Here is a 72,089-nt window from a genome sequence, read left to right as displayed (position 1 = left end):
CAAAGAAAACATATCAACGTATCACTGATTTTGTTTGAATGTCCCTAACACGCAGGTAACAAAAAATTATCGGTTCGTGAAATTTTAATTTTTTTGTGACATTCGCCCGTACCTCAGTGAATTACCTTTAAGTTAAAGGTAGACTGTCAAATTGTGTACCAACATTTTTTTTGTGTGTGAATTCACTATATTGCAAATGAACTATATTTTCAGACAAAAAGTCATTTATTTTTGTTTGCGACATTGATAATTTGTGGTACATGTACCTGAAGAGTTGTTAACTTTTTTTCCATAATTAATCTTTCTTATTTCAAAGTCATCGCTGTGGGTTCGAATCTCAAGAACGGGCACCTGAGTAGAACCACCGACGTTCCGTAAGCTAGCTGGATAACTTCCGTTATTATAATTGTTGGATAATTGCATTTTTGTTATCAAAATAAAATTGCATTTGTTTGTAAATAAAAGTAATTGAATTATGTCTATTTAAATGTAAGTATTCAGAAGAAAAAAAAAAAAAAAAACAATAATATGACATGTTTAAATAAAAATCGCTTTAAAATTTGAGAATTGCTTACGAAGGGTTATCCAAATAAACGTGGACATTTTTAAATATCTCGTGAACCTTAACGTGTAATGTAATGACATTTTATCATACCTCGCAGAATATTATTTATACATTTTGAAAGGAACAGTTTACTGCGTCAAATAGATATGATTTTAATTTTCTTTAAAATAAGCAGATACACGGTAAACGGCACACGTTAGAAAAGCACAGTTAGTCATCGTATATTTTTTGCAAAAGCACCAATAAATAACAAAAAAACCGCTAAAGATCGCATGTTTATTCCATGACGTCATTTAAGTGTTTTTGTTTTTTTTAATTGTGGATGTCATTTGCGCGAAACGCCAGACGCCGATATTGTTCACAACGGGAAAATGACGGACACGCAGAAAGTAGAAACAATCACGCGATAAAAAATGTTGTTGTATTTTGGGAATGACACCTACAAATACATTTGAAAACAATCAGGGGGCAAGCATATATAATAAATTTTCACGATCATTTGTGTTTAAGTGGCATTAGCGATTTAGTGATGGACGGGCTAACGTAGAGGATGATAAAAGATGCGGAAGAAATACGATAATCAACGCGCGAATGATTGACGACGTCAAAACGTGCCTTGGCACGAATAGGTGGCAAACTATAGAAGAAATTATAGAGGTGACCGACTATTGTGGTGCATTCTTAATGACCATTTGCATATGTCACGTGTATCAGCGAGATGGCTGCCTAGAATCCATACACGATGAATATCAAAATTTTCGCGTCTGTGAATCAACAACACCGGAGAGAATCAGACGTCCTTGACCGTATCATCGCGTGCGAGATAGGTCATGGTTTTCCCTTGTGTACAATCGTCGGATTCATCGTCATTAAAGATGTGTTCACGACGGGGACATAACTTTGAGAAACAGTAACAGTCATTGACTGGGCAACGTTGATGCACAAATGGTACGCTATTATGACGTTGACGACAATAACTCTTTGGAACGTGCCGCTGTCGCAAACATGTGTTTAAGTGAAGATAATAATGCTATAATATAAGAAGCTACTAAAATTTATTTTTCTGTGTTCACAAAAAAATCCGCTTATTGTACAACTAATATACGTTGGGGCCGTTCGACGTGTCCCGGTTAAGTCGTTCTAGTGTACGACGGCTACGTTGTTGTACCACATTTCAAGCATAGCGGCACTGGATAATTTTTATTATGTCTGCCAAAAGATCCAGATTACGATGGGCATACCAATGGTTTCTAAGCTGCAGCTAGAATTAATGGTGCAGAATATCAAACAAGTTTATGCGCATTGGAAGTACCTTCATGGCCACGAAATTCCATTTGCAGTTTGTCGAATACCACGTAATAACGTTCAGATGGTGCCTGGGAAGAATCGTTTTCATGACAATTACCTGTTAGAATATAAAGGCTACCTTATGGCTGAGCACCACAGTCATGTTTTATCCTCTGAATATGTATGTGTAGATGAAAATCCTGAAACGTTTTAGGGAAATCATCAGGATCGGGATGGATAACTTTATTATTTTGTCGAAGGTGAATATGGCGCACTACATGAAACATGAAACATTTTTTTTTTGATTAAACGTCTATTTTAATAACAATTTTCAATGGCGTTGTACAATGGTACATCTAATACATATAATTAAATAAAAGGTTACAATCTTACTTAGATAAATGAAAAATAATTGTGAAATCAATTCAAGTAATAAATATAACATTTAGAAAGCTAACATACAAAGAACTTCTCCCTCAAAATGCAAAACACACGCGAGTCGCATATGCCTTGTGTCTGCATTGGTCTTCACTGCAAGAGTATGCATAATGGGCTGATCCAACTAATATAGACACACGCACACACATACGCACACACACAAGTTTAGAATAAGAAAAATATTAAGAAGCTGTATAAAGAATACTATTATTTAAAGGAATTTAAAAAGTCACTATCACATTTGTACTTTATTAGATAACTTTTCTATCCAAAAAAACTAGATGAATATCCAAACTAAAATAAAGTGAAATAGTCTCTGTAGAACCATGTTTTCAGTTTTCGTTTGAAAATGTCTACAGAGTCTGACTAACGAATGTTTATTGGAAGTGTGTTCCAAAGGTGTGGTCCCATCGTACTAAAACTTCTGTCGCTGAATGTCTTTTTTATTGAAGGGAACAGCATAACACCCCTCCGAAGAAGGTGCAGAGCGAAGAAGTCTTTAAGGCATTTTTTCAGTCAAAAGACTAGTCAAATAAGCAGGTGCATTGCCAATGGAACTGTTGAGCATAAATGTACAGATTTTGAATGATATTCGGGCGTTGATTGGTAACCAATGGAGATCGAAGAGTGATTGCTTCGAACATAACATTTTCCACGTTTTAGAACCAGTTTTGCAAACATGGTTTGGTTAATTTGTATCTTTTGGATTACACACTGGGATATTACAAAAAGTATTGCATTACAATTATCTAAATGAGAGATGACGTGAGATATTTCGATGGCTTCTTTTTTAGATAATTCCTAAAGTTTTTTTTTTAATTTCAAGTAGTTGAACATGGCAGTGCGGCATTAGCGTTTATCATTGTCTTTGAAAATAAGATTTTTGTCCAGTTATGCACATGTGTTGTATGCTCGTTTATACACAATGAAAAGTCGACGAGTGTACAGCCTCACACGTAGTTTACTTATTGTTGTAAACAGGCAAAATACGAACAATGCCTGAAAGGAACAGACGTCAAAATGATTTAAAAAAAAAATAACGGTAAAACATTTTTAATTCATATTATCTTCTTTGGTTGTGATTCCTATGGTATATTTGATGATTTGTACAGAATTATTACAATTATTCACTTTTGTAACATGAACCTTTTTGATAATAACATTATTTTGCAAATTTAAGTTATTATTAAAACATTATTACCACACAGGTTGAATTTTCGTCAACCTTGCAATTACTCTACTTGTAGTATTTTACGAACACAAGTTAAACGCATCATCTTAACAAGGGCAATCTTGTCGCAAAATACGCCAGTCACAACAGCTTTTGTCAGAGATGTAGGCATTATAGATATGCATGTAGGAGGTATGCCCTGGGCAATATCCGGACAATATCAGGTCACAGCCATTTGAATTTTGCATGACGACACTCCGCTTTACAATGGTGAACATTTGTGCTACGTTATATTGAAATCCTTCTATGCATGTAGAAGTTTTACTCCAGACAAGCGTGTCAATGACCTCTAAGTTTGACCTTGACCTTTGAGTTAGGACATGTTTATGCGCATGACACTGCTTTGTGTAGTTTTAAACATTTCTATGAAGTTCCATTAGAATCCCTTCATATGTGTAAGAGATATGCTATGTAAAAACACTCTATATTTTATCATCTTGTGTGACCGTGACCTTGCATATATTAACCTATGGATGACCCTGAGCTTTGCGCAGGGAGCTAAATTTTACACGCGACACTCCGTCTCAATGTGGTGAACACTTGTGCAAAGTTATATTGAAATCCCTCTATGCATGCATAAGTTATTCTCCGGACAAGATTTTTTTTGACATTTTTCTTGACATTTTACCTAGAGACGCGACACAACTTCCTAAAGTAGTAAACATTTCTATAGAGGCGCATTAAGATTCCTCAATGAATGTAAGATGTATGCTCTGGACAATATTGTGGACACCAACCGCCCAACCGCACACCTGCCCGCTCGCCCGCCAGCCAGCCAGCCAAACCGCCCGCCCGCCATGGGGGAAACTATTATGCGACCCATTTTTCAAATGTGCATATAAAAAGGAAAAATTATTGAAAATGAAATGAATGTTATACTTTCAATGTGTGGTAAATATAAATGATAATCATCACTTCTTGCGGTTTCAGAGTTAGAAGAGAATGAATATCATCAGCAAGATATCAATAAATGGTTTTGACAATGATTTTGGTCCTACAAATATATAATAGAATGATAGTTTTAGCAAACTTTAAAGACAACCTGCACACCTTTGTAGTTAAACTGCTGGTAGCTAGATATTAGTATTTTCGATATCTAAGTCATTTAACTTTGTATAAACTGTTCAAAATTCAATTCCGGTACTCTAAAATTACAGGTGCAGGGGTAACACAAGCGACTCAGGCTGATTATTTGATATCATAAATATGTTTTGAGAGATGAAAACATTGTTTATCTTATTCCAAATACATAATATGATTATAATATAATGAAACAAACACAATCATTGCGAAATCCATTTTTGTATTTATGTGGGATCTTTGTGTTTGTGAAATTTGCCGAAGGATACGAAACTGCACATTTAAAGGCCTTAAAATTTAAGCTGTAATGTGTCCTATTTGCATTGATATATTATAATGTTTTATTCAAAGAGATATACTACAATACATTACCGCATTGCATAGCCGATTTTTTTGTTACAAATGAACTGGGTCATATTTTATTTGTTTCTCTTTTCTTGCATTTGTAATAAGTTTTGAATAAGAAAATAGTTTATCGTTTGTTTACTTACCTTTAATATATTAAAAAATAAAAGCCAATACCGTTTTTGAGCTTCAAGATTTGACAAAGTTGACAAAAAGTCGATATTCTTCTGCGTGTCTAAATAACATTTGTGTTGCTAGACATTATCTGAAAGAAATACGCTAATAATTTTATTTTTTCTTGTGACTTTCATTGTATGATATCAGGACAAAATGCATGTAAATAAATACTGAATACATTATCAGCCTAATGCATTATCAGCCAATTATAAGAACTTGCTCTTATAAAAACTTACAATTGTAAATTTGTCTTTGCAATGTGAACCACTTTATATGTGTGTATATGACATATTGGAATATAACTCGAAAATTGATATTAATATGCAAGTAAGAGACATTTAAAATTGTTAACACTTCAACATACAGCTTATATATAAATATTAAACATTGTTATTCTTTTTGCAATCATACCTTTCTCATTATTTTAATTTCGGTATTTCTAAATTCTATATTAAAACATTTTCAGTGTGTGAATCGAAATCTATAGCCGTAATTTCAGTTATCATTTCAAATATTTTTCTGAATATCATTGGGAAACTCGTACGAATATTTGTTGAAAAACAACATAATGATATAATTATAACTGATTTAGCATAAACACTTATACAGGTAAAAGCAATTTTTGTTCTTTGAACAATTTGTGTTCTGTGGTAGATTTAATTAGGTATATTCCAGCAACATTCATACACATTTCTTTCATATGTTTTTTTTTGCGCGTATGACAATAAATATTTTTAACATAATTATATAATGTATGTTTTGTATTTCAGACTTTAAAACTATAGACAACATCACTTTAAATTGTATTTCCAAATGGATGTTTGAACGTTGGTATGCTTGTTTTTTGGTTTTTTTTTTGATAACTGTTGAGTTATTCTTTTTGATTAGAGAGACATTATCGCCAATTAATTTTCGATATACTATATCGAATCACAAAATAACTGCAATAAACAATATCAACATTTGATGTTTTTATCATGTTCCTTTAACGTCATTTTTACTAATTAAACCAACAAAAAAGAAATAAGAAAACAACATATCACATTTCATGAAACTCGGCGAGTGAGATAATTTGCAACGTGTTGGTATACAAATAATAATTTTGACAAACTAATTGAAGGCACATTTTAACACAATTATGAAATGGCTTGCACTCGTACAGTATAACACCATGCTTAATTTGTCTGATATGTTGTATTCAAATATTTTCATTCAGCTAATGCGGCATTGATATTATTTATCAGATGTATAACACTTATAACTCTGCTGGGTTATTTCTTATAATAATGCAGTCATAAAAAAGGCACAAAAATGATAGTATAAACCTAAGAAAGAAGTTATTATTTATAGCACGGGCGGTAATTAATAACTTTTAAGAAAAAACTACCATGTGAGTTACAAATCGTCAAGTGTATTAAGATTATTATACAAACTGAATAAAGCTATACAAACTGAATACATATCATCAACTATTCCTTACAACTTCTTTTAAAGCATAATTCACGAACACTTTTAAAACGCTTAAAATGACAATAATTAGAATGGCTGAAAGGAACGACATTATGAAAATAAACCGGGTGTTTTATAATAAGTTTCTCATTTATCATGCCTGTTGTACTAAAATAAATACATATTTATAATAAGTTTAGGAAACATATAAAATTATATTAAATCCCACGAGACATTTGACATTTGTAACGTAATTGTTTGTAAAAAAATAAATCATCATTAAATGATATAAAGTTCAACATAATCTGCCCCTTTCAAATTGAAAAGATGAAACGACATAACTTTTACAATTCTTTACCGCAATCAAGTCACTTTAAGATGACAAACTCTTTTCTTCTCTTTCTCTTTAAGATATATATTGATACATAAAATGTTTTCCTACTCATGCGCATACATATCTTCAGTAAAATTTAGCTGAATATTGGTCAAAGACAACCTGCCTTCATTTCAACAGATTTGGCTCTAGTGAAAAACACCTTCATATGATGCATTGCATTTGTTAATTTTTATTTCCATTTACAGTGTGAAAGATAAAAGAAAAAAATGAAATGTTTAAAAGTTATAAATACAATGTATTTACTATTTTTGTATTAAGGAATTGCTGTGTAATAGTTAAAATATTCAATGAAAATGAAAAATCACATCATTTAGAAGGGTCATCATTCATGCACAATTTATGTTTAGCACATGCTGCACTAAATCATTCTAACTACACCCGGGGATTTTTCCAAGATTTTGGGAGTATGACCTATACGCATGGAATTGGGAATTTAAGTGACGTTATGTTAAAAATTGGGAAAAATGCATGATTAAAATTTTGCAGTCATTAGAATTTAAATGAATACAAATAATTAATTTTCAAACATTAAAGCACTATTACAGTGAAGAAGCCCTTATTTTCACAGTTTTAAAATTATTTTTTTAACTATTTTACTTTTGTAACTTTTCCTAACCCTAAAGGATTGGGAAAATAACATAGTATTTTCAAATAAATAGGGAATATGGTCCTATAACGGCTACAAAATAGGCCAAAAAAAAAATCCCTGACACCAATTGTGAAAATATTTCAACTAGTGTTCACTCAGTGAAATGATAATATATATCAGTACTTCATGTGAAACAAACACATTTTCTATTTATTTTACTCTATTTTCAGTGGTTTTAAACATGTTTACTGAATTTGCTGCGTAACGTCACACATTTGTTTTCATTACATCACGGTATCAAAGTTGGACTATAGTTCAGTAAATTTTCTCGAACTTTGTATCATTTTTAACATGATTTACATTGTACGATGATATTTACTTGCTTTTCCTAAAGACGGAATATTTACATATATGAAATAATTTATTTCTTTTGATAATTCCATTAAGTAATAAATGATTTAATCAATTTTACCTGCATTTAGATAAAGTCCGACAATACTGAAAATTATATATTATATTTCATAATTTCACTTTTCACTGTGAAAATTATCAATTTTTATTTTACTTTCCACTCTAGAGCATCATGACTGTAATGAATATGTTTTTGCATTTAATTACTGGTACAATGATTAGTATCGATCATTTATTCAAGAAGAACTATTGTTCAATTTTATTTTAAACAAAAACATTAATAAAATATAAGTTGCCGACAATAAGACAAATTAATTCTGGAAATTATACAAATTACTAGAAAAATGTATTTGGCGAAGATTTCAAAATTCATGAATATGGGGGAGAACACTTTTTGTGAAAATGTTGCATTGATCCGATGTTCACTTTGTCAATATATTTTAATCTTACATGCAAAATCTATTTAACACCAAAGGTTTGCAACTGGAACTCACAAAAACAAACATCAATTTCAACAATTGGACACATTTTTATATGTTTCTTCTCTTTGTATATTATTTACAACGTATATGAAGTATTTTATAGAGGCTATTCGTTGCCAAAAAAACAGCCTTTGAAACTTGACTATGCATACTTCGGTTCTACTAAACAGATAAGTAATCTAATTGTCGATCCGAGAGTTACATACTGCACTGGTATTAAGCATGTTGATTATCTCGATTTGATAAAAACATGCAACTTAGATAAATTGCAAACTGTATTTATAAATGTATTACTTCAAATTTGCGACATGTAGAAATGTAAACGATAGAACGTACACAATACGTTTTATGCTGTGCATCATGACGTTGAGAATGTAACTGCATCAACTTAACACACTAAGGTTTACAACACCACACTTTCCTTTTACATTCTAACGTGATTAACATTTGTAAACGATTTTGCAACTTCCATTTATGGAATTATCACGGAAATAGACAAAAATAAATAGGCGGAGCCAATTTCACGAAAGCAGAATTTAAAGAGAGGTAACTCTTGCTTGTACAAAAATATTTCAAATTATATAGAAACTGTTACATCAATCTTGACTTTGAACATCCTCTGATTTTGGTAAAACGTATTCTAGTACAGGATATTCAAGTAATGCTAAATTGGTTAAGATATAATGAAAAATGTAACAACATATATACTGATAATGAGCATGATAATTAAAAACTAAAAACTAAAGTTGGTGAAATAACATCAGGAAAAGTTTCCCATATATATTGACACACCCCACTAATCATTGATATCAATGATAGGGTTTTGTGAGCCACGGCAATACTCTTAAGCATATCTTTTTCTTTTTACCTTCAGCAAATAGTACTAGAATGCGATACATGGATGGCACTTTTGGCAACACGAATAAAGAGAACTGAACAATAACCCTGTGCCTTCTTTCTTTAAAGGACTATGTTGCGTTATAGAAAAACTCATATTTTTGACCAAGTGTATAACCACGAAACAATGCAAAGTTTACTATCGATAATTCCGTTGTATAACCAAAACTTGTGAATTTGTCCCATTTTAATGTTGAAATAAATATTCAGTGTATCCTGGCAACTCTGTATTACCTCCACAGGGAGTTATTTTGAGTCATAGGATGTGATTTAGGCTTTTATTGTTAAATATATGTAAGCTGGCGTAGGTTAAGGTCTTTTTATGCATTGTGCTGGATCAATGACAGCTATAAAATATGTTTATAAATGCTGTCATTAGCTGTTACCTAGATTTGCTGTCTAGATTTGCTGTCTATATGATCAAAAACGGAGAACTTCTTTTATGGACATGAAATACTACACAGAAAAATTATTTATTTTTGTAAGTGATGGCTTTCTAAGAGATAAAATAAACAAGGTATACATAAATTGATAATCAACACACATACATTTGGACTATAATCAACACACATACATTTGGACTCATCTATATTTTACTTATTGAAAAACAAAATGGATAAATGGGAAAATATATGGTAAAAATAAAAAGTTATGTACGAAAGGGTACATACAACTTTGGTTATAATTTCACTATTATTAAAGGTTTTTTATTCTTGTCAAGTCATACGCTAGAGTTAAGGTTACTAATATAATAGTACTACTAGGAAAGACAACAGCCAGAATTTGGTCTGTATTAGTAATTACTCGTATCAAAATCTTTATCAGATGTTGACTTGAAAATTTGAAAGTGATAAGGTAGCAGCTTAACTGTAATTGTTACTCATTCCAATACATCTTGGAATACCGTCGGTAAAATTTATTTGTCGTTGAATATAGTCTTTACAATCGTTTGCACTTCCTTGAAAAATATTTAACCTCAGACAATATGTAACCTGGTGTTTTTGGGGTTTTTTTAAGTTTCTTTTTCCAGAAAATGTGGTGTCTACAACGTTTTAAAACTTATATGTCTATATTCCTTTAAAGTCCGTTGATGTTGATTGTAGGCAATCATGCAAGTAAATAATGTTTAGTAACTAAATACCTAAAAGGTATGATAAACGGAAACTACGCCGCTTCTTGTCGCCGACGGTTAATACCGAAAATGAGCGGAAATGACATTTATTTACGATGATTTAGTGGGCGGGAAAATGGGCGGAGCTTATTTTATCTCCTATTGAAAAACGTGTAAAGCTGGATTATGCTGATCTGAATCATGATGGTTCGACAATGTAAAGCTAAGAATGTAACTTCTGTTTAGAGTATTCGAGTATTGGTATTGCTACTATCAGTTAATGTTTTGTCGTTTAACAAAATGTATTTTGTTGAAATGCATGTTTACAATGTTAAATCGGCAAACTTAATCCAAGTATGCAACATTGTAGTTTACATACAAAGAAATACAATTGTATTTTTTCCATTAACAAACTGTTCAACTAAGATCAACAAGGCTAGATTTTTGGCAACGAACAGCCTCCATAATATTTATCATATTATTGTGATCGGAGATCATCACTTTTTAAATAACATTTTTGAAAGTTATATTAATAACTAAAAGTTTATTAAATTCACTGTAAATATGTTTAATTAATATTTTTCTTAGAACAATGAAACATGAACATAACTAATTAACAAAACCAACGACTGTTTCAGTTATAATTTTACAACATTCATACAATGAAGCACTTCAAGTTATGCAATTAGTATCCAGATGAATATAGCTATAACTTGTCAGTCATTATTGGGTTGGCTGGAACACCATCATCACTTAATTTCTGAATAAGTCGCTTTCTTGAACTGAAATAATAAAAAAAGAATTATAGTTTTAAAAAAAGTGTTGATTTGTATTGTATGGTTACTAAAATAACTTTGTATTTGAATCTCTAAACTGTGCTTAAAAATGAAACTGACTTTAATTGACTTGTCAAGGTTTATTGCCTTACTTGTTAAAGAGGAAATACATTAAATTGACATTTTCAGTTTAAAAAAGTTTAAGAGGTCATTTGTTTCCATTATTTAATGATAAAAATACAAGAGGAAGAATAATTTTACAGGGAAAGAATTTTTTTGAACTCATTACATACTTAGCAATGGACAGTAAATTTATAATTGATATTTTTTACAGTGAATATCATAAGAATCTTATACTGGCTGCCGGTACAGACCGGAATATCTAGCTTGAGGGTAACTGTTTACGGCGGTAACGAAGCTCTGCAGATATTCCCGTCTGTACTGACAGCCGTTGTTTGAGTATTTTTCTTGCATATAACAACATATCAATAATTTTCAGTACAGAAATTACTAGAACTGATATTCTCATTACGCAATTTTTTTCTTATAGTTGCTAATGAACTATTAACTTCATTCATAACGGTAAAATGACGTCATCATAAGAACACACTTCGTTCATAAAAGGCACGCAGCAATGTGAACGACATCATTCAAAGCACGCAACTAATGTCTTACATGGGGGTGTAAGACAGGTTTTTCTAGCACCATACTAAACGGTAGATAATTCCTTGTGATATGTAAAAATGAATCAAATATACTCAAATATACTGAATCAAATTATGTAGCCAAACTTTATTTGAATTCAACAGAAAAGAACTTTTTTCAATGTTGTCATTATGATATCATGATTTAATGGCATCACTAAGGAGAGTCACAACATAAACTTCGAAATGAAGAAACCACTTTACATGCATCTCAAAGTGTGGCAATTGTGTGACTCAGTAAAAACAATATAACACTGTTTAACTGTTCTTATTTAAGGTATGTAATAAATAGAATATTACTACTGAATTTATTTAACTTGTTGAATAAATAAAAAAAAATTATAATGCTTGCCACAGGCTAGCCTAATATATTGTTTTTTTCTAAATCTACACTCATTTAATTTTTTCTAAACCAATTGTTTTGTTCTACCTGTAAGATTGTTACATACCTGTATGGTGTGATTCTAGGGTTATCGATTCCTGCATCTTTTTTTTCTTAATTTCATGAATGATATTGTAAATGGAGTTGATACCCATGGCCAACATTTAGTAGCCTTAGTTCCAGGTATTAAGAAAAATGGACTGTCATCAGTTCACTTCTCAACTGGTCTTTTTGAAGCAAATACCTTGTGAACATATACAGGATTGCTCTCTGTATTCTCCTGATTTTCATAAGCCCTTGGTTTCACAGCCCTGAATATTGGTGATAAAACAGGAAAGAATTAACACTTTAGTTTACTTTTTGATAGTCTCTTAGAACTTTTTTAAATTGCCGATGAAAAGAATAATGGACATTGTGCTTTACCAACATCTTGTAAAATTAAAAACTAGAATCTACTACAGTACAGTACAGAATTGAAAAAAACAAACAATGTTTTGTCATGTTTTGATGACATCACTGGCACATTATCATGAACAAGAAAGCAGTATGTTATGCATAATGAATGAACACCACTTAAAATCCTAAATTTAATAGATTATATGTTTGATGGAAAATAATTTAACCCAGGACACAAGAAATTTGACTAACCGTATATGTCTAGGATTTTCCACAGCTCTGATCTTGGTTTGTCTCTCTCTGTCGAGGAGTGTGTATTCAGTGCCACTGACTTCATCCAAACTGAGTTTTACATCACCCCAGCAATGTTGATGGATTTTTTACCGGTTCTCATACCGAAGTATGTGGTACAGATAAACCACATGGAATGAAGAAGAGCTCGTGGACTTTTTCTTCTAAATAATTCAGCTTCATGCATTTTCTCAATCATCCATTCATCAAGCGTATCTGCTGATTTTGGCTTATTTCCCGGTCCAATCTTTTTAACTCTGACTTGATGTTTTCTTTTTAAGACTGCTTTTGTTTAAGAGAATTCTTTATCCCGATTGACACAAGGCTATCAAAACGTCGCAAGTGTCAATCAAATGAATGTAAGAACCATCAAAGTGTACTGGGTTCATACTGTGAACCATCATTTTTGGTAACGGACAGGATGAAATTACAAAGATGGCTGTATAAACTGTATGAGTCTAGTTTCATTTTTTGACATTAGGAAGGCATTAACAAGTTTCATGTCAAACATGGTCTTCTTCCTAGTATTCTCTTTTATTTCCAAAAAATTATAAGGATTTACTTCTCTGATAATCCCTTATCTGATGGAACCAGTTCAAAGTCACCAAAGGGCTCTTTGTCATAAAAGGTATCAGTTATGTCTGACAAAATGTCAGGATCTATTTCTGATTCAGCAATTGAATTGATTTGCAGACGAACGAACTGTCTAAATTTAACAAGTATGTTGTTATATAAACAATTTAGTGGAAGTAACACTAAATTTGTCAAAGAAAAGTATTTAGTACATTAGAAGCATTCAAGAGGGGATTTATTGAAAGTAGTGTTTCAAGAAAAAGAGTAGAATTATATTTGATATTTTTCACAGTGAAATTACCAAATATAATTTTCACAGAAATCTACCAAAAAAATGGATAATGTTTGACGTTTTATATATTAGTTAAATAATTATCTATTTAGTACTGTGTGTGTATGTAAAAGAATGAAAACGTTGAAAAACATTTTATAATTTTATTTTGACGAATTTGTCTGTAAAACTTTTTTTCCAAATTTGTCTTGTTATCGTTTCCGGTCTGTTTCTTCTGAAAAGGTGGAAGGAAATTGAAACAACTTGGAGAAATGTAAACCATAATAAGGCGATGTGAAGAGGGCAGTTTTAGAATACCTCGGGTCAAGGTCACACTGATTCATTAAACATTTTTATAAAAGTGTATGTATTACAAAGAGAGATTAAAGTGTGTGAATGTATAAATATGTTTCATACCAATATATATATTTTACCTCCCATTATTTCTCAAAATCTATTACTTTATAAGGTTTCTGTTTTTAAAAGTTAACATTTTTATGATTTCATTTCTGGTTAGATTATTATAATTGAGGTGATAGGTTTATATGATGTAATTATTTTGAAATAAGACAGTCTTAATTTGAACTGATTCTACTTAAAATATGTAATTTCACTAAATAACAGTAAGTTGTAAGTGAAACATATAATTGATAATATGAAAACACAGTATTTGAAAGGCAGTTTATAAAACTTCGGACATAAATGAAGTACCGGCAGTTGGCAATTTACAATGCTACTTCTGTTTTTGGCAATATATTCAATAATTTCATTCGTGAACTGTATTTCAACCGATATGGTTTGAAATGGATTTATTTACTAATGAAAAAATAAGTTAACGCATTCTGACATTTGAAAAGCTAATGTTTGAAATGTTATACTTTTTTAATTTTTCTGTTTGTATTTCCTTTTGGTAAAATGAAATTAAATGCACTAATCAATGACCTAGAGTGCTAATGAAATAATAAGTTAATGCATTCTGATAAACGGATAATCCTATGTGTGTAATATTATATTTTTTAAATTTTCTGTTTGTATTTCCTTACCTTATTGAATGTGTAAAATTTCGATCAAAGTCTCATTATTCGCTAACACGAGCCTTCAGGGTATTGTTTGACCTCTTAATAGGTAAATTGAGACAATTGGTTACAAAAAGAATAACAACCGATCGTAATTAATACATTCCATTATCTAAATTAGTTTTATTTTCATCTTTTCACCAGAAAGGTTTTAGTATACCGAACTATGAAATCTGAAATTAAACATCAGATTATAATTGTGAAATTATAAAAGTTACGTATTGCAGAAGTCCAGTCAAAACAAGCAATTGAACCTCTTATGGCTTATTTATTTTTTATAAAAAGCGCTGCTGTTGTCATTAATTAAAATGTGCCCCTAAGCTGTCTGTCGATTACAATGACATCTTCATCTCTCCCATGTTTTTTTTAACTTTTTGATAATATGAAGTGTAATGTTTTTGTATAATACTTTTCAACGTTGCTTTAAAACATAACCTTTAAATTTTGGTTCATATTATTCATTTCAATTAATATGATTTGATTGTGTCGTTTTAGATTTATAAATTTGAATTCCAAAATTTACGTGAAATTATTTTGCTTACTAACAGAATATATAGTTTTGATACTTTTCGATAGTAATATTGAATTTGAAGTTTTTCTTTTACAGCTTCATATATAAACCTTTGTTCTGAAAGTGAACTGTATCACAGTCAGAGGAATTAACTTTTTGTATACGTTATACAAAGATCATTTTGCATTGGAAAATATTAATTATTTTCTCATCTTAAATTTTCTTCAGATATTGAAAATATTGATTATTATTTATATAGATTTCTTGAGGGGATATCTTAAAAAGTGCTATTGTAATATTTCAATAAAAAAAATATCGGTCGTTTTGAAAGTTTGTACATAATTATTTCAATAATGTCACTGCTACGAAGGTAACTAATTATACATAAATTCATTCGAAAATAAGATACTTAAAATTCAAGGCAAAATAATAAACGAAATTCAGACATTTAGCATCCTAAATGTGTGAAAAGAAATCCTTTTTTTCCATAGGTGTATGATATAAAGTAAAATAGCTTCCCAGGTAGTATAAGGACACACTTACCTTTGTTGTAAACTACAATATAATCAGAAGCTTTATTTCACATGCAAGTCGTTCTCAGCAAATAAAATATGTTTCCTAAAACTACACTTATTGTTTGAGGACTTATACATTGTTCCGAAAGATATGCTGAAAAAAACAGGGAGTGGTGCATTGTAGGAAGTTGTCAATAAATTGTTGCACCACGCTGATTTAGATCTTCAGGATGCAAAAATTGTCGTCCTTATAGACGCTCTAAAAGTTTATTATTTAAAGTCTCAAATTAAAATTTACCAAGACATAGGAAAGGTAAAAACATGATTTATCTATTTTTTGACAGTCTCTGGCTTTAGTAAGATACGGTTTTAAAGATTGTTTAAATCTATTTTTAAACCTCGGAGCCATTGAAACCTTTACTTAGAAAATTGAATTAAACATTAATTTTGTTTAAATATAGTAACACGAAAACGTTTCGATAAGAATATTGTTAAAGACTGTGTAAAAAAATCATACCCATGGCAAACAGGTTTCTTCAAGGAATATTTTTTCAAACTTTAGTAGAGCTTCATGCAAGCAATATGCCTGCCAAGTAACATTAAATTTGAATGAAAAAGTAAACGCACGGACGGACGTCATGACGAACAACGGACGACAGACAACACGGTGTCACAAAAGCTCATCTTGTCATTTTCTAAACAAAATTAGAATCAAAACAATTTGAAATTTAAAGTTTAATTATGGGAAGGTATTTTTGTCTACTTTCCATTATACAGTAAAAGCACCTGGGTGAGGTCTAGAGTGATAATATAAATTCCTTTTTTCTAAATTTAACAAAACCCATCTTAGACTGGGCTGAACAAGTAATCCCGGCTTCCACCTCTAGGTCAAGTGGGCGAAAACCGTCCCAGGTTGAATGAAGAATGTTAACATGTGGTACATAAAGAAAAAAGGTAATTAATAATTTAAAAAAAGTACTCAATAACTGCAAAGTGTAACTTTATTATTTTTTTTTCATGATAGTTTTTAGTTATTCAAAAGTTGAAGTGATATTTACGATGAATGATAAAAGCCATGTAAATAAAGTTTGATTCTCATTTACCTATAACAAAATTTCAGGCAAATTACAGGTTTATGATAACATCAAATTTTATATACTGATAACCATCCGTTATGATATTACCATGATAGCTTAAAGCGCTGAACAACTCCTCCATGAACCACATCGTGAACAAACATCAGATCACGTCAGATACTGATAACCATCCGTTATGATCCTGTCATAGCTTAAAGCGCTAATATTATGATGAATAACGCCTCTATGAACCACAGCGTGAACAAACATATTTAACTTTTAATAAACAATATTTCACTCTTATCATGAATCGATTCTGTCATTTTTAATTACTTACGAATTATAATTAATGTTTTTTAGTATAATATTGCAGAGCTATAAGTATTCCCTCTTCTCGCCCTCAAAGTCTGTTAGAAAGGATATCATTTTCATTTGCGTTTTCTTTTTCATGTTTTTTAAAACATAAGGTACTGTTATAAATAATTTTGTTTTCATTTATTTTTTTTAAATACATGTATTTTAGCTTTCTTTCAGGTTTGTCGTAATACCTTTCTTATATGACTTTTTGTATTCAGTTATATAAGAAACTATCTACATGATCCGGTTTAACTGTTAATTAAACGAAGATACTGATCATTATTCAAACATTAACATTTATTACTGACGTTAAATACGTATAAATATATCAGATATTCATGACACATTTCCTCGGCTTCCTGTAACTCGAAGTTGAAGGACTTCAGACTCTAGCTTTATTAATACTTTGTCAGGTTTTAAAAGTTTTGCACTCAATTTATTTAATAAAAGAGCTTTTTTAAATGGAACATTCTTGCCAAATTTATGATTTCTTGTATATAGTTTTATTAAATGACTTAAATTAAATTTGTAAAATTCATCATATAAACATAACAGTCAAATTGATTCGTACAATCACGTGGAAAACATGGAAAAGGCGAATTCTTACACGAAAACAGATAACGACATATACTTACGACTTTGGTACATCTAATCTGTTATAGTCACTACGAGTCCTTCATTTAAATGGAACTTCAATGTAATATTTTATGTTATTATCTTAAAATCTTATCTTTAGAAATTAATTATATTCTTACACAATCCCTACCATCTCACTTGTATGTGCAATTACCCAAAATATAATTGAAAAAATTAAAACATTATTGACTCATTATTTCTATCCTTTGGCTATTTCCAATTGTTTTCAATAAATTGGAAATATTCAGAAATATGTATTATTTTTATTCTGTTTGTGTAGGTGAATATACACAATGGATGGCTTGAAAATATTTTTTCTTGTCTTGCTATGTAAGTACATGTTTATATGTTTTAACTCAGCGGAATTTTGAGAACAAATATTTCATTCTTTTCATTTATGGTGAATCTTCTTAGTGATAGTGATCAGTGAATTAAAAGAAACTGTTATTTCAACATCAGGTCCATTTATTATTTCAACAGTGTCACGTTTTTTTTTCATGTGCTGTCTATAGGGCAAGTGGACAGCGTAGGTGCCAAGAAGCTACTTAGTGAGAGAGCCAAAATTTTGAGGTCAATAGAAAAATTGATAGTGTATATAACACTTGGGAATGATGAGGTTTGTGCTGGTGTACAAATTTCTGATGCTTGGATACTCACTCTTGCTGACTGTGTCGATACTAAAATGTAAGTTGTATAATATTTTATAACCAAGTGAGGAATATTTGTTTTATATTAATGTTTAATCTTTCCAATGTCCCATATAACTTTTTTACCACTGGCCCTTTACCGCTACAGGTTGAAGTCACGCCAGCAATATAATCTTATACAATATAATATCAAGGTCTCGTACATAACAGGTTCTCATAAATTTAAAAAAGCTGAACTATGGGTAAGTATCAACAATACAAGAACCAATATTGAAAAAAGAAATTTAAGTATTAAAGCTGATAATAAATATTACTGGATTGGTCATAGAACGTTTTCAACTTTCGGGAGAAAAACATTAACTACGCTATTGTAAATGTTATCATTTTTCTATCCAAAAAAAATGTATGTAACTATAAATTGACAGAATATAACATTATATTCCAAATAATGTCGAAAATACAATGCCTCATAAAAGATTGAAAAGTTGTTTTAAAAAATGTAGTATTCATATCATTAGGAAAAGTAAATAAAACTCCGTCCATTTTAATAAAAGGGAATCTTAACAAATTCCCAATTAAGAAAAGGCCAATTTCAGCTATTTTAGTTTATTTTGTACTTTTGTTTTAGGGAAAGTACACAAAAACAACATCTATGAATACATTTAACACCAAATTTATTATATCCTTTAAAACAAAATAAGAATATAATCTCTATAAGTGATGGTCTGTTCAGGCAGCAAAACATTTAACAGTTCTTTCTGTGTAATAACCAGAAAAAAACTGTTTGAATGTTCTTTCGACGGAATGATAGATAACTAAATATTAATATTATAATTAAACTTTATTAAAAAAAAAAAGAAATCAATTTTATTCTGCTTATTTTTTAATAGTATTTTCGATGAATATTTTAGCATTAAATTGTTCCGCATGCGGAACATATTTACACAAATATGATTCCAATTTATGCAAAAAATTATATATTATCATATAAAAACCTCTTCTGCTGGCGGAACATTTACTTGTTAAAAGATAGTTCAATTCCCTTATGCAAAACTAAATTTAATGTTAAATAGACCTGTTCAGCCGGCGGAACATTACTTATTACAATATATTACAATTTATTTACAACTTGGCAAGGTTTTTATCAAAAAATAAAATCATAAAAGTAACAGCATATATTAATTAAAATGATAAATTGTGATATCTTGTAAAATGTAATTGTTCCGCAAGCAGAAAATATTATTACTGATTATATCTGATTTTTCCACAAGTAAATCTTATTTCTGTTCTGGCTGCGGAACAATCTTTAACTAAATATGTCATCATGTTACTTTTAGCATTTTATTTTTGATAAATTCTTACAAGGTTGTATGTTATTGCAATATTTTGTAAAAAGTAAATGTTCCGCTTCATGATGATATCTTATATTTTTATAGATGTAGTCATATCTGTGTTCCGCTTGCGGCACAATTTAAGACTAAACTTTTTGTCGAAATTGTTTTTGCAATAGGCATAATGAAATATATATCTTTTTTTTTTATAAGAAAAGCTTAATTTATTTGATTCATCTAGTGTTTCGCCGGCAGAACATTTAAACCAATTTTATATACCTGGTAATCACAAAGAAAGAACTGTTAAATGTTCTGCTGCGGAAAAACCATGACTTATACTCGTATATGATTATACTCTTAGTTTATTTAAAGAAATGGAAATAATTTGGTGTTAAATATATTTATAAATGTTGTTTTGTGTATTTTCCCTTAAAATAGTAGTTAAAAATTCACCTATAATAGCTGAAACAGGAATCTGTGAATATTCCCTTTTTAACATGGACTGAGTTATAATCGTATAATTGTTACACGAAAGTAAAACGAAACGTACCGATCAAAAAGAACTCAAGTAGACCACCCCTTATGCATTAACTACCTTTTGAAGAGTTTAAAAATAAAAAAGGCAAGAATCACTGTCAATTGAAACTAATGTGCATGGGTTCAAACCCAAGCATGGGCTAGATTTTTTTCTCCTTAACAAAATTTGCGTATCTCTAAGATCCCTTATGGAGAAAGAAAGTGTTAATTTTAATGATCTAATTATTGTACCTAGTCACTAGGTATTTATTTGCTTAATAATTTCAAATTTAATAGCAAATGGGAATACAGATATTTTCAAAGTTTAATAAAATAAAAACTACATGGTAAAAGTATTTTATATTTTGAAAAATCAACCAATATACTTTTGAGAGCATTTAGGCAAATTTTGAAGAAAAAAACTCTTGTTGTGGTTAATTCGTTACTTATGCAGTAAGAGGTATTTATGTATATGTTGATCCCTATTTGGTTATTTATATTGATTGTTAGTGCAGTTTGCAAGGTGTAAATTACTTTCTTTGTTCACTTCACAATATTTTACTTTTAAATTCATTTTAGAAATCTTCATGAAATTTAGCATGAATCTGGAGTAACGCTGTTTTAATGTTATAGTTATATTTCATTTGTCTTAAAATTCATATTTCAGATTTTTTTATTCATTGTTTTTTTTACAAATTTTAGCAAGCTCGGAAAGTACAGTATCAAAAATCAAGATGGTCCAAAACAGGTCATTGCCGAAGACAGGGTGAGTGAAATTAGTTTTAGTGATATGTGCATGATTCTTAATTATTTTTTTTAAGTGAATAAGTCTACAATGCGCACATTTTCCAGTTTTTTTTCAAATACTGATTAAAAAATAAATACTAAGAGGTTATTTTTTCGTTTGAGTGAAGTATGGAATTTATTTTCAGGAAACATGATAAACACCACATATGTTCATGGGCCGGGGCGACGAGTGAAAATATGTGCCATTTTATAATGTTGAGTGAAAATATAAGCAATATTTTACAAGAAACGAAAAAATAACCTTTTATTTATTTTCATTACCAAAGATAAATGGTTGCGAACCAAATTGCTTGCTATGCTACTGCAATTGTACAGCGAGCAGTAATATATTATTGCGTCATTTGGCGCTGCATTTTGACGTCACGTAAACAACTATTTAAACGTCTGAACAGCGTTAATAACTGAATTAAAGATATTGGTGTTCGGATTTATTTTCTTAGTTTGATCATTTTCGACCAATCTAGATTGTGTTCAAAGCAAAAGTCAACAAAAATATTTTTTGAATTTATCAGATTTTTCAAACAAAATGTCGAAATAATTCCTTTAAAATAAATATGAGTTTGACTCCATCCATTTTCATATCTATATTTAATATCTGTTTTGTTTTAAAATATTATTTTCGTTATTCCCATTGATAGAATAATTTTTGATTAAGTTATTATTGATTTAAAATGATCATTTTTATGAATAATAATACTATTTTGTTTTATAAAATTTTATTATCTGCAATATAAATAACTTTAAAAACTTTCAAAAATAATAATTTCGTGATTTGTTGTTCCCTGATACTAAAGTATATTACAGACCTTCTATTACTCACCAGTACTTTCAATTTTGTGGTATAAATTTAAGAAAATTCCAAAGAAAAAAATATGATATGCTGGCATTCTATATAAAATGATATGAACTATTGACTTTCTAGTATTGTACATGATTCAATTGGAATTTTGTTGAATTCTTACCAATTCAGCTAAGAACAATTTTAATCAATGGTAAAAAATAAAAATATATACTTTTTACACATGGAATAACTTATTTTTTACATGACAAAGTTTGAACGTTAATACTGCAATCTACGGCAATGTGGAAGATCCTTAACACCAAAATACTCAGTTCCCGAAGTACGTCCGTACTATAAAACTCCCTTTGAAGAATAAATTTTCATTTTTCTTAAAATGTGCGGTGAGCATGTATCAATTCTTTTTTAGTCAATATCAAATCTGATATCAAATCTATAAAATGTACGTTTTAGAAGTTAATTGTAAAATATTATTTTCATTTTTCAGGACTCCGTTGGCGAAGAATTCGTTCTTCTTCGGATTAAGACAACTAAGAAAACAAAAACTAAATTTGCAAAACTTTCTAACTTAATGTTACCCTCATCTGACTACGATTATCAGCTCTTCAGTAAAGACGAGTCCGGTAAGTTTAAAACAAAATTAAAATTGTTTGATTGTTTAATTGCAATGCCATCATTTTGTGCTTTCCTCAACATTCCAATTTGCTAAAGAACATTTCAATTGGTTTATCAGGTTTATATTTAATACATTTACTTTCAGCGTCTGTAAAGGACATTTCATCAATTTATATGTATAAAAATCAAAGCGGCATTCACCTTTTTCGATCCATATTGTTTCTAAAAAACTATATCAGTAACATCTATATTTCTATATAAGCGTGTCAAGTGATATGTATTTGGCGGATCCAAAAGTGTCATCTTGTTTATTCATTCTACTCCAAGTTCAAATATGGATTATTCCATTTTTAAGTTGTGCGCTTTGAATAGTACAAGTTCGAATGTATCGGCTTATTTACATGTAAGATAATTGTTCTATGCCCTTTTAAAATTTGCGTTTTCTTATTTCAGGCGTGAATATATTCTATCAAGTTGTATCTTTTATTGATATAGGATTTAGTTGTGAGGCGGAATTCCATTATCTCTATTTAATTTATTTTTAAATGTTCCATCCATAATTTGACCTTTTTCTGTCATTTTTCTATTTATGTTTGTAATATTTAAAATTCTGGAAACAAAGTGATCCCTCGGAAGCATTGATCACAACAAAATAACATAAGAATTGCAGACTCGGTTTGAGTGAGTCTGTACATGAGGGATAATGAATAAGTGCAACATCCCTCACGCCCCCTAGCACCGGCTTGAGCGGTACTCAATTCTCAACACTTTATAGTGTTGGCATCAATGATCCCGAAGGACCAGAAAATATAACCACACTGAAGTGAAGTACGGGGCAACTTTTTACGGCTGCCACACGGCACTTGACACCTGCTGTTGTGAAGTACAAAATTCTGGAAACAAAGTGATCCCTCGGAAGCATTAATCACAACAAAATAACATAAGAATTGCAGACTCGGTTTGATTGAGTCTGTACATTAGGGACAATGAATAAGTGCAACATCCCTCACGCCCCCTAGCACCGGCTTGAGCGGTACTCAATTCTCAACACTTTATAGTGTTGGCATCAATGATCCCGAAGGACCAGAAAATATAACAACACTGAAGTGAAGTACGGGGCAACTTTTTACGGCTGCCACACGGCATTTGACACCTGCTGTTGTGAAGTACAAAATTCTGGAAACAAAAAGATCCCTCGGAAGTAAGTCGACACTGCCAGTTTTGAGCATCTATCAACTCGCTTATTCCAGACTAGGAACCCATACTATTGCTACTTCAAAAAATTCAGTTATAAACTTGGAATATTTTTTCGATATAAGGGTATTTATATTAACCCTTGTCCATCCGTCTGAACGTCGGTCCAACAGGCAAAACATCAAATTGTCTGTGAGCTTCTTTCCATCCATAATTTTAGTAAATGCCAGAAGGAAATTCCAAAGACCGACTGGTTTATGTGATAATTTTACCGGTTTATGTAGAAAAAAGCAACATAAAGCTTTTAAAAACAGCACATCAACCCCATATGTTGGCAAGTCCGTCCGTCCTCATTTTGTGTCCAACGTACGTCAAAAAAGATTTGATTTAGTGTCATGAAACCATACTGGAATGTTAGTCAGCATGTTCTGTTGTGCCCCTGGGTCTTTGCGCGCGGATTTATTCAGAATTTGTAGAGTAAATGCCCTTGACTTAGTAAAAGGTTGCAACCTTCAAATTTTGTAGCACATAGCTCAAAATGAGTTCGTCAAGGAGTAATGAAACTGTTTAGGAATGTTGCTCAGCATGTACAGTTGTGCACATGGGGTTTCATTTGTCTGTTTTGTTTTGTTGTTTTGTCAGAACTATTGCCCTTGACTTAATAAAATTTTGCAATTTTCATTTTTGTCGAGCGTAGCGCATTGTGTTTTTACCAAGAATCATGAAACTTAATTACACTTTTGGTCGGCAAGTGTAGTTGTGTACCTGGGGTTTTGCTTGTGGATTTATCCACTAACTTGAGAGTAATTTCCATTGAATTAGTACAAAAAATCAATTAATAACTTAGGTCTGGTATGGCTCAACAAGTAATTGACCTAAATTCATGAAACTGTAGAGAAATGTTGGTTGGCATGTGCTGTTGTGCACCTGTGCACTTGTTCATGCAAACCTCAAAATGTATTTGACCTGTAGGCCTGAAATTTACAAGAATGTTGGTCAACATGTGTACGTATGTATATTGGGGTTTGCTTGTAAGTTTATTCAATATTTGTAAAGTTATTGCCGTTGAATTAGTAGAAATGTTTTAGTTTTCCCTTTGTGTCACATGTAGCCTATAAAACATTTGATATAGAGTCATAAGATTGACATAACGGTGGAGTGTGGAGGCACCGGTGCCCTATGGACCCATTTCTATTTTTTGTACCGCTTAATTGGATCTTTGTTATTTCTCATGTATAAACAGATGCGTATAGGTTTTGTTTCATTATGGTTAACTCGATAATATTTCCAAAACCTGGCGTATTCCAATGTTCCCGCAGCTGCTGTACCATTCATTATTCGATAAGAATTATTCTGCTTTTTGCTTATATGTGAAAATGTTTTGCATAATTTATAAAAAAAAGTAAATTGACCGTCACTTACCTTTCATAATTTTTGCTACTTTTATTTATTTTACAAGTTAAATCGACTTAAGTTGGTTGTACAATTGTTTCGCATCACGGTTTGTCTCGTCGTACTGTTTGTATTCTTCAATTAATCGTACTTCTTTTGTCTTTTGTTAGAATGATAATAGACTTTTCCGTTTTTGAATATTAATAGGCATTGTTGGCAATATTGACCTGAGACAATCACTTTCGGGATACAGTTCGTTAGCTTCCTTAATGTGTTAAGATTTACTCTTACAATTGTAATGGCATAATAGATCTTGATACTTTGTGGTATGAATTACGGAATTGTCACCAAGTAGTTGCAAGATCGAATCGGGAACAACCTTTTTGTGATTGTAATAAGCTGATTTTTGTTTTGTTAATTAAACATGACACGAGTTGATAAAATTTGAAAATTTGTTCCTTATTGTTTTATTTGGCTTATTAAATATCTCTTTCACTTTCAAGCTAAGCTTGTTGGACTTCAAACACTTCCTTGTCGCATCCATTTACTGTCTCTACTTCTTCTTAAAATGAGCCATTTAGTTAACTTGAAAAGATCTTGAAGCTAAAATTTCAAGGAAACCAACTAGTGTATGTTTGTTTTATTAAACGCCCTTCAACCGTCCGTTTCAAGCCAATTGAGATTGTCCGTCTCGGGGGCTATTTATTACGCGTAATAGACTGACGTTTGTCGGACCGTACATGTCTTAGGCAATATAATGTCATTCTTGTGGCGAATTCGATCCGAAAATTACAAACGTGTGACACATTCGGTCAAATACGACACACTCTTCAGCCGAAGATGGAATATAATCATATGTGCCATGTTATAATGGATTTAGTTTTCTATGTTCAACAAAACGGAATAATTTGGGATGGAAAAACGCACGTATGCACAGACGCTCAAATGGACGAACAAAAGTAAATGTAAATACCCAATCTTAGATCGCGCTCATAAAATTGATTTTCAAATCAATTATTGTCAAAAGCACATTTTTTATACAAATATTGTTTTTTTAAAAAAGAGACAAGTTTGTCTTTAATGTTAAAAGAATGCATTTAAAACATGTTAGCAGATTATCACCTGAAGAGAGGATTTCTTGAAATGAATTTATGTGCCAAAAAATAGCAAAATGTGAAAAAAATAAGGTTTTGACTTTTATTCAAAATACTTAATCACTTTAACGGTGGTTATTGCCAATATTCTAAAAAATCAAATGATCATGATCACTCACCGTTTGGTCAATAAGTACTAATAAGAAACACCAAAAGGAAATAGGTGAACTTGAACAATATTGCCTAATCTTGTTGGTGATAATATTGATTTTCTTGTTGATAATGATTTTTGGTTTACGTTGATAAGGGCAAGTTACTGCATACGCTGGTGACGACGAAAGGAATGATAATGTTTAGCTTACTGTAAAAATTGTGTGACATTAACGGTCAGGCATTTACTACCAAATTACAGAAACGCTTATGCACAAAAGGAAAGCAGTGATTGTTTCGGCCCAATAGGTTTCACATGTCTGACATATACACTCCGTAACATATACGGTCCTACAAACGTTGGTTTAAAACAAAATAGAAGATCGTGAAACAAATCGCCCGCTGTACTAATTGATAAAACTGAGAGCGGATCGATATATTTTTATATCTGTTAACTGTTTGCCTTATGAAAGGCAATTTAAAGGCTGCTTCAACCGATTTGTTTAAATATTCTTTATATTCTACGGATGCAAACTTAACTTTGATCATTTGTGCTTTCTACTTGCCCTTCACCGCTGTTGGTTCGAATCGCAACAGGGACTTTGGAATCTTTCATGTGAGGAAGCTATCCAGCTAGCTTACAGAACGTCGGTGGTTCTACTCAGAAGCCCGTTCGTGCCTGAAATAATGCATGGAAGGGCACCTGAGGTCTTCCTACACCAGTTAAGCTTGAACGTCGCGACATGACCAATACTGTGTCGATGTAACGTAAAACCCAAAATAAAAATAAAAACAAACAGAAAATTTGGTCCTTATTTTTGTTTTCAAGTGAACATTTCTATTTTCAATTCAAAGCTATCGAAGTATCATATTTTGAAATATGTGGGCCTGTCCATATAAATGTAAACTTCAACTCATGTTTTGCTACCACGAGTCCAATAACGAACATTTACTGGTGATATAAATCATTATAATGGTAACATGAACTGATGTATTGATATTTTTCTTTTTATTGACATATAGTTTTGTGTTATTATTTTTTTATCAATATAAAAATCAAGTTTTGTATAAATGTCCTCTGTCTTTTCACTTATGACATTTGTTGCTTTTATAGCATATGTATTAAATTGCGTAGATTGATTCATGTGATAATATCATAGAAAGTCGTTTTTCAATACTTAACGGGTATATTAACAATACCAAACTATTACTTAGTTAAAACAACAAGATTGATTTATGACAAATATTGCTTTCAGATTAGAGATCGTTTGTTCATAATGTACAATTGGTATCATATAACTAATGTCTTGTTAAATAAATACGTCTATACAACTATACTACGAAGATTTAGATTTCTTATACTACTTTTATTAATTTATTAAAGTCGCTTATTGTTTTGATATTACAGATAAAGTAACTGCAAATGATGTTGTTTTTGTCAGAGGCATTAAATGTTGGAAGAAAGGGATTAAAGGCAATTTTGGAGAGACACACAAATGTTTTCAAGTCAACATGGACAAAACTACTAAATGTTTCGTATGTTCAATTGTTATGATTTATATCTCTTTATGAAACTTTATTTACTTTCTTCAATCATTATCAATTGAAGTGCATTTAATATGTCTTATAAATTACAATTTGCAACTAATCTTATAATGTTTTTAAATAAATGAATAAATAAGACAGTGTAAGGTATAAAAAGCTATATATATGCTGCCTTCAGTTAAAACAAATATTGTAAAAAAAATTGAAAAAAAAAACCTGCAAATTTTATGGACAACTATATTTTATATATTTCTTTGAAAGAAAGTGGCGCATGTACGGTAAAACACTTATCGTATTCAAAGAACCTGCATGATATTTTTTTCCGGAACGCTTCATTCTGTTTACGCAAACATATTTAAATACTGTATGTGTATTTAAATTCGCGGTAGCAAATTTTCGCGGAAAGGGGGTCTATACAAATATTCGCGCTATTTTGAATTCGCGGAGGTGACTGCCGAAAATCATAAATTCGCGCAGAACACTCTGGCATTTCACAGTTATTTTCAATACCAGGTGTCAAACGATACACTATTGTACAGAAAAAAAGACATTGTCTAGCGTACAGATTATAGCAAACAAAAGAATGCCCGTTAACGTGCATATTTTTTTCACAGTTTGCGTCATAAAAGTCTTGACATCTGATCAGATTATGTTTTGGTTTTTCTGAATAAACAATTAAAAAAAACAAGCATTAACGATGTTAAATGACGAATAACTTGGAAAACAAAACCCAATTACTCAGTGAAGATTTAGATAAAAAGTTTGAAAGCATATCACACACTGATATACATTATTCAACAGAAGCGCGAAAATATGACTATTTAGAAAATATTGGTGTAGAAATATTCGCGCTAAACATAAATTCGCGTATCGAATGTCACCGCGAAGATCGCGAAAATTTGATGCCCGCAAATATTTCTACACATACAGTATCAAAGACACTCTTTTACATTTTTAACGAGAATTGACCAAATGATAAAGATAACAGCAGTATTTTACTGTTTATGTTTTTTTTTATTTAATTATTATGAAATGCATTCAAGCGAATGCAAAAGTAGTTTAAAGTTTAGATTGCAATATGTATAAAAGATTATCAATAAGATTCTCCGCACATATGAATAATGTCATTCTTTTTATGTGCTTTGCCTTGTGGCTGTTTAAAACGGCAGAAAATACATTTCAAAGAAATTATATCTACGGGAGCATTTTTTTCATCATTTTAGCAAGGAAACCCAATATTTGGATCAAAGAAAAGTAAAATTATGTTGCAAGGACTCACAGTTGCGTCATTAGATTCTTGTGCATCATCGTTCTATTCATATGCGTCGATTAAACCGCAAGTGAGCTGGATAAACACGGTCATTTTGGGTATTTATGACGATTTTTGTTATTGTGATTATGTTCATTATAGTGACGAATTTAAGATTTTCTTCTTTGTACTAAATAAAAGGAAGTTTTTACATAATTTTTCATGCACATTCTTTATGCGCCCGAGCAATTTCGACGTCAATTGTTATACAACTGGTTGTATGTTTGTCAGTCCGTCTGTTCTCAGACTGGCAATTTCGTGTCTCGTTATTTCTTTTTGAACCAATGAAAGGGGGTCACGTTAATATTATAAATTAAAGTTGTATTGTGTCAAACTAAGATGTTCAGATCATATATTATTTGCTTTATTGACCACTACATAACAGACATAAATCATGACTCTTATATAAGGAATGGCCTCACTCTTCTATTTTATGTTAACTAGTAAAGATATCATAAACTGTAATCTTCCATTGCTTTAAAAAGCCGAACGCTTTGATAGTGGCATATATCATTAATTTCTAGTCTTCCAGCACAAATTGAGCCGGATCTTAACAAGTCTACCGCAAAATCAAAAGTGATCATTATACTGACCAAGGCCAAGGACTTGTAAGTAAGTGAGTGAGAGGATCAATGGACATTGGGTTGTCGAGTTATTGGTTTGAAACCCTTTTTAGATACAAGGTCAATGTGATCTTGACTTTTGACCCCTTGATCAAAATAATTTGGGTCACCAACTGGCCAATACCAATTCACCTGTTGAGTCCAGGAACCATAGAGCAACGAGTTAATGGTCGAAAACAATTGAGAAACGATTGGGTAATTTATTTGAAAAGACATTTGCACTTTTGAAGTTTGAAGGCTAAGGGCCTATGGATTGTTCAGTTTTTGGAAGGAAACTGTTATTTCATACAAGGTTAATGCAAACTAGACCTTTGACCTCTTACTGTTCTTACTTCTCAATACACGGAAAAAATAATACAGTTAATGTGTTAAAAAACGAAAAGAAATTTTTAAAAGTGACATTCTTTTGAATAAAAAAATGTTTTCTCGCTTCTTCGGATCTGTTTCCCTATTTATTTAAGACAATTAGTAATGTATTTCTTATATCATACACAACTTATAAATACGCTGTTTGAATGTGTTAGCTTTTGTGTTTAGGAAAACCAATAAGAAATTGCGGCTCTGTTGAAAAAATAATCAATTTGAAAAAAGAATACCGTGAACATTAGCGTCCGCGACTGATCAATGCAATCCTTTCTTTTCAAAGAAGAACAAGCGAAAATATTTTACCATACCACTGGAAGTTTGGAAAATCTCATGTCTCATGTTTAATTTCTTTCAATATAAAATATAACAGCATGAAAGGTTTTTATCAGAGTAAATTTTTTTTTCATGAACTTACATTTGAACTGAAATGATAAAAAACTGCATGATGTTATTATCTTCAATTGTTTTCATCTGTCTTGTGGGAAATAAATGAGATATTTCGCAGTTGAGGTAGAAAAGAGCAAGAATGAAGCAAAAAATATAAAAAAGATTAAAAAAACAAACAAACAATACATATCTTCAAAGTGATAATTTTATTTCCATAACAAAACTATATATACTGTACCAAAAAAGAAATTTTTGCAAAGTATGTGCCAGTTTTTCTGGGGTACCAGTTAGACGTTCACACTTATATACATGTAGTAGCTTGTAAAACTCGTTTTGTTTGCAAAATCGGTCAGCTAATCTCCGTATAAAAGCCCGATATGTTTATTTAACGTACAAATCGAATTTCAAAAGGATTGAAAAACTGTACTAATATATCTACATACAAACTTGGAGAAAGTTTCTTTTTAGTTTCAATATATATTCCAGTCATGTCTGTGTCACAAAGATAACTTGGGTAAATTGCATTTCAGTGGTAGGCTTTCAGTAAGCTTATTCTTATATCGTTTATATTAAAATATTTTTAGATTTTAAAACAATTTTACAGATTGTGGCTCAGTCGAAAACATTCAAAATGGAAAGATGTCTCTTGACAAAAAATCAAAAACGTCCGTTGGAGCTACGGCGACTATTGTATGCGAACCTGGTTATCTAGCAAGTCGGCAGAAAATTGTCTGCCTAAAAACCGGTAAATGGCAAAAATCCATTTGCACAATAAAAGGTAAATTAAGTTGATATTTTTGGGTACATTTATGAACACTAAGAAATTAAATATATATTTGAAAGAACAACCACCCATCGGACAAGGAAATATGCTGTCACTTAGGTCGGTGATGTTCTGATGATATGTTTATGTAGTATCATACGTAGAGGTTGACATTTAGAGTTTTCTCTGTCTAGATTTCTATTAAAGTAACTAATACAATTATTCAGTGTAAATTTAATTGTGTTGCTTTTGCTCTAAATACGCACGATTTGTGTTCTTTAATAGTGTAATGTGTAATGATGTGCTACTAAAGGGTACAATAGGCACCTTAAAGGTGCTGTAACGTCTAAAATAAGAGTTATTTGTTAATAAAGACTCTATTTTAATTCAAATGTAATTTAATAAGGAATAAAATTAAATTTTGTTTTGATGGATAGTGATGTTTTAAGATAACTTTCATAGCTTACATTTATTGTATATTTCCCTTATATAGAGTTAAAGTCACATAAAAACATGAAAATTGAAACAAACTTCTTTCAAATCGTATGACATAAGGACATGTATAAGTGCATAAAAGTGATATATTGTATAGACCCACATCGTGTATACTTAATTGCTGGACTGCTTTTTTCACATGTTAAAAAGCATATTTAGGCAAATTCATAGATAAAGAACAGCAAACAATTCTAAGAAATTAAATTTGATTTGAAGTGTAAAAATATACATATATATCATCAGGAAAGGTGCAATTATTTATTTTATTGAGCTCCTTGTTTGTTTTTGTTTTCTCATTGATCTTTAAATTGTTTAAAGGTCCTTTCATATAATCATTTTATGGCCACATTCATGATCAAATTTTATACAGATATTACACAAAGTTCGCGAAAAGCAGCTTTAAAAGAGGGAGAGAAAAAGTACGAGTATAATGTGTTGAATGTGTCTATGTTTCTGACTAAAAGTTGATATTTTATTCATAAAACCTACTTTTCCTATAGGAAACATGGAGTTCTATCTCGAAACAGCAGAAGAGACCAGTAAGAGGACTGGCAGTGTCAAAAAGCCATAGATTACATTGCAATGTTCCCTTAAAATTAAATATGTATTCCCAGTGATCAAGGTTAAGTGATAAGAAATTTGATTAAGTTTCACAAAATGATAGATATCAATTAGAGGAAGTGCACTGTCAAAACCGATAAGTCTCCCTTTCTTAAATAGTCTCTCTATATTCTAGTATTGCTTGTCCAATGTTAACTTATATTTATCAAATTGAATAATATCTCATAGGAACTTCATTTTTTCTAAGACTGGAGACAGAAGGAAAAGTGTTAAAGAACTTTATCCCGATAAATTTTCTTAAATGATATAACAAGAATTTCAAAATAACATGTCAGACAGTGATACATGTTAAGTAAATGAAATTACAGAGTTAAAGAACCATAATTCTATCCCAGAAATAATTAACAATTGTGTTAAATGAATTTGAATAACATTGAATCACATTTCAAACAATTATAATGATTCGTTACAGGAAGTACAGTGTACACAGTCGTTATTTTGTCATCCCTTTAAAGTAAAGTAAATATCCCGCTTGGTTCTGTCTTTAAATGGAAGATAAGTGGCCCCAATGTTTAAGGACTAAGTCTTATAAAAAGATCTCCTGATTTGTTAACGAGACCGTTATCTATAACAAATAATTATATTACCTTTTAGTAAAAACATTCAATGACAAACATCAAAATAAATTTCACTGTTGATGTATACAATATTGAACAAACTGTGATTACTAACTTCTAAAAGAAAAGTGAATGAATAGAATAGATTGCGAACAACCTCAATTAGATCACAGTCGTACGGCATTAAAATCCGTTGTGTTATATTGGAAAAGGAGGCAACAATATATGAAAGCTTCTTATTGTAGTCAGCTTAACAAGTATTTTAGTAACACCTGTATTCCAGACTTGAAGTCACAAGGACTGTATCAGTGTCTGGTTGTTTATAAAGCAAAATTATTTTCCACAAAATTTCCTTGAAAGTCTTAGCATTTCTATCTATCTTGGAAAACAAATATTTTAGGATCAGTTTGATGGGCTATGAATGTTTTTATTTTAACCATATTTCTATACATTGTCAGACTGTGGTCCTATTAAAAAAATTGTAAGTGGACGAGTCATCCTTGACAAAACAAAAACGTCAACATATGGAGCAACAGCGACTGTAAAATGTAGCCCTGGTTATAGAGCCAACCAAGAAAAAATAGTTTGTTTGGACACCGGGAAATGGGAAACAGCAAGATGCAAAATCAAAGGTAATGTTTAGTTTTTATTAGATACAAAATTGTTACCAATATATTATATTAAAAATATAATAAAACTGTTTCCAAGCTAGTACACATACTTCTGTGGAGATTAATTGATAACTGCTTATTTCAATGGAAATATGGTCTGATTTTCTCTTTCTTATCTATATTTTGCTATGTTATTTACTAAGTACACACAACTATATGTAAGCTATGTTCGGCAGGTACGAGTCAAACAATTTTTACAATTAAAAATATAGATTATAAAAATACTTTTGCGAGTTATTACAACAAAATGATTGATTGCAAGATGTGGAAAATGTTTTATTGTTTAAAATAGGTTTTGAAGAAGATGAACATAATGTTCAGTTATGCCATCGCATAATGAATTATTTTTTTTCTAATCTTGGTCTCACATTTCATGACAGCATACTTATAGCCAAATAATTCTCACAAACTCTGAGTTTTTTCCATTTTTACGAGTCATTACGTAATTTCATGGTTATGAACATGAGTTACATTTCATCAGAGAAATAAATCAAGAGTTATATGATTAACATAAATCACCAGTATGTAAAAGTACGCCTGAAGCTTCTTAAAAATACATATTTAAAGAGCAAAATTGAATAAATGCAATTAATATCTTATTAATTTTAAAAAATCATCTATTAATATGTGAAGCAATACATTAAATATGTTGTATTACGGACGTTTAATGAAAATTCAATCAAAATGTATTTAACTGTTAGTGTATTCTCGATCAAAATTGAAGAAAATGTGATTACATTTTTATCGGTAAAGACTTGGATTAAATAGATTATGCACAATGGTAATTTGCATTATATCAGAACAATGTTTGGATCAACCACTTCTCTTGTCTGTCACAAAGGATTTGCTGGCAACGGGGCTATAAGCTGCCTTGACACTGGCATTTGGGAAACACCACCAAGATGTTTTATTTAAAGTCAGTTTCAATTTGTATCAATTTCAAACCTTTATATATTATCAATAAAAACTTTTGTCAAAACATTTGTAATGCATTTTATGTATATTTATAACTACAATGTAAGCCCCGACGGTAACAAATTATAAATCTATTATAGTTATGTATTAATGTATACATGATTTTAAAATATTTGTCATCGTGTTTCTTTTTTGTACATATTATTTTATTTCTTGTGTATCACCTTTTAATTGTTTTCATTCATTAATTGTCTTATTTTAGTATTGACATAATCAATATAGCTTTTCATAAATGTACCGTTAGGGCAACATTTAAGAATAAAAATCTGAAACAGGAAAATACAATTTTATGGTAGGAAACCCTTTCCGATTGATATTTATTCTGGTTCATGATGTTAAAGATGTAAAGTCACAGTGATCTGATAAAGTTATATGTTTACCATTATGTTTTTATTATTTAATTGACGCCCGAGTTTTTCACTAAAAACTCGTCGTTGTCTTTTAGCTGACAAGAGCACATTCGGCTCACATTTGTAGCTCAACAAAGAATCATAAAGTAATGTGTTTTACTGTGATTATTTACCGTTTGTCGTCTTATGTCAGTAAGTCTGCGCTTACATTTTGGTTTTTTATGTGGTTACGGTTATAATAAGACACAGCTGATTGTCCTTGTTTTCTTTGTTTAGTTAAAGTTTCATGTTTCTTATATAGCTTTTTTTTTGTTTCAAATAATTCAAGTATATGCTTTGTTATCCCCCGCCGATGGAATCGGGAGGGGGATATAGTTTTGGCGTTTCCGTCCGTCCGTCCATCCATCCGTCCCAATTTCGTTTCTGGAGTAGTTCTCTGAAACTACTGGCTGGAATTCAACAAAACTTTATGGGAATCATCAATATCAAGAGGAGATGTGCATATCGTCGGCTTGTTTCGGTCCGACCCTTTAACTCAGAGTTATGGCCCTGATTAGTTATGTAGTATGCATATAGAGTAAAAATCGTTTCCGGAGTAGTTCTCTGCAACTACTGGCTGGAATTAAACGAAACTTTATTGGAATCAACAATATCAAGAGGAGATGCGCATATTGTCGGCTTGTTCCGGTAACACACTTTAGCTAAGAGTTATTGCCCTTGCTTAGTTATGCAATATGCATATGGATAAAAATCGTTTCAGGAGTTGTTCTCTGCAACTTCTTACTGGAAATCAACAAAACTTTATAGGAATCATCAATATTAAGAGGAGATGCGCATATCGTCGGCTTGTTCCGGTCAGACCCTTTAACTCAGAGTTATGGCCCTTGATTAGTTATGTAGTATGCATACATATATAGAGTAAAAATCGTTTCCGCACTACTTCTCTGCAATTGCTGGCTGGAATTCAACGAAACTTTATGGGAACATTCAATACCAACAGGAGATTCGCATATCGTCGGTTTGTTCCGGTCAGACACCTTAACTCAGAGTTATGGCCCTTGATTAGTTATGCAGTATCCATATAGAAAAATATTTGTTTCCTCGATACTTCTCTGCTACTTAACTGGCTGGAATTCAATGAAACTTTATGGGATACTAAGAGGAGATGTGCATATCGTCGGTTTGTTCCGGTCAGATACTCATAACCCAGATTTATGGCTCTTGATTAGTTATGTAGTATGCATACATCTCATTGGCATTTCCAGATGTTTCTATTTAACACAAAGTTATGGCTCTGTTATTGCCCTGAATGTTTATCAAGTTCAAAGAATATTACTGTTTATGTCATGATTAATATATAAATAAAGCCTTATGTCTTCAGTTGTTGTGTTAATAATAACCAGCACTCGGCGGGGGATATAAATTCAACGAATTTGCTTGTTTAATTGGCACTATTGGCTGTCAAAGTTATATTAGAATTGTACATTTTTCGACCTTTTTGAGCCTTTGAGAGCTCTTTTTATACATTATGACGTGTTTATATTAAATTCAAATAAAAGAGTATCAAGCTATATCTCAATGTGTATTTGTTTAGATTTTTACGGGTTTTACATGAAATAAAATGTTCCGGAAACAAAATAATTAAAAGCCATTCTTTGTTAACTGCTCGATAATTTTATGCATACCCCGCTCGCTGATAATAAAATATACAGATAAATTCTTTCTGAGAAATTCCAAGGATTCTGGTAAATTGTTATGAAGAAGTTACAAATAACCCATTTTTTTCCGCTCATGATTTAAATTCTTAATGTAAATAATGAATTTATCCATTAACCAGATTGTGGGACTCCAAAAAACGTGACCAATGGAAATTTGCACTTTATCGGAACAAAGTTTGGATCAACCGCTTCTCTTGTCTGTGATAAAGGCTATGATGGAAACGGGACAATAAGCTGTCTTGACACTGGCAGTTGGGAAACACCACCAAGATGTTCTATAAAAGGTCAATTTCAATTTGTACCAATTCCCATCATTTTTAAATATAAAGAAGTTTTGTCAATACATTTGCTATGTATACATTTAACTAAAATGTAAGCCTGGACGTTTATGGATTAATGTAATATTATATATATAGAGGATATTCAAGTTTTTTCTATAAATACATGATTTATTTTCATCGAGTGGTATGAAAATAAATATTTCATGAGTGGTGGTAGCCACGAGTGAAATATGGTAATTTTCATGCCACAAGATGAAAATAAATCATGTATTTATAGAAAAAACTTGAATTTTCTGTTTATTATATACATTTTTCTCTTTTTTGACATTTAAATTTGAAAGACTTTACCTTAAATTTTGTGTACTGGCAGAATTAAAAAGAAAGTAGTCCGGCAAGACACCAGTGAAAATACGGAAAATATGTTTCACTGCAGTGAAAAATAGATTTTTACAGTGAAAATACGGAAAATTAAAATACGCATTTTATTTCATCAATACTTCTCAATATTTCATTTATAAGTATATAATAAATAACTGTATTGGTGATATAATAAAGCATATGTCACAGTATTACCTTACAGGTATTTTGCACACGTTTATCACCTTTATATTGTTTTCATTCATTACTTGTCTAATGTTATATATTGAAACATTATATTTATCTATTTAAAATTTTACCATGAGGAAAACGTAAAAGAATTAAAATATGTCCCATGAAGATACAACTTATTTGTAGAATAACGTAACCGAAAAGATATTGAATTTGTTTCATGACGTTTAAGTTTTAAGGTCACCGTGATCTGATAAAGATTTATGTTCTCTCAAAAATCGTTACAGTTATGTTAAATATAAATCAATAGAAGTCTTAAATTTACACTCAAATATAAAGAAATGGTCGTTGTATTTAGCTGACCAGAGCACATTCTACTCACTTTTGTATATCAACAAAGAACAACGATTTTCAAGTGATTTTTTTGTGATTTTACGTATACCGTTTGTCTTCCTATGTCAGTACGTCTGCCTTTACATTTTGGTTTTCATGTGATAATGGTTATAATAGAAGCAGTTGTTTATCATTTTTTCCTTCGTTTGATTTAAGTTTGATGCTTTTAAAATGGCTCTATGTGGTTGAAAATAACTCAGGTATAAGCCCTGTTTAATGGCATTTGTGAAATTGGAACATGGGCCGTTAAGATTATATTTAAAGTGTACATTTTTCGACGTTTTTGAACCATTTAGAGCTCTTTGTATACATTTTGACGTGTATCTTTTAAATTCAAGTAGAAGAATTTTAAGCTTTATCTGAAGTTGTATTCGTTAAAAAGGTAAAATTATGCCGTTTTCTTTTGAATACTTTAAAAATCAAAACAAGAAACAAAATATTTAGCAGCCAATTCTTTGTATATTGCTCGATGATTTCACGCATGCCCCGATCGCTGACAATAAAATATCCTGAAGGATTATTTCATTCTAAGGATTCTGGTAAATCGCCTACAATGAGGATGAATATAAACCATTTCCTGCTCATTTTCTATGTCTTGATCTTAATTCTAAATGTAAATAGTGAATTTAACGATTTTCAGACTGTGGGACTCCATTAAATGTGACCAATGGTAATTTGAACTATATCGGAACAACGTTTGGATCAACCGCTTCTCTTGCATGTGATAGAGGATATGACGGAAATGGGACAATAAGCTGTCTAGACACTGGTAGTTGGGAAACACCGCCAAACTGTTCTATTAAAGGTTAATTTTAATTTGTATCAATATCCATTTATTTAATTTTAAGAACTTTGTCAAATTTGAATACATTTGTTATGTATACTTTTAAAACAATGTAAGCCCGGACGTTAGTGGATTATAAATATGTTATGTGTTTATCTGCATAATAGATTTTAAAAAAGATCTGTCACAGTATTACCTTGTATATACACATAATATGGTCATTTTGTTAATGAGACTTTTGTATTGTTTGCATTCATTAATCGTCTTAAAATATTATTGAAAAAAAGTATTTATTTATTCAAAAATGCACCACTAGGACAACTTTAAAAAAATAAAATCTGGAACAGGAATAAACAACGTCATTGGTAGGCAAACGTGAACGATATAATATTGAATCTTTTTCATTACTTTAAAGTTGTTTTAAGGTCACTGTGATCTGATAAAGATATTTGTTCCTTCCCAAATTCTTACAATTATGTTAAATATTTATCACTCCAGATTTGAGTTTCCATTTAAAATATCCAAAATGATGGTCGTTTGTCATGTGATTAATTGTGATTATATACCGTTAGTCGTCCTATGTCAGTACGTCTATATTTACATTTTGGTTTTTATATGGTAATGGTTATTATTGAAACAGTTGATTATCATGGTGTCCTTTGTTTGATTTACGTCTGATGCTTCTAATATTGATTTCTGTGGTTGAAAATAACTCGGGTATATGCTTTGTTTACTTGGCATTTGGGAAACTGGAACATGGGTCGTTAAAATTATATTAAAATTGTACATTATTCGACGTTTTTGAATCATTGAGAGGTCTTTGTATACATTTTGACCCTGGCAGTTGGGAAACACCACCAAGATGTTCAATAAAGGTCAATTTCAATTTGTACCATTTTCATCTTTATAAAATATTAACACAGTTTTATCTAGTATGCATTTGTAATGTGTACTTTTAACTTCAATGCTAGCTCGGACGGTAATGAATAAAAGCTATATTATAATTATGTATTACTGTATGGGTGATTTAAGAAAAGATTTGTCACCCTATTACCTTTTATGTATTGTACACATTATCTGATTTTTTGTTTATCACCTTTATATTGTTTGCATTAGTTAATCGTCTTATATTTTTATTGAAAAAAATATTTATCTATTCAAAATGCACCGCTAGGACAACGTTTAAGAAATAATTCTGGAACAGGAATACACAACTTCATGGTAGGATAACGCTACCGATACAATATTGAATTTGTGTTTTGTGTATTGTCCTTGTTTGCTTCGTTTAGTAAAAGTTTGATGTTTCTAATATGGCTTTATTTGGTTGAAAATTACTCAGGTATATGCTTTGTTGATACTGGCATTTGTGATTCTAAAACATAGGCTGCTTAAAGTATATTACAATGTGTACATTTTTGTTCTTTTTAAACCATTCAGAGCTCTTTTGTAAACATTATGACGTGTATGTATAGAATACAAAAGAGTATAAAGCTATTTCTGATGGGGGCTTTGCTTAAAAACGATGAAATAATGCGACGTTCATATGAATACTATACAGATACAGAATAAAATGTTCCAGAAACAAAAATATTTAGAAGCTATTCTTTGTAAATTGGATGATGATTTCACGTATTTCCCATTCGCTGTCAATGAAGTTTGATGTTTCAAGTTAAAGTGGTTGAAAATAACTCAGGTATATGCTCTGTTGATTTTGGCATTTTGGAAACTGGAAAGGTATATCTAAAAGTATATTTAAATGTGTACATTATCCGTCCTTTTTGTGACGCCTACAAGAACTGGTACTTTGCATTTCTTATTTTTTGAGTAATTGCCCTTTGTTAATGTTCATACTTTATTTTTGTCATAACCATTTCTCGTTAAGTATGAAAGCTATGGACTTGAAACTTCATCGGATGATAAAAGTCATTAAGAAAAAGTGCAGTGCAAAAGAACTGGTACTCTGCATTTCTTATTATTTGAGTTATTGCCCTTCGTTAATTTTCATACTTTATCTTTGTCATCGCCATTTCTCCTGAAGTATAAAAGCTATGGACATAAAACTTTATAGGATGATAGATCTTATTTAGAAGAAGTGCAGTTCTTAGGAACTGGTACTCTGCATTTCTCATTTTTTGAGTCATTGCCCTTTATTAATTTTCAGACTTTATTTTTGTCCAAGCCATTTCTCATAAATTATAAAAGCTTTATTCTTGAAACTTCATAGGATGAAAGATCGTATTGATGAATTGCAATGTAAAGAAACTGATGCTCTTTATTTCTTATTTTTTTGAGTTATTGCCCTTTGTTAATTTTCAAATTTCATTTTTGTCCTGGCCATTTCTCCTTAACTATATTGTTCACAAGGCGACACATCCGACTCGCAGAGTTCAGGTTAAATCCTTCAGATACCTTTTGTTAACATTTTGACTTGTATAAATGTAATTCAAATTAAACGCAATAAGCTATATCTGAAGGTTCTTTTGACACACTGTTTGATCAAAGAACAGTTAAACCGGCAACGTTTTTAAAAAATCAAAATCTGGAACAGGAAAATACATCTTCATTATAGGATAAAGCTACAGATAAACATATTGATTTTCTTCCATGACGTTAAAGGTTGAAATTCACAGTGGTCTTAAAAAGATATTCTTTTCAACCAAATAACTTACAAATATGTAACATATTAATTAATCGAAAAAATAGAAATAAAGAATCCCCAAAGAACGCACAAAAAAAACACGACAAAATTGCTTCAGTCTCGGTTTTAAAGTCCCCTAAATAAAACCAGAATGGTTTCTAACGTAACTTTCAAATATTTTTATTAAGTTTCACACATTCTTATAGTTTGCAATTTTCAAATATTTAGCTATAATAAATTGCATTTATTGAATGATATATTCAAGTTGTGTTTGCACAATCGAAAGTCATCATTACTATGACGTTGAAAATTAAACCTATGTCCGTTAATTTTTATCTTGATGAATTTATTTTCAGTCTATATTTATAACCTATTAATGATAATTTTTTTTTATAAAGAATTGACAATTTTTTGTCCTTTATATAGTCTTAAAAAGTTAAGATGGTATCTGTAAATGTATTTCATGTACTACAATTTTTTCGCAGCGATGTAATGATTTTATTGATATGTGTTTTAAAATGATATAATAAGTATTTGATAATATGGTTGTAAAGACTCACGCCTAACTGCTCAAAATAAATGTATTTCACTTTGTTTTTCTTCACTTACTTTAATAATGCTTTCCTATTGTATTTTTTTATGTTATTTTGTTGAAATGTGTTTAATTTTAGAATGTCCTGAAGGATGGACCACTTTCGAAAAAAGTTGTTATCTGCTTGAAGCCAAGCATGAGAAAACATGGGAAAATGCCAAAGTAATATCATTTCTTTTATAAGCTCACCTGAGCTCGCGTCACATTTTTACTAAATAATCATTAAACTTTGTCAAAATTCTTGTTCCGATAATATTTGAGAGGAGTTTGAACATGGATTATCTCCGAAGGAAAACTATATCAAAGGACCGTAAAATAAAAAAGCCTTATTTCCATTCTAGTAGCTACTGGTCTGATCCAAATATCCTTGAAATTCGTCTGAAAATTTGTTTGGTGATTCCTAGGTCAAGTTTAAATGTCGCTTACCTGGGATCAGAAACTAGGTCACACTGCTCAAATATAGAAAAAAACTTGTTAACAATCTTGTGTCACATTTACAACGTTAAAAGTAGATATAATTTAACCGAAAATATTACTTTTATGGCTATATTTGACGTCCAGATTTTTAACATCTCTTATTGCGCATGTCATATTGATCGTTACTTAAATTTCTATTTACATCCTCAGAAAGAAGCGGCATTATATTGGACTATAAATGAAGAATGACGCATCATTATTTTCATAATAACCTCTTTATTTTATATTCAATCTCCAGGAAATATTATATTCTATATTCAAAATGACATCAGGATTCTATACAAAGGTTTATATTTCAGTATACCGAATTATTTCATTATAGTCTTATTTCATATTCTTTTCTAAGAAAGATTACATTTGAATTAAAAAAAAAAAACACAAACAAAAAACCGTAGAGCCGGCATTGTCGAGAATTTGTAAAGATGTATATACGTACGATATTGGAAAGATTTATCCATCTGTTAAATTATTACGATTTATAAAATCATAACGATTGATGCAAAAATACATTAAATAACGAAATGTTTTTTTTTCTTCTTCATTTTACAACATTTAAAAAAGAATAATTTTAACCTATTAGTAAATATAACTTTTATCGTGGATGTTTTCTGTTAGACACCACCATCTGTGTGACGTATCAAAACAAAATGGCTGAAGAGGTTATATTCAATAAAAGGGTCCAAAAATGACCAATGCGTATACAGTCCTGTCATTATGAAACATATCTTGCATTGTAATTGATTGACAGTGACGCATTTTGATTGGTTGATAATATAGTGATTTGACTGAATGACATGAGCGTCATTTGATTGTTTCCAAACATCGCATTCTAGGAAATGAAGCGTGACACATCACTCTGAAAGCACAGTTTATCAAGGAGGGGGAGGAAGGAGGAGAAGTGAGAAGGAGGAGGGAGGACGAGAAAGAAGGATGAGAAGGGATAAAGAGAAACAATGATGATGAGGAGGAATAAGGAAGATGAATTAGTTTGTCCGTTTGTTTAATTTTACGACTTTTTCCAACAGTATTTCAGTCATATAAGTTGGTAGTTTTCTTACCATCGTTCCTGGAGAGTTACACCAGTACTAGACTACCTTCCTCCGAGCTTAACTACCACTGTACCTCCCGGGGATCGAACCCACCACAGAGAGGTAACTGGATTAGAAGTCATCGACTCTAACCCCTCGACCACGGATGAGGAGGATTGAGGAGGAGGGTAAAGAAGAGAAGAGGAGGAAAGGGGGGAGGAGGGAAAGTTGAAAATGTGTTGAAAAGAAACGATTTTGGGGGAGAAAGGAGGCGGTCGGAGAAGGATGAGTAAGAGGTGGTTGTGAGGAGGAGTGTTGTGGAGAAGGAGGAGAAGAAGGGAGAAGGATGAAGAGGAGGGAGAAGGGAGGAATAGACTTATTTATCTCGTGGCCATGACTAAGTGACTTGTGGTTACGACATAGTATCTGGTGCCTACGACTAAAATATCTCGTGATCAGGACTAAATAACACGTGTCCAAGACAAAGTATCTCGTTTCTACGACTAATCTTTCTCGTGGCCACGACTTAGTTACTCGTTACCACGATATAGTATCTCGTGCGCAAGAGATCTATAGAGTCACACACATATCACCTTAATGCTACCGCATTAACTGCTTCATAAGTTTCATCATCTTTCTGTTTAAGAACAAGAACCTGACCCCAGTGTCATGCCCAACACTATGTTTATTTCCGGAAGAGAATAAAAAATGATGTCATTCTTATTATAAAACGATATTTTATTCTTCATACTGAGTCCATCGCGTACGCGCAGTGCTTGTTGTAAAACCGACACCTCTACTGCTTTGAAGGATAAAATGTGTTTGCTTTATTGAACATCTTTAGAAAGATATCGTTTTTAATACGTTCTTCAGATTATAAGAAACGGACAGTATTCTTTCATAATAACATATTTCGACTATAACATATTTTCAAGCAGTGCTGTAGATATAAAATAAGTTGGAAAAACTTGCATTCAGATCGTTATGAAACAACTTCCGTATCTGGCAAACAAATGTTATTCCGTATATTATTTCTTTTCGAACTTTAAACAAGAGGACCATGATTGTCCTGAAATCACTAACCTGAATATAAAAATTATCCACGACATGAAACAAGTTATATTTATACAGTAACTATAAACAAAAGCAGATATAAAATCTAAAACATTACTGATTGATATTGCTTAAGGAAAAAACAGTTACAAAGGGTGTGTACATGTAAAGAAAATCAATAAAATCATAGAGCGGGGCCAATTTTGATCCCAGGGCTTTGATTTGAAGAAACGTGGTAGAAACTCATTCGAAGATGAAGATTAAAAAGAAAATTTTAAGTTATCTATAAATACCTATAAGATAAATCAATGATCCCGGGGCGAGGCTAAAAATAGTGAACGTATTAAGAAAGTTGAGTTTCGTTACTTAACAACTGTACTTTTGTTTTTAAGTTATGCAGTATATGAAGCTACTTATAAACTACAAATCTTTAGTCAGTTTTATAAATCAACTCTATTATTATTTTGTTGAAAACTAAGGTGATTAAAGATCTCATAACAAATTCATTGCTGAGGCTATACATGATACGTACTTACAATTCCTGTAGCCCTTGAATCCCAATGCTGAACGTCGATTTCTGACAAACATTATGAACTAAAAAAGCAAAACAATTATAATAAAAACTTTTAAAAAGAAGCATATTTATGTTTAATATCATCAATAAAAACAATTATTTCAGTTTGATAAGGCATCGACATTGACATTTTTTCCCTCACTGTCACGATAACGAATTGGTTTTCAGCGAAATTAAACAAAAATAGTTTTATCTTTATCAAAAGAAAACTACAAGTATCAAATATATCTTTTTTATATCTAAATATTTCATACAGATGACACAAGTCCCTTAAATTTGAAGTTGCTTTGCTATATTTTTCTTTGCAAATACTCTCGTAGAAAATGATTTTATAGAGAGAGAAATAAAATAAATAACCTCACATCAAACGTCTGTACTTAAATACAATAGGGCACAGATGTGATTATTTAAAATCATTAATAAATGAAGTTGCTTTATCTTCTGCAGAATGACTGCGAATCAAAACAAGGACACCTTGTTGAAATCACCTCTCCCTCTGAAAACAAGTTTATTGGAGACTGGATCGGCTTTTATTGTAAGTTATAAATCATTATAACATAAACGCATTTAAAAGGGACCAGCTTTATAATTGTTTTTATTTGGTTGGAGTTTACTCCATAGCAACACAATTAAAACTAAACGGCGCCTTTCCTCAGTTGTTTTGCTCATTTTGTGTATTAAACTAATTACACATTCTTAAAAAGACTATAACTAACAATGTTTTGAACGTCAGATAGAAAACGTGTATGCGGAACCAGTTCCTGCACGAATGCATCTCACTGGAAAGAGCCCTTCGCTGTAATCGATAAGTTGTCATCAAACAAACTACACATGTACGTTCGAATTGATTTTGACGTTTAAATATAAAGGTTGCAAAAGAACGCTATCAAGTTATATTTTGGAAATTTTATTGCTCCATTAATAATCTTTAACTATTTGGCATTTTTTCAATAATGAAATCAGATCTCAAAGGACACATTCGAACGATTTGATTTTGATAATTTATGAAAAAACAATATCATTAAAGAACATTTTTTTAGAAACAGTCATATTTTCTAACACTTGCTTAAAACAATGACGTTATGCAGATCGAAGCTGCACAAGAGCAAGTTTTCAGGGCAAAGGTAGTGGAGAGTAAAACATCTCGTCTTAGATTTATAGTATTTTTATATTAATATGTGACAGCTACATTATATTTATTATGTTTTAGAAAATTTCATTCATATTATTAAAAAAGGAGTTTTGGGGATGGCCTTTGACTCGTTATGGAAATGTCAACGCGCCATGCACTTTTTATTAAGACAGACTTGACGACCTTAAAGGATACCTTTTCCTATCAACGAAAGACCTCTAAATTCACGTGTAATATAATGAACACTTTTATAAGGAAAAAATCAGTATAATTTACAATAAAGTGTATGATAAACATCGTTATGAATATTTGTATTTACTTCACTGACATAAACAATGTATACAATGTTAGAAATCTTTAGAGTAGAGCTATTGGTATATAAAGTATATGTTTTGGAAATCTTTTTTTTTTGACAAAGTAATTCATACGACTATACCCATAGCAGAGCTATTCTAGAAGTGTCTGTAAGAAGACACTTTTAGATAACCGTTACTTTCCTAGTGCGTTTAATACAGTTGAAATGTATGGTTTTCTGCTTTGGCCAGTTAAAGGACTCTTCTTGGTATGTTCTATTTCTTTCCTATAGTCTAGCCCCGCCTTTCTATACTTTTATAGATAAAGTAGCAAGATTTTACATTCTCGCAAGAAACATTTCGCGCCATTCAACGTTGAATTTGTCTCGTGCTTATATTTTCTCATACTTTCATTATCGTGCGAATCAAAAGGTAGAAATCTTGGCGATGATAAAACTTAATTTTTACATGTTTTTTGCCCGAACTTTAACCTATTTACAGTACTAGTGTCTAAAGTGAAAGTTCTTCGAAAGAGAATGTTAAAGCTCGCTACTTATACATGTATATTAACAAGAGCCAGTGCGCTCGACTGTTGTCAGTGCTTGATTGTAAATCAAGAGCCTGAATAATGTATTTTTTTTTAAATTTTAAAGAGCCATTGTTTTGTCAAAATTCATATTTACTATAGCTCTTCTACTTTTTGAATAGTCAAGCGTAAACAAGAGATTAAGTTACTCTTAAATCGTAACAGGGATATTTTAACTGCCTCAAACAGGACACCATAGAAACTGACTGAAAGTTGTAGTAATGAATGAAATCAATTGGATGGCCATTTCCAGGAACAAAGTCACTGTTGATTTTAGCATTGACAAAAAAAAAAAACAATAGTTCGTTGGATGATGCTCAAACTCTATCTTCTTTTTTTGGTATATCGTCTGACATTATAAAAAATCAGCAACATTTACATCCCACTCCAACTCACAAAAAAACTTCGGCCATATCCAGCTATACATTGTGTAAATCTAAGCTTGTAAATAAGAAAACTTACCAAATTTGGGGTCCTAAACGATATCCATTTATTCATTTAACATTGACGCATAATATGATCAGGGACGGTTTTAATGACATCAACGATGGTAGCAATTTAAATATTGTTTATCATGAATAAAAGTAAAGTAAGTGCGATTGAAATAAGTGCACGAGAATTCCGTGCGAATACAATTTTACCTACACCTTTCACTACCCTTAGCTTAAAGGCCATGCAAATATTTTCCATAGTTTTATATTATCAACGTGAACATACATTTAATTTAAATTAGATATAGTTATAATAAATGTGTTTATAAATTTATCTGTTCTTTTCACTTTAACCTCTTATAAGTCTGATACAGTTACAGTACTTGTATTTTCTTCGAAAGTGTCTTCTTACAGACGTGAAGAAGACAGTTCGCTAAGACAAACAATAACTTATCCTTGGCTTCGCCTCGGACAATTTGTTGTTTATCCTAGCAAACTGTCGTCTTACGTCTGTAAGAAGACACTTTCGACGAAAAACTCGTACTGTATCCATTACATAACAACAACAGTGTCAGCATACAATAAAAATATAGATATTAAAATGCCCTCGGGCCAAAATATAACCGTCACAAAACAATCACCTAAACAGTAACATGAAAGACGTGTTGTATTAAAATATATACCTTTCTAGAAAAGTCAAATTTATATTAATTTTGTATGCGATATGAAACATCTGAATTACATCTTTTCCCTCACATTAAAGATTGCTAGGGATATGGCAATATCTCATCCGTATAAGTTTATATAGATATTCTATATTTTATAAAATTAAGTTTATCTTCTTACATAGGCGAAGATATCTAAATGAACACACAGGTCCTTTCGACGAATGTCTTATATAAATAGTTTTAACAAAAAGATAAAGCATTATAGTATCTCTTATAATTTTGATGAATTATCTTAAAACGCAAACTGCGTATGCTACCGATAGACCTATGACTAACTGTACACATTAGCATGATGATCGGATATATAGCCAGATAGATCCCCTTGAAGAGAAATGCGTAAACAGGAATGGGAGTCCTACCCTTTTATGGTTTGGAAGTCATTCCTTTTTTATTTTTCATAATTGTTCCACATTTAGCAGAAAAGTAAAGCTATTATCACAAACCTATTTTTTTAATCTTAAATGTCAGTCGGTGCCAAATAATGATCCGCTTTTTATGGCACTTTTTCTGTTCGACGGGGAGTTTTAACAGTCTGCAAATGGCTCTTGTTTCACATTTAAACATGGGACACAACGTTACTTTTGAACGTTTGGTATCTAAAGAAACAAAATTGTACATTGGGACTTTACAACATTATTTTTCAGACGTTTGGATGGGATTAAACGACATAAAATCAGAAGGTATATTTTTGTGGGAATATTCAGGAGCAACTGTTGACCTCTCCGAAGTAGGCACAAGCATTGGTTACAATGACAATGATCTGGATTGTATCTATATCGATGCATCGGCTGGAGCTTGGTTCGCAGATTCGTGTGAACGTACACTCAAATATATGTGCGAACTTTCACTCTAAGCATAAAATATTTAAGATGATTACTTTTTCAAGTGCTGAAATAACAATTTATTTAAAAAAGATATCCTGCAGCGTTACTTAACGTCTTATATTTTATAAATGTTAACGAACGCTGCCATTTTTTTCATTATTTGTGTATGTGTATCATATTTTATCGACAACTGATTTTTTTTGAGTAAATATAAACCGAACTCGATAGACGTTGATTATATTTCATTTCAAAATAGAATCATAAAGTGTCTTTAAATGATCTTTTCGGACATTGTTGTGCACCGTGATTCAGGGAATAAAATGTATTTCTTCTAGATCTCTTTCAGAAATATACAGGAACTTACCTGGGCAAAGAATTTTTAAATCCATGTACTTGTTACTTGTTTCTTGTTAGTTTTATTTTTTTTTCAAATTTAAAGGTTTCAAACAATTAAAAGAATCAAATAACGTTCTGACTGGTGTTTTTTATTTACATACCTTGCATGACATTTGAACTTTGGTACTTGGTATTGATGTAATAATCTAGGTGATCTATATGTTTGATAAAAAGAACTGTTTCTAAAAGGTCATGGTCATATTATTTAGTCAGAGTCCTTGTTGATGATACCAAGTAAATTGACAACATATGGCGCATTGTTTATATTAAACACACTTTAAGATTTTATGCTGTTACAAATTGTGAAGGTTTTATAAATTTCTTAAAGTTATTTTTTGAGCACAAGGTAAAGTTAAAATCTTATGAGCTGCCGATAATGCTACAAGTAGCCTTAAATAAAATAAGTGTGCATCCCAGAGGGATTGATTACGTCACGTTAACTATACCCAAGCTGTAAAGGTAACACAAACCATTTTTTATTGTTACATGATTACTTTACGGGAAAAAATGAATTCGAGCTTATGATTATGCAAATGTGAGTCCTCGATAAAACAACATTAGTTTTAGAATAAATGAACAAAGACCTGTGAATCCTTTACACGAGCCACATCAACATAAGTTATTAGAAACAGTTGCATATAAAAAATAACACAAGGTCTATACACAGCTGCCTTGATCATTAAATACAAGTAGAATACGACCCAAATAAAAACTTACATGAAATAGATAAATACAGAATCCCTAAACCACAATGCTTGTCAAAAGTTCCCCAAAACATAAAGTGTAATTTAGAAACAGTATCGCGGTAAATTTCATATTCAATTTGATAAAATAGTAATTGTTTCAAGGTGCTACTTCAAGATTCAGAAACATGATTCTAAGCCTAGATATTGAAAGTACGGATATCTCACATTTTGCTGCTTACTTAACATGGAACTCTTATACGTAAAGTACGGAGCGCTTTTTACTAATCTATGAAACCTTTGTTGATGGTTTCACAGCATTGTAAAGCACAAAGGAACCAATATGTTTTCATTATACATAAAATTATAAAACTAATAGAATTGAATCAGCTCATACGTCTGCAAAATATTGTACCGTAACGGACATTAAACATATGTCCATGGAATCGAAATTGTTTATTTTTCCAAGATCATTGGAAAGATTGTCCATCTATATTTAAATACATTAACGTATATATTACATTATGATATTTGATATTCGGAGTTCCTGAGGCATTTTCAAAACTATTCGATTCATATAACTCTTTTATATATAGATAAAATCTGATTTAGGCCATTTTAACGAGGTAAACCCGAATCCGTGAATGATACACGACAAAAGTAGTTTTGCAAATATCTATTGTAAATTGAATATGAAGAAAGTAAAGTTTTATCTGTTAGAGTTCTTTTAAATTTTGTCGAAACACTCAAGTCGCCGTCAGAACAGTAGTCATGTCATCCTTCTTACAAATGATCTAAAAAAAGTAATAACGTTTCCTTTTAAAAGACAAGGCTTGCCCAGTTGTGCCGTCATCCCATCCCGTTGAATATAATTTTAAAAAACGCTCCTAAATCAACTCTTTATGATAAAGAAATAATTATTAGAAAATGATAATAGATTGACCTTAAATACCAGGAAAAACAAGGTACCTATGTTTTTCCAGGTATAGAGGGTCAATTTATTATCATATATTTAATTATTTGTATATCATAAAGGGTTTATTTATAATTTTGTTTTCGAAAAGAAAAATGTTTCACTTTTAAAGGGGTAGGTAGGGTAACCCCAAGACTGGACGAGCACTGTGCCCATTCGTATCACCAGTTTAATGCATGCAAATTTGGACAAAAGAGTGACCAGAAGTCACCGATTATAATTGAAAAACGAATTCTTTTTTTTTTTTTTTTTTTTTATGCAAAATCGATTTGAAATATATTCTTTATTGTATAAAACTGATAAAGAAAATAATCAATCGCAAAAATACTTACATCGGCTCTCCCACGTGGAGAAAATAAAAGTATCTATCTATCATTCTGAATGGAAACAAGTGTGTACATTTCATTTTTCACGTTTTTTTCGCAGAAAGAGTCATTCGTTTTGGCAGTTGCTAATATCATTTAAATAGCAGCTTTATAGACAAGTAAATGCCCTGAAAGACTTCGTGACGTGGTACGAATTAATATGTATGTATCAACTATGATACACCTAAAATATCAATGTTACTTGTCTATTGATCACAAACAGATATACCGACAACACAATATGCGCTATCTGTAGACTAGCACGTGGTATTCATGGGGTATTTTATATCATCAATCACCAATACGTTATACTGTAGTTTTAACTCCACGTTAAAATTGCGTTTAAATATAAGATACAGTAGATCTAAATATAACTCGATCGCAGAAAAATGTGTCAGAGCTATGCAATTTTAACTTGTTCACACTAATTCTCTGTGTGATTTGGTCACGATCTTTTGGTAAGTAGGACCGTTATTTCGAGACGGAATACTACTATAGTAGCTATGCTATATTGTTTAAAACTAAAGAAGCCAAATATCAATCATATCAATCATAAAAGACACTAACTTTTGTGTCTTGGAAACGAAAATAAAACGGAATATTTTCGTTTATAATCTATTTCTTCCTTCTGCTTAGTAAACGTTTTAAATGGATAAATCAAGTAAAAATAGAAATCCTATTTATAGAAACAAACTGGGATTACCGAAGTAACTCAAAAATAGCTTAGATTTCCGTAATATTACTTCGTCTGATTTAGCAGTATGACGAAATCGTCCGAATTGTCACGATTGCAGCGGTAACCTAGACTGGTTTCCCGTTCCATCATGCACTAACAAATGTAAGCAGGAAACCACCTAACCGGAACAACTTTTTCAAAGCAGCAAGCCAAAAATAATCCTAGAAAAAATTGTAATGCTGGTAAAAATATATTGCCCTTGCAGCCGTTTAAGCATATTTATTTTTTAACTTGATTTGGGATGAAACAATTTGGTCGATTTACTTATAATGCTTCTCATGTTGGCCTCATGTTGCACAGATTCGGCGTTACTTGTATATTATTTGCACATCCGTGCGTTTTTGGATGCACACGATGTTAAGGTATAGTAAGTATTTAATTTAATTAAAGATAACACACAATAATTATAAGCATTTAATAAACATCGTTAAGGTATAAACACACAATTATTATAGAGCATTATTGATAATTGTATTCATAGTTAGCAATTAAACATTAGATCAATTCGTTCGCCCTGCGGCACCGCACCGCACAGATATATCTAGCTTTATCTGTATTCATTAACAGTCAATTCAACACTACATTATAAAGAACTAAATAAATCAAGATCGACTGAATACTTTCAGTATACGAATTTCATCATCTATCATTTCACTGCATATGTTTTTGAAGTAGTTTAGGTGCACCAGACGATATAGCAAATTATTGTTGGACATGTACGATTGACATGCCTACGTGAAGAAAACAAAAGACGTAAACAAGTTTATAACAAAAAAAGCCTATTTGACTATTTTGTGAAAGTAGGTCAACAAATGTTGACGTGACAAATCATGGGTAAAGAATGCTGAAGATAAAATTGTAGTTTAAATGTCCTCCTTCTAAATATGGAAAATAAGCAATGCAAAATATGTACGTACGAGGTTGATCTATTTAAGATATGAAATTTAAATTTTCACCCCTTGTCGTATATGTACACATGGTTCTGCATTGGGTCATAGATGTTTTGTTTTTATTTTTAAACATATAAACCTCAAAATGTAATAATACAATGCTTGTAGTTTTGTAACTTAGATATAGAAAAAAAAGGCTTTATATAATAGAGTACAAATGAAACTTTCTTGTGCTTTATGTGTGTGAATATGAATTTTATATATGACATGTTGTGTTAGCCGTGACTCTGTACAGAACAATTAAATAGGAAGCTACTTCTTGTCTTTTTATGACATTACAAGTACCAATAATGTATAAATTGAAGAAAATATACGTAAATTAAATAATAATTGTCCTTGTTTTTTTATCTTTCGGTTAATAGTGTAGTGTTCGTCACCTTAGTGTTATAACAAAATAAGTTTTTTAATAAGTCTTGGTGTGTTGTTATTGTTTACAAAAAGGATTTTGAACACCAGTACGATAATTTGAAATTGTTTTACACTTTTTTTTAATTAAACTTTTAAATAAATAAAAAAAGCCCTAAAATCCTTAATGAAGACAATTCCATTTAGATAATTGACATCGCTTGATAGCATCGTAAGACATAAATTTATTGCTGTCGTTCTTTTTTATTTGGAATATCAATTCATTGGGGAGGTTTATAATAACCTTAAATAAGGATGTTAAAATGTATAAAATGATATACGGTATGTAAAAGAACCTGTCTTGAAGTATAAGACTAAAATTCACATGAGTTAAAACAATACATTCATTTATCAATAAAGAGAGTGGCAAGAGGATTAATATGACACGATTATTGTTAACTAATACAAGGTTTTGCTTATCACTTTTTAACTAGAAACAAAATACAATAATCAAATATTGATGGTAGTTCCATATTGATGTTTTATGTTTTTTGTCTACTGTAGTAGCCTCTTTAGGTAAAGCACACTTAAAAAGATTGTTTACCTTAGTTTACCTTAAGCTCTTTGTTTTTTTTTAAAAAAAAATAACAATGATATAGATCAGAAAGCCAAAAAATATGCTTCACTTAAGACCACATTCATATTGGCGAATGAAAGAATGACAAACAACCTGTAAGATATTGATCAGGAAGAAGGAAGATCAAGGTACATATCTTAGTAGGCTAATGCAGGTAACAAACTGCGTAAAAAGAAAAAAAAATAGAAATAAAGAGTACATTTCAATACATCTCACATATTTATTCAAAGGATTTTTAAAACCAATTATGATTTACAAATAAAGATAATGTAAAATTGTACTTCTATAATACATGTTTATTTAAACGTAAATGATCACAATACAGTAATGATTCAAATGGTCAATTTAACGGCTGCAATGATTTTATTTAACATAGAATATTTCTCCTTTATGTCCTATCTTTTAGTAATTGACATTAAAACATTCAAACAACCGACAAGGAAAGAAACACTGTTATTCTAGAGTTTACTACATGAAAACCAATACAATTAGTGCCAAGTGTAGGTATGTCAACCAACACTTAATAAAAATTGTTACCAATAACAACATACATATATCACATGTTGTGGTAGTCGTGAGTATTGTAAAACAATGAAATACCAATAACATAGTAATGTGAGGCTTTGCTTGGTGTCTCAACGTAACATATAAAATTATAATAACTGGCTCCTTTTATATCTTAAAATACATGTAATAGAAAAAAGTAAGATAATAAATACAATTGTAAAATAGTAATTGAAAAGAATATATATTATAGAAGGTGTAATAATTTTGTGAACAAAAACCTTAATCTAAAGATGATATGGCTGAGAACAAACCCTCATCTCAGTGCAATTACTGATTAACTGCTATTAAATTTAGAAACACTTATTATGTTATTGCACTTAGGCGACGAAACGTAAGAAATTTGATTAAAGATAATACAACTGTTCTTGCAGGACAAAAGGAGATCATTTCCCAACTACTCGTATTTTATCTTAACTATACACGAGTAGATTAATATTGTCAAAGCCAGACTGAACTGATTTACACATACTCGTATATTGTTTCAATTGAGAGTAACCACCTATGCGATACATGTTCATAGTTCGTGCAAAACATGTTGGCCTAGTTGCATTCATATTTGAACACCCCTTGTATATTTATATTATTATTAAATAAAAAAACTTTCAAGAGTTGTATAAGTATACAGTATTTAAGACTTTTGTTGTATTTGATTTAAACTATATGTCGGCAAATAATAGCCGTCCATTCAACTACCGTAGTTTCCATAATAATATTTTCCAAATTTGGTAGATATCAAGGACACATTTTTGACACTGCTATGACATTTGAAAAAAAACAGCTTCCGGAATAAGTTTACAAATTCGGGATTTTCGCAAACTCAGCTACCCTTTCTTATGTAATTAGAAAATAAATGAAGAGTTCAGTCAACAATGGGTATAAAATTAAACAAAAACTGGTCTTTAAATTTAACATACCCCTTACAATGAGTCCTGGGGAGACAATTTAAGTTGAGTTCCCCATGGGGTTTTATCATTCTCCCACTGGCGTTTTGCTCTCCCATTTTATAAAAATGCGAGATAAAAGTAATGGGAGATTGTGGAAAAAATAAAGAATTAACTTTTATGCAAGAAAATTATTGTTGTAGTCTTTAAATACTTTGTTCTGTAAATAAAAACATAAAAAGTAATGTTTAAAAATCCTCTCATTTTCGTTGCGGAAAAAATCCACCCATGGATGAAATCTCCCATTCTGATTATGGGGGAAAAGTCACATGTTGATACATGGGAGAAAATCCCATTTCTGATAATGGGAGATAATTCCCATTCCTTACAAATGGGAGAATATACTATCTATGAGATGTGACGCTAAAAAGGTGTAATACAATATGCAATAATGATATAAAATCCAAATAACAGATAAAATGGCGCGGAATACACAACCAAATAAAAATTTAAAATAAGAGGGCCATAATGGCCCTGATGTCGCTCACCTGTATAAAGGCACCCGGAGCGGGGCCAGTTTAAACCCGAGGGCTTTTATTTGAACAAACTTGGAAGACACCCATTAGAAGATGTTTCATGTAAGTTTTTACTACACACATATAATGAAAAACAACAATCTACCCCCCTCCTTCCGCCCCCCGTTGGCAGGGCCAATTTTAACCAAAGGGCTTTTAATTGAACAAACTTGGTAGACACCCATAAGAAGATATTTCATGCTAAACATCTAAGCTCTAGCTCATTGGGTTTTTTTAAAAGAAGTTTTTTAAGTTTTTACTATTATATACATATAGTTAAAACCAATGACACCCCTGGGGCGGGGCCAATTTTGACCCCATGGCTTTTATTTGAACAACCTTTGTAGACAATTACTAGAAGATGTTTCATGCTTAATATCTAAACTCTAGCTATTTGGGTTTTTTTCAGAGAAGATTTTTAAGTTTTTGCTATACAAATATAAGGAAAACCAATAACACCTGGGACGGGGCCAATTTTGACTCCAGGGCTTTTATTTGAACAAGCTTTGTAGACACTCACTAGACGATGTTTCATGCTTAATATCTCAACTCCAGCTATTTGGGTTTTTTCAAAGAAGAATTTTTAAGTTTTTGCTATATACATATAAGGAAAATCAATGACCCCCCGCGGCGGGGCCAATTTTGACCCCAGGGCTTTTATTTGAACAAGCTTGGTAGACACTAATTAGAACATGTTTCATGCTAAATATCTTAGCTCTAGCTCTTTGGGTTCTTTAAAAGAAGATATTTTAAGTTTTTACTATATGCATATAGGGAAAATCAATGACCCCCTGGGGCGGGGCCAATTTTGACTCCAGGGCTTTTATTTGAACAAGCTTGGTAGACACTCATAAGAAGATGTTTCATGCTAAATATCTTAGCTCTAGCTCTTTGAGTTCTTTAAAAGAAGATATTTTAAGTTTTTACTATATGCATATAGGGAAAATCAATGACCTTCTGGGGCGGGGCCAATTTTGAACCCAGGGCTTTTATTTGAACAAACTTTGTAGACACTCATTAGAAGATGTTTCATGCTTAATATCTAAACTCTAGCTATTTGGGTTTTTTAAAGAAGATTTTTAAAAGTCTCCCCGTACATTTAATCAATGATGTTATATTTTCGATCCTTGAAGATCGTTCAGCACGACATTATTGTTGTGCTTGTGGTATTTTTAGTTTCAATTTTTCGGCATTTTCTAGTTGGGTGGTTCCAATATTCCTACTTGAATAATGTTGAATCACCCTTAGGATATGTTGCCTGCTTTTTAAATTTGTCTTTTGACGTCTTATCTGTGATAAGCAGGTTCATAACCTCTGATCCCCTTTCAAAATTCCATTTTATTTAGTTCCGCCCATTGTTTTCTCGTTTAGGGCACACGCTTTTTATTACTTGGGGACCATACGCCGCTTTTCATGGAATGGCACGGAAGTGTCACATTGAAGGTTCCATGATAACCGCCGTATGAACACATCTGCGGATGTTTCTAAATTCAAAATTTTACCATTTCATGTTTAAATGTTGAATTCTGCTTAAGCCGGTGCTAGGGGGCGTGGACGGTAACTTGCACTTTCCAGTACCGTCCATGAACAGGCTCAATCAAACCGAGCCTGCAACATTTTCAATTTTGCCGTGTTGGGCTTTCCTTAGGGATTCTGTTTTTATCTATTTTACAATATGCATATAGGGAAAATCAAAGACCCCCTGGGGCGGGGCCAATTTTGACCCAAGGGCTTTTATTTGAACAAACTTGGTAGACACTCACCAGAAGATATTTCATGCTTAATATCTAAACTCTAGCTATTTTGGTTTTTTCAGAGAAGATTTTTTAAGTTTTTACTATATGCATATAGGGAAAATCAATGACCCCCTGGGGCGGGGCCAATTTTGACCCCAGGGCTTTTATTTGAACAAACTTGGTAGACACTCATTAGAAGATGTTTCATGCTAAATATCTTAGCTCTAGCTCTTTGGGTTCTTTAAAAGAAGATTTTTAAAGTTTTTACTATATGCATATAGGGAAAATCAAAGACCCCCTGGGGCGGGGCCAATTTTGACCCCTGGGCTTTTATTTGAACAAACTTGGTAGACACTCACTAGAAGATGTTTCAAGCTAAATATCTTAGCTATAGCTCTTTGGGTTCTTTAAAAGAAGATATTTTAAGCTTTTACTATATGCATATAGGGAAAATCAAAAACCCCCTGGGGCGGGGCCAATTTTAACCCAAGGGCTTTTATTTGTACAAACTTGGTAGACACTCATTAGAAGATGTTTCATGCCAAATATCTAAGCTCTAGCTCTTGGGTTTTTTTAAGAGAAGATATTTAACGTTTTTTCTTTCGGTTGCCATGGCAACCAGAGTTCTGCATGGAATTAAATTCTTTGAACAGTTTTTAAAGGTGACCACCAAAGGAACATTCCTGTAAAGTTTGGATGAAATTGGCTGAGTGGTTTATGAGGAGATGTCATTTAAAGTAAAAGTTTCCCAGGGCTTTTATTTGAACAAACTTGGTAGACACCAATTAGAACATGTTTCATGCTAAATATCTAAGCTCTAGCTCTTTGAGTTCCTTAAAAGAAGATATTTTAAGTTTTTACTATATGCATATAGGGAAAATCAATGACCCCCTGGGGCGGGGCCAATTTTGAACCCAGGGCTTTTATTTGAACAAACTTTGTAGACACTCATTAGAAGATGTTTCATGCTTAATATCTAAACTCTAGCTATTTCGTTTTTTTTTCAAAGAAGATTTTTAAGTTTTTACAATATGCATATAGGGAAAATCAAAGACCCCCTGGGGGCCAATTTTGAACAAAGGGCTTTTATTTGAACAAACTTGGTAGACACTCACTAGAAGATATTTCATGCTTAAAATCTAAACTCTAGCTATTTTGGTTTTTTCAAAGAAGATTTTTTAAGTTTTTACTATATGCATATAGGGAAAATCAATGACGCCCTGGGGAGGGGCCAATTTTGACCTCAGGGCTTTTATTTGAACAAACTTGGTAGACACTCATAAGAAGATGTTTCATGCCAAATATCTTTGCTCTAGCTCTTTGGGTTCTTTAAAAGAAGATTTTTTAAGTTTTTACTATATGCATATAGGGAAAATCAAAGACCCCCTTGGGCGGGGCCAATTTTTACCCCTGGGCTTTTATTTGAACAAACTTGGTAGATTCTCACTAGAAAATGTTTCATGCTAAATATCTTAGCTCTAGCTCTTTGGGTTCTTTGAAAGAAGATATTTTAAGTTTTTACGATATGCATATAGGGAAAATCAAAGACACCCTATGGCGGGACCAATTTAAACCCAGGGCTTTTATTTAAACAAATTTCGTAGACACTTATTTGAAGATGTTTCATGCCAAATATCTAAGCTCTAGCTTTTGGGGTTTTTTAAAAGAAGATATTTTAAGTTTTTACTATATGCATATAGGGAAGATATTTAAAGTTTTTTTTCTTTCATGGCAACCAGAGTTCTGCATGGAATTAAATTCTTTGAACAATTTTTAAGGGTGACCCCCAAAGGAACATTCCTGTGAAGTTTGGATGAAATTGGCTTAGTGGTTTATGAGGAGATGCCATTTAAAGTAAAAGTTAACGGACGGACGGACGGACGCCGGACGAAAAGCGATCACAAAAGCTCACCCTGTCACTTTGTGACAGGTGAGCTAATAAAATGATAATAATAATAATGATAAATTAAAGTAATAATACTAATAATAATAATAAGAAGAATAATAATTAATTAATAAAAATGATAAAAAATAATAATAATAAAAAGACAGGCAATGGCATTTTATCTTGGAATGAATACAAAAAGTATCATATGTAACGAATTAATCAACAAAATCCATTTGAATTTAAAAGTTTCCAAAAAGCTGTGATGACCACAAGCGATATGGCAAGTCTCCCCGGTTTTAAATTATTTGATTTCCTATTTGATTTTATTACATAACAATACCGCCGTAAAGTATTTTTTTTTTGTTTTTTTGTTTTTTGCAAAAAAAATGTAGATCAGTTCGTTTAGTTGTAATAAAAACCTAATAGAAAACAAATTTTTAATATTATTCATATAATAAAAAAAACAACAAGCAATTCCGATAATGGAAATCGTTTCATTTTTCAGTTATTATCATCGTCGGATGAAAAAATAGTAGTGAATTTTTTTAAATCAAAATAACAAAAGTAAACAAAATTATAAGATAAAATAGTAATAATTATGCTCAAAATAGTAATATAATCTGTGTCATAAATTAATAAGTGACGAGAACCAAGTGTGCCGTAAGGCATACGTAGCATAAATTCATACAAGTAGTTATTTTGTATCAAATATGCAATCATTGATAATTGACATTACGCCGCCTGTCAATCAAGCTGACAGGGGTCACAGAGATACGCCAATCAGCGATCGTTATCAGTTACACGCTTAGATGCCTGCGAAGTCCACAATTGACCTTAGGCAAGCTACTTGTCTTGTTTAATTCCATGTAAATTTAAAGCTATTTAATCAGTACATTATTAAAGTTACCAAATAAACTGGCATATTGGCAAACCGAGTAAGTTAGTTTATAACACAAAAAATCAATGAATTTCTACATATGGAAATTAATATACAAAAGCAACTCATTATAAAAAATATCTGTGTTTTTTTTATTTCATACTGATTATACCATAATTCTTACCAATTCCTCACGCATTTTGGCATAAATATTAAACTATGAAAAGAGTCATAATAAACAAATATATTTATCCTTTATTAGGTTAAGGTAATCGAAGTTTTACTGTATTGAAAATCATTGATACGCACGATTTTCTCGTGCGTCAGTAATATATAATAAAGTCGGATAGATGTGTATATCATTCGAGGTTTTCTGCATTGCTACACACGTTTATTTTACTCTATCGTGCACTGAATATTAATGGCTACCAACGAAGAATTAACGAGAGAGTAATTCAGCCACTTTCAGCGGCAGACGAGATTCGAACACAGAATTGTTTGATTGTATCGCCACTATTTTGACAATCAATTCAAATCGTTTTAGGGATATTTTAGGCTGGAAGTGCAAACAACTTTAACGACGACCTTCATAAAGTGGAAGTCGTACGCGCTGTAAACAAAGGGCGAGGAAAGACCGTTACCAGTGTCTACGCGTAGTAACCTGTACTATACTCCTAGTTCTTCTTTGGTGACTCAAATCGAGGTCATGCGTTAACAAGAAGGATGGGTTTCGCATGTGGAAGATGGGGACACTTCCAGGCTGAAGTCCAAATACAACGGAAGTTAATTGCTCTATCAGCGGTTTTTCTCCGGCTTCAGTGGTTTTCAGCCAGATACACAGTCTGCCGTTCCAGAAAAACTGGTTCAAGACCAAAGACTCGGACACTGTCAGAAATTCAAAATGAACGCTATGTTAAAGATGAGTATGATTTTATAGATTTACTCAACTGTACAAAATATTTCGTTATCATCAGATCATAGATATGAATTTCTATATTTCGAGTATCAGAAAAGTATTATTCATAACCACATATTCAAATTACATAATTCTTTTGTCAAGGGGAGTTTAATAATAATAATAATAATAATAATAATAATAATAGAAAAAAAAATGGTCGAGTATGAATAAACTGAGAGTTCAACATGGCGAGAGCTGTCTGCTATGTAATTTGCTCTACAAAGTATCGTATTGTTTATTTCTAGTAAATGAGTTCCGATGGTGTACCGACAATCAAAACAGTGTAGGAAGCTTGAAGCCAAAGTTTCATTCCCTTGTTGTTAACATTTTTTATTTTTGTACTTTAAAAGGTATACGTTCACATATAGAGAGGGTTCAAATGGTCCAAAATCAGTTTACAGATCAAATAAGTAACTTTTTATGACGAACATAATTTTTTTAATGTTCTGGATGATATGACAGGACTTTTCTCGGTTTACCGATTTATAATCATTATAATTGTAAAGTTAAAAGATTAATTCTTTGTTTTGCGTTCCGGGAACAGTCGATGCCATTTTAGTTAATTGGTCAGGGGAAAATAACTGGATGGTTACGGAGTTTTTAATTGTACCTCATTTGCCTTCAGCACCGTTCTGGCAAATGTTGTTTAGTAATAGCAGTATACCCAGAATAAACATTCTTGATATTTTGAGTTTACCACAAGACAAGATATTTTGGTACAATATTTGAGTAGATAATATTTTTTTTTTTGATCTGACAAATTCAGCTAACCGATTATATTGTTCTCTTTAAATATTGACAGTTATGTTTAAGTGCCTGTTTATAATATAAGTTGTTGAATCATTTATGTGAAATCATATTACAGCCAAAAACGTGCACAATTACTACCCTTACATTATCATATAATAATGGATTATACATGGAGTAAGTTCGTTTATTTTTAAAAAACGATGACGAGATTTATTAAATTATAATTTTGTGTGGTACGCCAGCCGATTGGCAGTGGCAAGCGCCGATTGGCGAGAGTTATTTATTTAGAAATTTATGTGGTACGCCAGCCGATGGGCAGTGGCAAGCGCCGATTGGCGAGAGTTATTTATTTATAATTTTGTGTGGTACGCCAGCCGATGGGCAGTGGCAAGCGCCGATTGGCGAGAGTTATTTAATTATTAATTTAAGTGGTACCCAAGCCGATGGGCAGTGGCAAGCGCAGTTTGGCTAGAGTTATTTATTTATCATTTATGTGGTACGCCAGCCAATTGGCAATAGCAAGCGCAGTTTGGCGACAGTTATTTATTTATAATTTTGTTTGGTACGCCAGCCGATGGGCAGTGGCAAGCGCAGTTTGGCGAGAGTTATTTATTTATAATTTTGTGTGGTACGCCAGCCGATTGGCAGTGGCAAGCGCCGATTGGCGAGAGTTATTTATTTATAATTTTGTGTGGTACGCCAGCCGATGGGCAGTGGCAAGCGCCGATTGGCGAGAGTTATTAAATTAGAAATTATGTTGTACGTCAGTCGATAGGCAGTGGCAAGCGCTGATGTGCGAGAATTTCTTTATTTTAAGATTTACGCTTTTATTGTTTCATAGGTTTTATTTTCTTTTTCACTTGCTGAATTTAAGTGGTCATAAAAACGGTTTTACTGTGGTTGAATTTCCGCTGTGAAGGCAGATTGTAATATGTTTTATTACGAATAACGAATCGACTTGAAATAAGCGTGATGAACGGTTTTATTTCATACGGACAATGTTTTCAATTATTTTTATGTTTTTCGTTTATATTTAGTTGTATTTTGACTGATCATATTTTTTGAAATTTTGAAAATTTATTGGAATACATTTTATATAGATTTGATAGCTTCAGAGTTGTATAGTCATTTGGTAACATGAATATGGAGTTGTCCCTGTCTGCCAGTGTTCCGAGAGTTGTTTTAAAGTCTCATGTTGTCAATACTAGCAAAAAGTACCAACGACCATTCAATACCTTGTGTCAAACTTAATTCTTTATCAGCTTTCAACACCGATTTTTCGCTGTATTTGATTTCAATCATTCAAAAATGTAATTGTTCTGTTAACGATGCCTATTATGGAATTAAATGGGCTCATGATTTAGCGGAATGTTCTATTAACCCTTGTCATTCAACTAAAACAAAGTCAGTTAGGGAGGCAGCTCACAGGATTCTTCCTGTTACACCGGAAATGTTAAATAAATTAGTTTTTATGAATAGCAGCGATGCAAATAATATGTTTAGATTAAGAAGTACATGTATTATAATGTGTTTGCCTTCTTGAGATATTCTGAATTAACTAGTTTTGAGTCGTTCCGATATTACTTTGCATGGCGACCATAAGGAATTTTCATTGAAAAGAGTATAACTGACATTTATAGAGATGGTATTGTTGGATTGTTAAAAAAAAAAAAATGTTTGTAAAACTTGAAAACATTTTTAGTATCATTGCTTAATTTATATCTTTAATGTGCTCAAATTAACGATTATTCTAATGAGTTCATATTTCGTTCTCTCACTTACTGTAAATATAGACAGTATTATAAATTAATATACACAGACTACGAGATCAAGGGAGATAATTCTGGATATGTTTTCCTCAGTTGGATTAGATAAATCTTATTGTGGATTACATAGTTTAAGATCGCGGACCGGTGGCGTAGTGACATTATGTTAAATATAATTTAAACAAACGATTATCAGTTACAAAGAATCTGGGCGTATTAGAAATCAAATATGAAATACATATTATATTGATATTGATTAATATTAAATATACAACAGTGAACAATTTTTTGATATTATAAAGAGTTTCATTGCACCCGTTCTTTGTTTTTGAATTCGATATACGGCAATGCAGATAACAAATCTTAAATGTGAATTTATGTATTTGTTGTTCTTTCTTCCTTCGATTGCCTTTATTATGGGATAAATAATTTATTTACGTTTGAGCGTAGCGAATTAGGAAATAAATATATTTATCCTAGGTTAAGGTAATCGAAGTTTTACTGTATTGAAAATCATTGATACGCACGATTTTCTCGTGCGTCAGTTATATATAATAAAGTCGGATAGATGTGTATATCATTCGAGGTTTTCTGCATTGCTACACACGTTTATTTTACTCTATCGTGCACTGATACCCCCCCACCCTCCCGAATAGTTCACGCAGTCATAGTTAATATGTACAGTTACAATGATTTTTCTTGGTCAATTTTTATTCTTGATAAATCGTTTTAATCGTTTAAATCGACACGCTAATTTAAAAAAAGGACAAGCATATTCTTACAACTGCAGAATAATTTTGCAAGGTTTATAATTTATAAATACATAAATGTATTAATGGTAAATGAAGTATGGTATTATAAAGATGCATTTGGAGATTAATTCAGTCAAGTATATAACGTTTTGGTTACGATTTGAATTTAACTAAAAATATTGTTAATTACTTAAGTTTATATTTTTCAGATTTTGTTACAAGAACAAGATGTACTACTTTCCCAGGATGTTCGTTATTTTGGAGAACGATTCTTTAGTTAGTGAGATACGATACCTTGAACTTTTTTGATTTCAATTTTTAAAGTCTGTATATAAGAAGAGATTCCATATTTTACACGTTTTTGTAAATGTTCTGAACTTATAGGTGGAAAGCGTGCAGTAAATGAGCGTACATATTCGGCTTTTAATTACATTTTACATAGTAAGTGGGTTATTTTTATGGATTTTCTCATTAAAATATGTCAGAGCACTTACGGAAGGTGGCTGGTCTTGAGTTTTGGTTTCCTACTACGTCCCCCTCCCACGATGGAGTAGGGTTGCGCAGCCGACTCGCAGCATTACTGACAGGGAAAGTACGTTCATAACTGTGTGTTTTCCATGTTAATGTTCATAAAAAAGATATGAGATTATTGTAAAGAAAGTCCTTTTAGATTACATAGATTTATGAAACGTTGAGATGTTAATGTCATGTATGCTGTTTCTAAGAACATGTATTAGTAATGTAGATATACGGCAATGCAGATAACAAATCCTAAATGTGAATTTATGTATTTGTTGTTTTTTCTTCCTTCGATTGCCTTTATTATGGGATAAATAATTTATTTACGTTTGAGCGTAGCGAATTAGGAAATAAATCAGACAATTATTGTTTCGTTACCGCTCAATTAGCGAATAAGACACAACCAATTGACAATTGGACAAGGTTATTCACACCTTCGCCGTCCGGTATAATGTTCGGTAATTATCTATAGAAATGACTTCATACTGTTCATAGTTCCTTTTCAACCGTCCGATTTTCGGACATTTACATTCTGGTATAGTCTAACTGGCATCGTTTAATGAAGACAAAATTAATTTTCCGATATCTAGAGAGTATCGATATTCACAGCGTCCCGTTTTCTCAACTTCCACTGTATATTTACTCTTTACATTTGCATTTAACGGCTGCGTTTTTATTGACGCTTCATATATTATGGGACCTTATTATATGTATAAAATGTGATTATGAATAGATAAAAAAATGTGGATTTGTTGAAACCTTTTTATTTGTCAATGCCAAGTGCTATAAGTATTTCGTACCCACTACAAAACTATTATTTCCATTTGTAGAAATTAATTGACTTTTGGTATAATTAACTTATTAACTCGATCTGTCAATATGTCAGTATATTTGGTATTTTTATTAGTATACCGATGAAATAGCTTTAAATTTATATAAAATTTCAATCTAAATTACTTCTGCACCATAGTTTTAGACAAATAATGTTATTCCCCGCCTATTCCACAAATATTTGAGTTCTTCTGCAAACACATGAGCATGTGCATGACTCGTGAGATTGAATACTGCTTCCTTCCGGCGGTGCTATGGGGCATGATAGAAGTTCTTTTTAGAAAACACTCATGAACAGACACAATCAGACCGAGTATTCCACATTTGTCACCTTTTTTTTTGTTTTGGCTTTTCTTTTCCAGCACACCCAAAACATGTTCCATTTTTTGGTAAGATAAAACATCAAAAGATTTGTCTTTGACTCATAAGTCCAAAACAGTCTGCAAGATAATGACAAGCTCAATAATCCATATACAATGCAAACTGCTGTGTCGTGCGTTTTGGTATAAAAGCTTTCAAGTTATTTATATACAGTTTATGTTTCTTTTGTATTTATATGTTTAAATTAGGGTCATTGAATTTGTACAAGGATCCTCGAAATCCACCTCCACATATTTCATTTGGATTTCCGCTACATGGCATGTTGCATTCGTCTTCTGGTCTTATAGGGTAGTCCCTGGGTGTGTTGCCACAGAAACATTCTGTACTGTACTATTAAAATATGAAAAGTTTTATTTAAGAAATAAATATTTATTAAGTAAAAAGTTTCGTCATTGGATTTGATCTATCATACAAAATGTTACATGTAATTGAATGTTTTTCCAGATGAGGGCTCACAACCATCAGTCATTCAAGGAGCGCCAAGCAAACGAGGCCTTCTTCCATACCTATGGCAAGTAAACTGTAATATTACATGAACAGTGCAAAAATCAAAGAAACAAAGAACTTAGTCGCCAGGAGATTTAAACCCTAAGTGGTACCTTTTAGCTTTGAAATTATCTTTTATAAGTAATACCTGACCTATATGTTTTTCATGAAAGTTCTCATTTTACATTTTTATAATGATGAAATGTTCCAGATAATGAATCTAAAGAACACGAACCTTTTCAGCGCATCGCGGGACATGAATTATTAATTATTATTAGTATTAAAATAGTTTTTTTTTCTTCTGGTTCTGCGTGTAATAGAGCCAATATAAGCCGGTTCATAATAAAACGACAAAACAAAAGATTGATAAAGACAATAATTGTTGTAATAACATGGACGATACGCTTTTTAGCTGTTGTTGTTTTTTTTTTGTTTTTTTTTTAAATATATATATTTTCTTCATAAAAATGTCGATGAACTAGGGAACGTTTCTAGTTCGTAACAGAAAAATACACAGCACCTGCTGTTATTCTTGTTTCTTTCTTTTCTTTTTTTTTTAATTTTTGCTTTGTTTTTGTTGTTGTTGGGTTTGTTTGTCTTTTGTGTCGTTTTTTGATGTTGATTTTTCACAATTACAAACAATAAATAATTTATCCCTCGTTTATAAAAAGAAGGCAAGAACACAGGAGACAGCGAAGCTCGACTTATCAAATGCTCGACGCAGTCAAGGACGGCAAAACTATGAAAATCATCAGTTTTAATGGAAATATATTTCGGAATTAATATCAAGAAAGCACCACTCAATGTTCAATATGTTTCGCTTCACAGAAAAAGCATGTGACCATATCTTACAATTAAAAGACATTAATAATATTTACTTTATGAAATCTCATAAAGTCAATCCTTTCAGAATAAACAAGAATTGGCACTGTCATGGCGTGAATACCCCCGCTTACCACTTTGTCAGAATCAACAGTGACCATTTAGAGGTCAAGAACAACCTCCATGCCATTGCATTGCTAGGTTTTGTATTCTATATGCTTCAAATGTAAAAATGTCAAATTCAATACACTGTGGACAGGCATTCTTACGCGATTGATCAGACACGCTTATTATAGTAAAAATCCCTGTGACCTTGACCTTTGACACAGTCACCTAATAATCAATAGGGTTCATCTACTAGTCATAAACAACCTCAATACTAAATATGAAGATTCTCGACAAAAGCATTATTAAGCAATTGAGCGGACAAGGTTTTATAAGGCAAGGCCCCTGTGACCTTGACTTTTGTCCCAGTGACATCAAAATCAATAGGATTCACCTTATGGTCATGATTAACCCCCATGCCAAATATGATGACTGTGGGTAAAGGAATCTTAATTTATTGGGTGGACAAGTTTTTTAGTCAAGGCCCCTGTTACCTTGACCTTTAATATGGTGAACTCAAAACTAATAGGGTCATCTACTAATCCAGACAAATCACAATACAAAATATGAAGACTGTGGGTCAAAAGAATCTTAAGTTATTGGGCGGAAAAGCTTTCTTAGTCAAGGCCCCTGTTACCTTGACCTTTGATCCAGTGACCTCAAAATTAAAAGGGGTCATTAACTTATCCAGACCAATCTCACTACAAAATATGAAGACTGTGGGTCAAAAGAACCTTTAGTTATTTGGCGGACAAGCTTTTTTAGTCAAGGTCCCTGTGACCTTGACCTTTGACCCAGTGATCTAAAATCGGTAGGAGTCATCTTAGGTCATAGCTAGCCTTCATGCCAAGTATTAAGACTATGGGTCAAAGGAATCTTAAGTTATTGGGCGGACAAGCTTTTTTAAGTCAAGGTCCCTGTGAACTTGACCTTTGACCCAGTGAAATCTATAAGGATCATATACTTATTATGAATCTAAATGTCACAGGCGGACAAGGACAAGCCGACGGACGAGCCGATTCCTGTATACCTCCTTACAACTTGGTTGTGCCGGGGTATAAAAATGAAAAGAACGAAAAGTAAATATAGTCTATAAAAAAAATTAAGACTTCAAATAGGAAATAACTCTTGAAATAAAGACACTAAAAATATGAACCTTGTCATGAATAATGTGAGCAATGACAAAGAACATTCTTCAATAGATACCATTTATAATTAGAACGATAATACTTAAAAAAAATAAAACAATTTTCTAATAAATTCCAAGTTCATACAGGATCGAGCAATATAAATCTCATCACATACAGTAAAGGTGCTGATAACATATTTTTGAAGCCTGAATTAAATCTCTGGAGAATTAAAAAATACAGAAAAAATGATAAAAAATGTAAGTTTAAACGAAAGATAATTCGGGGTTGATGCTGGAGTTATGAACGGTTCATATCATTATTATATGGGAATTGATATGAACTTAAATTTGAAGTAAAAAAAAAACTTTGAAAAATAAAGACGTTAGAGCAAATTCTTTTTTTTTAATTCCAAGTTCAAAGGACGGAGATAAATCTGGAATAATTCATGCTAGAGTTATAAATCTTGTCACAAATGGTGTTGCTGATAAGAAGTAACAAATATTTGAAGTATGGAGATACCTTAAGAAATGAAGAACTTGTTGTAAAATAATAATTTTAACATAAAGTTGAAATTGGAGAATTATGAAAAAAAGTGTACTAGAGTTATGTATCTTGTCACACATCATATGGGTAATGAAAAGGAACACATATTTAAAGTTTGAAGTAGATACCTTAAGAAATATATAAGTTATCGTAAAACATAAATTTTTTAAGGAATCATTCCAAGCTAGAGTTGAAAATTACACATAATATGTACTTGGTGATAAGGAATATATATTTGAAGTTTGAAGTTAACGCTTTAGCAATAAAGAAGAAAGAGTAAAAAGTAGTATTTTCTAAGGAAACTTCAAGTGGGATTAATTTTGTAAATGTTTCTTCTAGATTTACGAACATTGTCACACAAGATGCGGTTGATAATAAGGAACATATATTTGAAGTTGGAGGTAGATACCTTAAGACATTAAAAGGTTACATTCAAACTATTTTACTGCACCAAAACTTTAATCTGAAATCTGGACGCGGATGCCGACGGCGACGCCGGGGAAATTAGGACACCTCCATATACTTTGTATAGTCGAGCTAAGAATGAAGAAGTACTGTTTCACATTGGTTTCGTCATTTGACAAATTACAGTGGTGTTGAAATCTACCGCGACTTTTAAATAGGAAACTTTAGAATCACATACATTATAACAGAACATTTTTAAATTGGAGATATTCTATAACAACAAGATGCAGTTATTAATTGATCATTTAATTTTAGTGCATAATAGGCCCGCAGGCATATTTGGAACTCATAGGTCAGAGCAGTTCTGAACTGGACTCTTGTATCATTATTAATACTACTATTATTATTATTACTATTAATTATTATTATTATTATAATTATTATTATTATTATTTATTTATTATTATTATTATTTATGTTCTTGTTGTTGTTGTTGTTGTTGTTGCTAACCTGAGTTAAGGCGTATATAAAATTGGAACGGAAACACTCCCTAACGCACAAATCCGTTGTCATGCTTAATGATGTGCTCATTCTTTCGTACAGAATTCTTTCTACCTGGTCTTCATAGCAACCAATATAAACGAAACCTGGAATAAGGACATTATAATGCATAAACTAACATAGCATGAAAGTAAGTGACACATAAAATTTTCTAAGACCAGTGCCATATTAACACATCAGAATTTCATCATCCAATAAAATAAAAACACTTTGCTTTGTAGCGTAAACGTTTGCAGTTTTCACTGTGGCCTAAGAATAGATTATATCTAATCGGGCATGCGACTTCGTTATGTTTATTTCTATTTTTTTTATTTGCCATGTTTCATTTCACTTCTATGTGGACGCCTACGACCCTAAAGTAAAATGTGTGTGCACTAAACTTGAAGCAATTAAGACGAAATTCAATCTTAAATGAAATGCGGTCACATATTTGCAATATCTCATCTTAATATTTTAACTGTCAGATTATATTGAAAGCTGTTTTACTTATCTAGAATTGTAAGTCTCTGAAAGGAAACACGTAAGCTCAAGTGCAACAAAACATGTTGCGGTTCTGCTAAATGGAGGATCTGAATCGTGTAAGGCACTAATGTAAAACAACAACTCATATCACATAAATGTCATAAAATTGTCACATTAAAGTCTCTGAGATCAGTATCGCATTAATACATAAACATTTAATAAAAGATAAACTAATAAAATGTATTAACATAATTTATATAGCAAGTATATCAAAATTATGTCAATAAATGAAGGTAAACAATAGTTAAAATAGAATAGAACTGTAAAATGGTTACTTGGAATGCAATTTGGATAGTGTGACCATGACCCATTACTCTGACAGATCGAATGCGTCTTTCCTGACATTTCTTTGAAATATTTGTGACACTTGATTTCTACACGTGAACCAACCGCTTTCATATTGCCGCGAAATGCACCATCCTTAATATCTAAAGCAGCGCAAACTAAAATAAAAATGCAAGAAAGTCATCACATAAATCTAAATCAGTTCCTTATAATGGATGAAAATGTAATATTTGCTCTTAGTTAGAAAATTAAATTCATATAATACAGTGTAACTTCCGAATTCCGGAACTTCTGAAATCCGGAAACTTCCAAAAGCCGAACAATTTTTTCGGTCCCGAATTGTTCCCTTCTTT

At 31.5% G+C, this 72,089-nt stretch overlaps 2 protein-coding genes across 2 annotated transcripts; both read left to right on the top strand.

The window, feature by feature from the left end:
- The first annotated feature begins 18,313 nt into the window (after positions 1-18,313).
- On the top strand, positions 18,314-28,140 carry LOC132745363 (uncharacterized). The gene is made up of 5 exons (XM_060734269.1): positions 18,314-18,353; positions 18,536-18,707; positions 21,220-21,283; positions 22,611-22,746; positions 27,977-28,140. The coding sequence occupies exons 1-5, from the start codon at positions 18,317-18,319 to the stop codon at positions 28,138-28,140; spliced, it is 573 nt and encodes a 190-aa protein (XP_060590252.1). The 5' UTR covers positions 18,314-18,316.
- Positions 28,141-29,362: 1,222 nt separating this feature from the next.
- Positions 29,363-49,776, top strand: LOC132745364 (sushi, von Willebrand factor type A, EGF and pentraxin domain-containing protein 1-like). The gene is made up of 8 exons (XM_060734271.1): positions 29,363-29,481; positions 31,403-31,576; positions 33,693-33,866; positions 37,068-37,232; positions 38,812-38,976; positions 42,265-42,347; positions 45,765-45,852; positions 49,132-49,776. The coding sequence occupies exons 1-8, from the start codon at positions 29,376-29,378 to the stop codon at positions 49,338-49,340; spliced, it is 1,164 nt and encodes a 387-aa protein (XP_060590254.1). The 5' UTR covers positions 29,363-29,375; the 3' UTR covers positions 49,341-49,776.
- Positions 49,777-72,089: the final 22,313 nt, after the last annotated feature.

The sequence above is a fragment of the Ruditapes philippinarum genome, unplaced genomic scaffold, assembly GCF_026571515.1.
Source record: "Ruditapes philippinarum isolate M1 unplaced genomic scaffold, ASM2657151v2 ctg146_1_1_1_1, whole genome shotgun sequence".
Lineage (NCBI taxonomy): Eukaryota > Metazoa > Mollusca > Bivalvia > Venerida > Veneridae > Ruditapes > Ruditapes philippinarum.
This window is presented reverse-complemented; position numbering and strand designations above follow the sequence as displayed.

Coding starts and splice junctions, on each gene's coding strand:
- LOC132745363 (XM_060734269.1), top strand. CDS start 18,317: ATGGATGGCTTGAAAATATTTTTTCTTGTCTTGCTAT. Junction 18,354..18,535: donor ATTTTTTCTTGTCTTGCTAT/GTAAGTACATGT, acceptor TGCTGTCTATAG/GGCAAGTGGACAGCGTAGGT. Junction 18,708..21,219: donor GACTGTGTCGATACTAAAAT/GTAAGTTGTATA, acceptor TACAAATTTTAG/CAAGCTCGGAAAGTACAGTA.
- LOC132745364 (XM_060734271.1), top strand. CDS start 29,376: ATGTTGCAAGGACTCACAGTTGCGTCATTAGATTCTTGTGCATCATCG. Junction 38,977..42,264: donor GCCAAACTGTTCTATTAAAG/GTTAATTTTAAT, acceptor GTTTAATTTTAG/AATGTCCTGAAGGATGGACC. Junction 42,348..45,764: donor AAACATGGGAAAATGCCAAA/GTAATATCATTT, acceptor TATCTTCTGCAG/AATGACTGCGAATCAAAACA.